The sequence below is a fragment of the Moschus berezovskii genome, chromosome 12 (assembly GCF_049115385.1).
Source record: "Moschus berezovskii isolate FMDL1 chromosome 12, NW_MosBer_1.0, whole genome shotgun sequence".
In the NCBI taxonomy this organism is placed as follows: domain Eukaryota; kingdom Metazoa; phylum Chordata; class Mammalia; order Artiodactyla; family Moschidae; genus Moschus; species Moschus berezovskii.
This window is the reverse complement of record NC_142471.1, coordinates 78252098-78316196: the sequence shown is the minus strand read 5'-3', so window position 1 is coordinate 78316196 and position 64099 is coordinate 78252098. Positions and strand designations below refer to the sequence as shown.

General features: G+C 46.6%; 1 long non-coding RNA gene across 1 annotated transcript; it reads left to right on the top strand.

Moving 5' to 3' along the window:
• The first annotated feature begins 4941 nt into the window (after nt 1–4941).
• Nucleotides 4942–41355, top strand: LOC148776029 (uncharacterized). The gene is made up of 3 exons (XR_016038797.1): nt 4942–5776; nt 5976–6034; nt 39649–41355. It is a non-coding gene; the product is annotated as an uncharacterized LOC148776029 (long non-coding RNA).
• Nucleotides 41356–64099: the final 22744 nt, after the last annotated feature.

Here is a 64099-nt window from a genome sequence, read left to right as displayed (position 1 = left end):
TCTCTGAACTGGGAATTTTTACAAAATCTCTTTTGTTGGAGCCTTGCAGCCTCATTCACTTTCCCCCATGGAAAACTTTTCCTCCCAATAGTCGACTGAAATAACAATGCACAGTGTGAGAGCTGCGAATTTCAGTTTCTTTGGGGACTTCCTAAGGATGGTATCTTGGGAGATGGTCTCTTGGGTAGTTGTGAGGAACTGCCCCAAAGAGATAGGGAGGAGGTTGGCCTGAGTGTGATTTTGGAGAAGGGGTGCGTGCAACCAGGCACACATCACCTAGAATGTTGCTGCTAGTCGTAAGAGAACGGGCATCTCAGTTAATGATTTTAGTACTTGTCTAAGTATGAGAAAGTGCAAGAAATTACATTCGTAAAATTTTCTCCTGGAAATATCTCACTCTGTGAAGGCCTGTTCTGTCTGTGTTCCCAGAGCACAGAGTGCCTCATTTCTGATCTTTTGCCTGATCTCCTTTCAGAATGTGTTAAAGGTCAGCAGTGGCAGTGGCTAGTGACTTAATCCTTATAAAGCCAGATGGTGACATTCTTTCGCTGGCACAATGCAGGCATAAAGCAATCATTAATTTGAGAAGCGTATCTAAATGGGTGGTAGAGCACAGTCATTGTCTCTGATCAGGACAAACCTTAATTTTCATTGCCAGCAACCTGCATTTAGGTCCTTCTTGATGAAAATTCATTGTTTCTCTAATCTGTTGAACCAAGAGTGTAGGTTTCCATGGTATATCCATGGTTCCTGTTTTAAGTCATATTTATTAACAATAAAATCTTGTCAGGGCCCAGAAAAATTTTACATAAATTAAAGTTCAGTTCAGTTCAGTCGCTCAGTCATGTCCGACTCTCCGCGACCCCATGAGTCACAGCACGCCAGGCCTCCCTGTCCATCACCAGCTCCCACAGACGTTGAAAAAGTAATAGCGTTTGGGTCTCAGGATCCTGTGAGGGGCCAGAAAGTGGCAGACCCTCTACATGGGTGTCACTGCAGCTAAGCCCACCGCACAGGCACACTGAGACAGATGACGCCAGGAACCAGATGGATTTCCAAAAAGCTGTTAGGAAATCAGTTTTAAAAATTACAAAATAGTTTTGAAGTATTACATGCTTTGCTACTTAAGGTAACACTCTATGCAATGCTTAGTCATTCAGTTTTGTCCGACTCTTTGCCCACCAGGCTCCTTGGTCCATGGGGATTCTCCAGACAAGAATGCTGGAGTGGGTTGCCATGCCCTCCTCCAGGGGATCATCCCAACCCAGGGATCGAACTCAGGTCTTCTGCAATCTGAGCCACTAGGGAAGCCCAAGAATACTGGTGTGTGGGTAGCTATCCCTTCTCCAGGGGATCTTCCCTACCCAGGAATCGAACCTGAGTCTCATGCTTGCAGATTTTCAGGCGGATTCTTTAGCAGTTGAGCTACCAGAGAAGCTCAGTGTTTCTCTAACCCCTGTCTAAGCTTTAGTGCATCCCACACATATTTATTGCTCTAAATATTATAGAAAATATCACTCACTGAAAGCAAAACAACATTTCTGCTTAGAATATTCTTTTTCCAATTATAATGGTAAACTGAACATACAATGTTAAGATCTTTAGTTATACGAGGTTCATCAAGTCTGCAAATTAGAGTTAGTAACTGGTTATGTGACTTTCTCCCAGCTGTAAATTAGAGCAAAGATTAGCATCCCACATGTACCACGTCTATCACAGGAGAATTGAAAAGCCACCTGAGCCAGTAGGCAGTGCTTGGAAAGTGTCATTTATTCTGTAAATGTAAAGACACGCTTTTGTGAGGTGCTGGGTTTTCCTGAGGTGGAGTTCTGGCAGTGGCTTCTGTAGGAAACTACCTATAAGCCTGTGGCCACCTAGACGTCACCTGCACATCCTGCACCTTGTCTGCCTGGATTTCCCTGCTGAGGGCGGTCCCTGATTCGAGGGCATGTGGAGCCCACAGAGCCTGCTGTAGTTGCTGGGGAGGTCAACACCCCAGGAGTGACCCTCAACCAGAGAGGGTTGGAAACTACAAGATAAAAAGCCCCCCACTGGAACAATTCAGAGGGTTCCCAGTGGGGTTAAAGTCCAGTTGGCCACGGTGGTGATCCATTCCTTATTTCCTTTTCTTGGAGTATAATAATCCTTCTTCCCCTCTCGTGTCTAACCTTGCCTGTCCATTACCTGGGCTCCCTGACCTCAGCCCACACATCAAGACTTGGACTGAATGTGGTCTCAGGAGCTGTTCTGGGGAGAATTCAGACTGAGACAGTCCTCATGACTTCATCGGCTGGATGCTGAGCGCAAAGTGATGTTGAGAGCTAGTGCTTCCAAAGACTGTTCAAAGACTTTAAAGCTGGACTCAGCAATGCATTGTTGACGCAGAGTAAGTAGAGATGGAGACCCTCTAATTCCCAGTGTGACATCTGTGTTTGAAGACGGTGATGAGGACTGGATCTGTAAACGCCATCCTGCCCCCCCTTTGCTGGTTGCCAGTGAGAAGGATCCACATGGTGGTTAGAGAGATTAGAACTCAGGGTGGTAAAGATTCGGAGAGTGTTATTGTTCTCAGTAACCAAGAATGACAGAGTCTATAGGTAGGCAGGGGGCTTCCCAGGTGGCACAGTGGTAAAGAATCCACCTGCCAATGCAGGAGATGCAGGTTCAATCCCTGGGTCAGGAAGATCCATTGGAAAAGGAAATGGCAACCCACTCCAGTATTCTTGCCTTCTGGAAAATCCCATGGACAGAGGAGCCTGATGGGTGGCAGTCGGACATGACTGTGCAAATGAGCATGCACCAGCATGAGAGGCAGACAGCGGCGAGGACGCCAGGTGTAAAGCACGTGCTCACCTGGGAGCAGGGCCCTGTCTCCTAGGGGACCAGGATGTTACCCAGGAAAGGTTACTTAATAATATTGTAGTTGGTCCAGGAAAATACAGAACCTTCTGTGAGTGGTGACTGAGGGGGCACTTGGCAGAGTCAGTCTTTAATTGGGCCTGGAAGGAAGGGAAAGACCCAGACAGTGTGAAGAATTCTTTCAAAATCTCACCTAATAATTAATACTAAGGCTCGTATGCAAGACCTGTGTGCACGGGTATAATTTAGCCTGCAGATTTACCTCATTTGGTAATTTAGAAATAAATGAATGGAGTCAAAGTTCAAGACATCTGATTTTTCTGAAGTCTAGAATTGTAGCTAAATTGTAGCTTTGGTTAGAACTTGGATCTGGCAGCACTGGGTCTACACTCAACTTGGAACAATGGATTAACAAGGGCGAGGTTATTTACAAGGGGCATGCGCCTTGCGGTTTGTTACATTTCTGCCTGCAGGGTTGTCTGCTAGACAGAGGTCAGGGGTCATTGAGTCAATGGGTTTATACAGTTTTATTTTTCCAAAGCAAAGAACAATGTCTCTAAATGCACATGTTTATACTATATTTTAAGTGGAGAAAGAAAGACCTTTGAGGTGAGGAGAAAAGAGTAACATGTATTGAGTGTGAAACGATCTGCCAGTCTCTGTGCCAACAGCTTTGCAGGCATGACTAGCTTCTCCCCATTTTACGGACTGGGAAGTGGAGGCTCAAGAAGTCTTGGGAAGCGCTTCAGGTTTCTTAAGGGAACATTGGCCAGCCCGCTGCACAAATGTCTGTTCTTTCTATGGCATCCCGGAGTGTCCTTGATCTTGAACTTCTTCCTGTTTGGATTTCTCGACCTGGGTGTAGTTAAGTCCCCTCTGTGACCACATTTAGGGGTGGGATAGGGATGAGGGTGGGAAGGAAGAGAGGGATGATGCGCTAAGATCTGGGGCTTTATGATTTCCCCCCATAGTTTAAAGCCTGCCTCCTAGGACAGACGCATCTTCCTCATATTCCTCCAGCATTAAACCCACCCAATCTAGGACAAAGAGGCCACAGGTGTTCCGGGAGGGGAGGGGAAGGCTGGCATAGAACGTGATGCAGGGGGCCGTCCCAGGCGTGGAGCCTCTGGGTGATGAACAGAAGTCACAGGTGAGTCCATCTTCTCGGCTTTCTTGGGGGTACAGAGCCCCCACCTACCACCAAACTAGTATTGAACAGGTAACATCCCATGTGGTAGTCTGGGGGGTTCCGGGTTATCTTCATGATGTGACTCTAGGCAAAGCGTTTATCGCTTTGTGATTCTGTGTCCAGGATCTGGCTAAAGCTTGGTGGATTCGAATCCGTTATACGCTCACCAGCCCCAACTTGGTGCCTCTCCTTTCTTTTTAATTTCTTGGCTCTACTATGTCTTCATTGCTGCACAGGCTGTTCTCTAGCTGTGGTGAACAGAGGCTACTGTCTAGCTGTGGTGCGTAGACTTCTCACTGCAGTGGCTTTTCTTGTTGCGGAGCTCCGGCTCTGTAGTGTAGGGGCTTCAGTAGTTGCCAACTCCCGGGCTCTAGAGCACCCGCTTAGTAGTTGTGGCTGGAGCCTGTTTCTTGATAAATTGCCTCCACTTAATCGAGTATACAAGGAAGTATTGAATGTTCACGAATCATTTAATACCAAGCCTGGCACGTACATAGTAAATGCTTCGTAAATGTTAGCTCTGTTAAAGGTCTCCCCTTTTTTGATGACTCAGAAAATTTTCCTTGGGACCCTCTGCTTTTTCTACTTGCACCTACCCTCTCGCTCTCTCAGCCAGCAGTTCCCAGAATATTCTGGCAAGACGCTGGGCAAGTCACCGCGTGGTCGTGACCCTAGTGCTTTGTGCTGCCCCAGCCGCCTCAGCCTTTCTGAGGCCGTGGAGTTTCCGGGGCAACTTTGCTTGAATCTGCTTCCCTTGTGGTTCATCTGGTAAAGAATCTGCCTGCAATGCGGGAGACCTGGGTTCAGTCCCTGGGTTGGGAAGATCCCCTGGCGAAGGGAAAGGCTACCCACTCCAGTATTCTTGCCTGGAGAATTCCATGCGTCCGTGGGGTCGCAAAGTCGGACAAGACTGAGCGACTTGCACTTTGCTTGAGTCCGTCCCCACAGGGATGCAGGATGTGGCCGCGGTTCCAGCTTGGTCCACGCGGTGGCGCTGGAACTTCATCTCGGGCGTCTAATGTGGGCCGGAAGGGAGGGCGCAGCCACGCAGACCCTGGGCCTGGAGTTTGTGCTTCCTGGTGGGCCTTTGGGTGCGCCTTAGCAATGGAACGTCTCACCGATTGTCACAAATGAGGCCCCGGGTTGAATCCCCTAAGTGGAGGAAAGGGAAAGGAAGCGACAGAAACCGGGAAGGGTGAGGTACTGGGGGCTGCAGCGGGAGTGGTTCCTGCAACCCTGGGTCGGTCTCTCGTCTGTGGCCCGGTTCGGGCAACTTGCGCTGTGCTAGTCCGGGCTCTGGGCACTTTGGCACTCTCTCCGGTCCCCTGCCCACCTCTGCCTTGCGCTGCGTCTTCCACTTGCCTCTCTGCTCCTCTGTGAAGAACTTCAGAGCCCAAGTCCGCCTCTCCTTTCTTGGCCCTCGCTCTTCCGTGCAGTCAAACCCAACCACTCCTTTCCCTCCTCCACGCCTTTGCTTCTGAGTTTCTTTGTCACCCCCTCTGCATATTTAAATCTTATTTTCTTCCCCTTGGGCCACCTGGAGGTGATGCTTCTTCTGAGTCCTCACTGCATCTCTCCTATGACGCCGGACCCTTTCTTTCAGCCACTCCAGTGTTCACGGAGCACCTACTGTGTGCAGCAAGATGCTGGGGGTGCAGAGGCAGACAGTGCTGACATCCCTGCCCTCGTGGAGCTTACCTTCTAGTTGCTGAGAGAGATCTAAAAGGAGTAAGTCAGTCAGTGTTAGCCACTCAGTCGTGTCTGACTCTTTGCAACCCCATGGACTGTAGCCCACTAGGCTCCTCTGTCCATCTTGCGTGGAAGTCTCCAGGCAAGAATACTGGAGTGGGTTGCCAGTATTGCCAAGATTCCTTCTCCAGGGGACCTTCCCAACCCAGGGATCAAACCTAGGCCTCCTGTGTTGCAGGCCAGTTCTTTACCATCTGAGCCACCAGGGAAGCCCTGAAAAGGAGTAAACAGATTGTGGTGAGTGCAGTAATGAAACTATTGGGTGCTGTGGGAGAAGGTGATTGTGAGGTGTGTGTTCAGGGAGTCTCCTCTGAGCAAGTTGACATCAAAGCTGAGAGTCTTGAGGCTGAGAAAGAGCTAGTTTTGCAAAAGGGGCTTAGGGCTGGAAGAGGCTGGGCAGCCCCAGAGCAAGAGGCAGGGAAGCCGCTGAAGTGGAATGTCAGGGTTGGTGCTCTTTAGAGAGTATAGTTGCTTCTCTGTGCACGTGGCCTGGGGGAAGGGAAGGAAATGAAACTGCTATGCAGACAGAGGATGGCAACTGGGCCTGGGTGGGGGTGGGGATGTTCTAGGTCTGCCCTGTGACGAAGGCATGGGACTGAGTGTCAAGTTGAATACCGACTCCAGGGGCTGGGGCCATGGAGAGGTCACTGCCTCTGGAGCTCTGTGAGGGAGGGGCAGAGTCACGTGATTGAGCACCCCCCATCTAGGGGGGTACAAGTAGTGCTGTAGCATGGATGATGGCTCTGACACTTGATTGATGGACTCAAAGCTCCCTGAGGGCAGGAAGCTCACTGGATGAATTGTGACTGTAGAAAGTGTCTCCTAGGTGGCCTCCCTTTGGCAGAACAAACTTAAATATTTGATACTGTTGGAGACATGGGTGCCCTGGGGACTGAAGCAGGGCCCCTTTTACTGCTTGCCACCGGCGATTGTCTTGGGAGCACTGAGGATGCTGGTGGTGGCTGCAGAGTTCAGGCCATCACTTTTCTCCTTGGCCCTGTGTCCGGGACTCGAAGTCTTCTTGGTCCTTTTGGCAGCTGCTAAGCAGTGAACCCCAGTCCAGCTTCCTCCCCTTTAATGGTCCACCTGCATACTTCTTCACTTCTGGAAGGTGGGGTGCTGATGGTTTCAGGAGCCCTAGAATTCAACTTGCCCTGCTAAAGAGGAGACTGGGACCTCCCATGTCTCCCAGAAATGCCTCCTGGATGCCTGAGTCATATCGGGACTTCACTCCTAACAGACTTTGCCAGCTCTAAACTGACTTCCTTCTGACAAGGCTGTCAGTCAGTCTTACAGTGACAAGTCTATATCTTAGAAACACTGAGGGCCACAGAGCAAGCTGGGAAGGGCTGTAGAGGGGAATGGGAACCGCATCTGGGACTGGTGGGACGATGGGGAGATGCTGAGGAAGGGCAAGGGCAGTGATGCGGAGCCTGGAAGGTCACAGTTTTGCCCTGGGCTGGCGCCTGTCTGGGCATGTTAAGGGAAGGTCCAGGTGAATCCTGGCCCCTCCATCCTCTAGAGGGCGCCAGCACCCTGCAGTTGCTGGTGCAGCTTCAAAGGCCACTGAGAGGTTTGGGGTGTCTCGGGGCCCTCAGAAATTCCATCCTGCCTGCAACTCCTGCCTTGTATCCCCTCTCCCCCTCTTTCTCTCTGCTGCTTACATGTGGCTGCTGATTCCTTGGGCATCTCATAGACCAGCTCTGGCCCCACCATTGCCAGTATGAGCTCTGGGGAATGGGGACCCCTGGCCAGGTACAGGTATAGGTGGGGGCTTTGGGCTGTTGTGATGAACATCAGAGGGGCTCCCTGCACTGGCCCCAGTGTGAATAGTCGGGTCTGCCTGCCCAGGAGCCCATAAGTGCCTATGGCCTCCCCCCTGTGGAGTGAGTTTCCTGGGAAAGAGAACCTGTCTTGGAATATTTGTTTTCTGTTCCTCTGCCCTTCAGGGCCTAGCTGGACCCTGAAGTCAGTAGGAGCTCATCAAATCCACGGAGGGCCCGGTGCCTCCTGGGTGTGGCTTCTAGCAGGCAGCTGGCTAGGATGGTGGCAGCACCTTGGAGGCCAGTGAGTGGGTAAGAAGGTGGTGGTTGTGCAGGGTGGGGTTCAGAAGCAGCTGAAAGGCTGGGGATGCCCAGTGGTGGTGGGGAGCAGGAGGAAGAGGAAGGGGAAGAGGAAGAAGAGGAGGAGGCAGGGGAGGGCAGTGAGCTGCTCTTGGACGTGTGGTGGAGGGTTCAGACAGCCTGGGATGGGTGGGTTGGGGAATCTACATCCAGAGAGGGTTTGGACCACTGGGCACCTCAGCAGCTGCTGTTTGAGACCCAGGAAACTAACTCAGGAAACTGGTTCTTCCCCCTGCTTCTAGAGCTTCTAACCTCCAGGCTGCTCTGGGCCAGGCAACCAAGGAGGAATGTCTTCCTTATTTTTCCCTGGCCTTCAACCATAGGGGCTGAGCTCTCTGGCAGATCCCCATGGGGCTCACAGAGGCCCCGAGAGCTGCAGAGGTAGGGGTCATGTCTGCAGGGGTGTCAGTTGGTGTGGTTCTTGCCACCAGCATCTCTGAGCATCACAGGACCTGGGGATCAAGATGCTCCATTAAGATTTTAAGAGGGTTTCCCGCCTTGGTAACGTGGGTTGTAGGCACATTGGCCAGGCTGCACTTTCCCCTCCCAGCTTCTGCTCTGCAGCTGCAGGTCCCTGCTTATTTGCTGGTCTCCAGCACCCTTTTCTCTAGGCTGAAAATAATCCCTCATTGGGTTAGTTGTGTAATGGGCTTGTCTGAAATGTTAATTTAAAAAGTCATTGGCAGACGATTTCCACCATGAGAGTCTCTGTGAGGGCTCTTGTCCAGAGCCTGAGGCCTCCTGCAGAGCCCAGGTGGGACATGAAGGGATCCAGTGAAGGAGAGGGCTGGTGGGTTGGAGATGATGATGCCTCTGAAGGTGAGGATGACAGAGGGGTCGTGTTATGAGTGCAGCTTCCAGGAGGAAACCAGAAGCAGTCGGTGGTGGCCAGCTTTCCATCCATTCTGTGTGGCAGTGTGACTGCAAGTGTGACTATAGAGGCAGAGAGGCTCAGAGAGGTTGAGATTCTTGCCCAGGGTCACACAGTAAAGTGGAGACACAGCAAGGCTAGGGAGGCAGATTTCTGCATCCCGATCGTCAAAGTTCTTTCTACAAAATAGGCCACTGAAGGGTGGGCAGCCCTGAGTTCATTTTATTCAGTTGGTCAGATTATCTTTACAGAGTGCTCGCTGTATGTGAGTTGGCCAGGACAGCTACTAGGGAATGCAGACAAGTCAACAGGCCATTATAACATATGGGTGGTGGGGAGCCCAGGCTGGGTGTCAGGGTGACCCAGAGGAGGGACTCACCTTGGTTGAATGTGGTATCAAGCAAGTCTTCTTGGAGGAAGTGAAAAGTAGTTGAAAGAAAAAATCTAGTATTGGGTTGACCAACAATTTGTTAGGGTTTTTCCATAAGGTGTAATGGAAAAATCCAAACAAACTTTTTGGCCAAGCCAATAATTTGATGCCCTGTTGAGAATGTCCCCAGAGAGAATAAACACTAGCAAACAAATAAATAACAGAAGTAAGTGGTAGTCATGGAGTCCTGAGTAGACTCCATCCAGCCCTGGCAAGGCAGGAGTCCCTCCCCAGAAGGGGCTGGGACTCCTGGAGAGCCAGAGGCAGCCAGGGGGCTGCTGCTGGACAGTGGAGGGTTGGGAGTCTGCAGGTCAAAGATCTTTTAGAAAAACTGTTCATCATAGAAAATTTCACACACACAAGTGGAGACAATAGCGTAATGAGCCCCGCACTTCCATCACCTACATTCAACAGCTGCCAACCCAGGGCCAGTTCCGTTCCATCTGTATCCTCTCTGCTCCACCATCCAGGGATTATTTCAGAGCAAATCCCTGATGTTGTATCATTTCATCCACAAGTATTTCGGCAGGCAGCTCTAAAGGATAATGGCTCTGTTTTAAAACCATAATCATAATGTCATTATCACACCTGAAAACATCAGGACTCACTCTAGTCTGTCTTCAATTGCCTCAATTTTTCTTTTTTAACAGTTGGTCAGCATCCAAGTGAGAGCCCCGCATGGCAGCAAAATCTTTTCAGTTTCTCTTGAGCTGTCTTTTCTCTCTCCCTCTCTCTTTCCCGCTGCAACATCCTTATTTAAGCAGTCTGGTCAGTTACTCTGCGGTTCCCTCCACCTGGCTCTGGCCTTTGGTGTCTTCAGGGTCCCTTACAGCCTGTTCCTCTGTCCCCTGTATTTCTTGTCATCTGGAACTTCGATCTGGTGCCCTCACCCAATTTAGGTTCAGTTTTCATAGCACCAGCATTCTCAATGCACAAGATTAAAAGACAGCCTGCTGAGCAATGTGTGGTGTGTGTGAACGCCCATGTGCACGGGGGCTATCCTCTCCTGCCTTTGGCCGCCTCCCAGAAGGTGCTGTTGTCCCATGGTCACAGGTTCCTTTCAAGGTTACAGAATTGCTTCAAGGAACAAATGCAAGCTGCACCCTTTCTCCCTAGACAGCATATTAAAAATCAGAGACATCACTTTGCTGACAAAGGTCCGTCTAGTCAAAGCTATGGTTTTTCCAGTAGTCATGTATGGTTGTGAGAGTTGGACCATAAAGAAGGCTGAATGCTGAAGAATTGATGCTTTTGAACTGTTGTTTTGGAGAAGACTCTTGAGAGTCCCTTGGACTGCAAGGAGATCAAATCAGTCAGTCCTAAAGGAAATCAGCCCTGACTATTCATTGGAAGGACTGATGCTGAAGCTGAAACTCCATTGCTTTGGCCACCTGATGCAAAGAACTGACTCATTGGAAAAGACCCTGATGCTGGGAAAGGTTGAGGGCAGGAAGAGAAGGGAGTGGCAGAGGATGAGATGGTTGGATGGCATCACGGACTCAATGGACCTGTTTGAGCAAACTCTGGGAGATAGTGAAGGACAGGGAAACCTGGCATGGGGTCACAAAGAGTCAGACACAGCTGAGTGACTGAACAACAACACTTTCTCCAAGCCAGTCCCCTGGAAAGCTGCCTCGGAGAAACCTTCAGTGGAGACAGATTTTATTTTGATGTCTGCGTCTAGTTGCTTCCCCCTGTCTCCTTCTCTTGCCCATGTTTTGACTCAGGGTCTTTCTGATTAGGGACCCTATAAGGTCTGAGGACCTATCATTCTCTTCCTGCTCCTTCCTACCTTTTGGGACCAGTTCTCTGCCAAAGCGGAGAAGTTGGACGTGAACCTCTGCTTCTAACCCCGGAGGCCTCTTGGGCTGATGGGGCAGACAGACATGGAAACTGCGGCGACAGCAGTTGTCCAAACGCTCAGCCAGAGGTCCCTGGGGATGCCCTGGAAACAGAGGGGCCAGGGCAGGGAGCACATGTCTGTTCTCTGCCTCCCCTACTGGGTAAAACCACCATCCTAGCTGGAGATGGAGACTGGAGGTGTTAGCAGCAAAGTGGAGGAAGAGGCCTTGGGCTCAGCTCCCAAGGGGTGTCTGTCCTGGCAACAGAAATGCTCGCTCTGGGAGCGTCCATCTACCCAAGGGTATCTCCTGAGCCCTCACTGGCGCTGGGGGAAGAAAGGGTCACCTTGTGCGCTCAATGTGCGTGTAATACTATAGCCAGTTGATGACCAGTGTCCAGGAGCAGGGAGGCATTCTCGGCCCCTCATGTTTGTCCCTCACATCCAATCCCTGGCCAACTATGTCAGCTCAACCCTTAAAACAGGTTTTACTTTTTGGCCGGGATGGGCACTTGTGGGATCTTAGTTCCCAGACCAGGGATTGAACTCAGGCCCTCAGCAGTGAAAGAGAAGAGTTCTAACCACTGGACTGCCAGGGAAGTCCCCCAAACAGATTTTAGATTGGTCCCGTTCTCTCCATCAAATCCCCACTGCTTCCCACCAACTCCAAGCTTCTCTTTTCCTCATTCTAATCCATTCTCACGCTGCAGTCAGAGTCATATTTTTGTAGCATTAACCCCTCATACTTCTCTACCGAAAATCCTGTAGAGAGTGAAGAGCACTCCCCGCCCCCCGCTCCCTAACTCAAGCCTATCAGGAACTTCAAAATGTGACCGTCCTTAGACATAAGGTACTTGTAACTAAAATGGGGTTATACTAGGTTAAGGTGGGCCTTAAACCCAGTGACTGGTGTCCTTCTGAGAGGAGGGCATGGAGAGACACCCAGAGAAGAAAGCCACATGAAGGCCGCGGCGGGCTGCATTAATGCCTCCAAGCCAGGGAAAGTCAAGGGTCACCAGCAGCTCAGAGAAGCTGGGAGGAAGCGCGGGAACGGTTCCTCCCTAGAGCCTTCAGAGGGAGCACGACCCTGCCAACACCTGGGTTTTGGATTTCACCTTCTGGAACTGTGAGAGAATACATTTTTTGTAGTTTAAGCTACCCTAGGAAACCAACAACCCCTTCATAAATGGCATTCAAATTGGTATTAATAGGGCTCCCCTGGTGACTCAGTGGTAAAGAATCCACCCACCAATGCAGAATATGCGGGCTTGGTCCCTGGTCCGGGAAGATCCCACATTCCATGGAAGAACAAAACCATTGTGTCACAATTACTGACCCCCTCATGCCCGGGAGCCTGGGAACCACAGTTATGGAAGCAGAGCCTGTGTTCTGCAGTAAGAGAAGCCACTGTAATAGAAGCCCGTGCAGCAATGAAGACTCAGCGCAGCCAAAATAAATAGTTCAAAATAAAGTAAGATTGCACCCAGATCAAAACCCTGAGCCACCGGCATGACCCACCAGCCCGGCGTCCCCTGGCCCCATCTGTCCCGCCTCCCGGGCCTGTGCTCCTCTCACACCTCCTGTTTCCCGGTGCCCCCGTGTGTCTCACATCTCATTCTGTTTGAACTTCCATCATAGCACCTTTGAACAAGTTGTGACTTAAAACAGACTTCAGTGCTGCCCCCTGAGCAGACGGTGGGCTCCTGGTGGACATGTGTGTCTGTCTTCTTGGTCCCGGATCTCCAGCTTTGTGTACTGGGTCTGGCACATTGTAGGGGCTTCATAAACATCAGATGAAGAAATGAAGCCAGCAAGTGCAAGTGACAGTATTTCGTGGGATGAGGCTGTGTGGAGGGTCAGATCAGGGTCAGTGGGACAAGGTGAGGAGGAGGAGAGGTCTGTGGGTTTGGCGGGGGTGGTCAGAAATGACTCAGACGACCCAGTCCACGGCCCCCAGGGAAGATGGTGATGAAGGCGGGTCTGTGCCAGTCCTGGGTCTCATCCTAAACTCGGGGAGGTTCATGCCTGTGCCAGCCTTCTCTGCCAGATGGACAGAAGTTGGCTCTGCATGCCCTGAGTTTATGGGAAAGGCCTTTCGGCTCTCTGGGCTGTGATTCATGGGTCCCCAAGAGAGGGCCTGATTTACATGAGCCTCGGACCATTTGGGCCAAATGACCGTGGGCAATTACATCACCCAATAGAAGAGATTTACGGCAGAGGCCAGACTCCAGGGCCTTGGAGCATGTCTGCTCCCTCTCCAAGTTTGCAGATGGGTCCACCAAGGTCCTATAAGGGCCCGTGGCTAGATGAGTATAAAACTCGGGTGTCCTCTCTGGTGGGCAGCGTGGGCCTGGAACCCAGGGCTCCCTAGGCAGATGTGTCCTCCCCAAGGCCCTTCTTTCCTCTTTAAAAAAAAAACAAAACACATCAGAAACGAAGCAGAGAACCCCTCCATAGGCTCTCTGAAGGGCTGGCATTTAAAGCACTCAATCAGGCCTAGCTTTTACTTAAAGATAATAAAGGCGGGAGTTCCGTTTCATTTAAAAGTTAAACTTCTAGAAACTCCCTAGCTTTTCCACCAGCGTAGCCAATGCTGATAAGTCACTCCTGTCCTTCCGCGGCCCCCACTTTTGTCTTCACTGCCCTTCTGATTGTCTGATGTCCAGGAACCTGAGTCAAACGGAGGTGGAGGGGGTGGAGTGGCGGGGCCAGAGGAGGCCTACGGTCCCCATGTCCATGTCCTCAGTAAACTGCCTACTCCATCCACGCGGAGCCAAGAAATCCTGCTTTGTGCCGGGCACACAGTAGTGCTTAATTAAGGTTGACTGAGGCGATGAATAGCCTTGAGTACTTGCAGTCACTCCTAAAGGAAATCAGTCCTGAATATTCACTGGAAGGACTGATGCTGAAGCTGAAACTCCAGTACTTTGGCCACCTGATGCGAAGAACTGACTCATTGGAAAAGACCCTGATGCTGGGAAGGATTGAAGGCCGGAGGAGAAGGGGGCGACAGAGAACGAGATGGTTGGAGGGCATCACCGACTCAATGGACATGAGTTTGAGCAAACTCTGGGAGTTGGTGATGGACAGGGAAGCCTGGCGTGTTGCAGTCCATGGGGTCGCAGAGAGTTGGTTACGATAAGCGACTGAACTGAACTTGTAGTTGAAATGATTTTTTTCTTTTGGTGACTTACCCATCCACTGTGTCATCATGGTCTCCCTTATGTATGGAAATACAGCATCTCAGAGCGAAGGGGACCATGTGGTCCATCCCCTACACCTGCTCAGGTCAGAGACCTGGCAATCATCATTGAGTCTGTCCTTTCCTCCCTTCCACGTGCAGTCCACCCCCAGAACTGCGGTTTTATCTCTGACCACGTCTCTAACGCCACTGCCCTGTCCATCACCAGGGCCCCACCATCATCTTGCTCAGAAGCCTCTTCCCTGCTGTGTGTGGCCACTCGTGTCTCCCATACCGTCCGTGTCTCCCAAAGCAGCTTGAAAAGGGGGGATGCTTTTAGGATCAAAGTCGCTCAGATTCTGTCAGTTCGTTACTTAAAAATGCCCATGATTTTCTGTTGCACTTGGAATAAAAATTCTCGCCCCTTCCACAGCCCACAGATAGGGTCCTTGGCGAGACTTCCAGCCCTGCAGCTCCTCACCAACCTCCATCTGCTGTCTTGCTGCCCAGGCTTGCCTGACCTGGGATCCTCTGAGGACCCCTGAGGCTGTCAATTCCCATGGCTGCTTTTCCTGAAAAGTCTGCAAGTCTCAGTTTAAATGTCACCTCCTTAGAGACGTCCACTCTACTCCCCACGCATGAACTCAGGGGTCACCAAACTCCGTGGGCCAAATGTGACCGAAGCCTGGTTTTGTAAACAATGCTTATTGGTTCATGGCCCCTGGCCACTCCTTCACCTGTTGACTTTGGCTGTGATGGGGTTACAAGTGTGGAGCCAAGTAGTTGCGACACAGACCATATGGCCCACAAAGCCTAAAATGTTTACCATCTGGCCCCTTTTAGAAAGTTTGCCGACTCCTCTTCTAGCTCAGCCTTTCGCTTGCTTGCATTCTCTCTATTCATTTTATTGGCGTATAGTTGCTCTTTTATTTTGGCCAGCTGTACAACATGTGGGATCTTGGTTTCCCAACTAGGAATCAAACTTGTGCCCCTTGCACTAGAGTCTTAACCAATGGACCACTAAGGAATTCTTTTGCTTGCTTTCTTGATGTTGTTTCTCACATATAAAAATCAATGTGTATATTTTCATGTTTAATTTTATTTTTGATCTGTCTTGCCATAAAAATGTAAATTCCTGGAGCATAGAGGTCTTGCAGGCATATATACCTGTATCCCCAGTCTGAGTGTGGGGGTGAGCACGTAGGAGGATTCAGTGATTTTGTTCATCAAAGAAAAAAAAAAAAAGACATTGCTTAGTAGTTTCCTAGGATTAATCAAGTAATTAATTACTGGTCCTATCAGTGTTTGGGGATTATCCTTAGCCTGTGTGTGTGTGTGGTCCTATCAGTGTTTGGGGATTATCCTTAGCCTGTGTGTGTGTGTGTGTGCTCGGTTGTGTCTGACTCTTTGTGACCCCATGGACGATAGCCCGCCAGGCTCCTCTGTCCATGGGGTTTCCCAGGCAAGAATCCTGGAGTGGGTTGCCATTTCTTACTTCAGGAGATCTTCTCGACCCAGGGATCGAACCCATGTCTCCCGTGTCTCCTGCATTGCAGGAGGATGGATTCTTTATCCACAGCTGTGGAAGCCCTATCTTTAGCCTGCCCCAAACACGTGTACACGCCCTCTGGTGGACAGATGACTTCTGACTGAGTACTTACATCACTTTCTCACTGCAGTTGCACCAGGGCACAAGCTTTTCCATTTCTCTTCTAACTCCATTGGCCTCCTAGATAATTTGGGGGAATACATTGGCTACAAATCATAAAAGGTGGATAAAATTTTCCCTTGCCAGGAGTGGCCAGTATGGAGGAGAAACAGGTTGGCTTCTGGAAGAAGGAGTCCTGAGTCTAATGGTCTAACTGTGATGCCGTGAACTTGTTATGAATGGCCTCCACCCTTTTGGGACAGAGGTAGATTATAAACAGCAGCAAACTAGCTATCAGAGCCTGTTTTTTCTGGGCTGTCTTCATCTGGAAAATGATTTCCAAAGAGTGCAGAATTACCATAGAAAATTTCCAGTGGCTCTTGTTAAAGTCAGACTCCACGTGAGACCAGGTGATTCTGACTCACAGCCGGACCCAGTGGATTAAAGGTGTCTGAATTCTCATGTTTCATCCTCTTGAGGCTAATTTCCAGTTCAAATCCCTCCACAATCATGTGTTCTGTGTCTTTGGGCAACATTCCTCATGTCTCAGAGGCTGTCTCTTGACCGGTGACAGTGTCACACTTTGAAAATGTTAACTTGTATTTTTCCTTTTCCTTCTTGGCCCCTCCACTCATTTGCTGGTGCATCTTCTCTGTCCCCATATCCCTTCCTGTGACAGCAGAAAGGAGAAGGAAAAGGAGCCCTCTTACTTGCGTTTTAATAGCCTAGACCCTTTGGGGACCAGAAAGGGCTCGGATCAGAGGGGAAGTAGGAGGAAACAAAGCATGTGAAAAGAAGCCGTTTTCTACCCCCGTCTCTGCCCAGAAGACACAGGGAGGAGACTTAGAGGGAAGGAGGCCCAGTGTAGACACAGAGAGGTCCCGGGAGGAGCTGGGCTGAGCTGCAGAGAAGCAGCCACACAGGTGTGTTTGTGGGAGCTGAGGGCAGAGGAGAGCCCTGTCTGAGGCCGCCGGACCTAGGGGAAGAAATGGTTTCCTGAGGGGTTTTGATAAGCAGTGTACTGACAGCTTCAGTGTCTCCTCAACCTAAAATGAAAAATGAGCAGTGGACAATTCTTGGGGATCATGAGGCCAAAAGTGGCCCCGGGGGTGGGGTGGAGATGACTCTGCTGTGACCTGCAGGGGCAGCTGATGACCACATCAGACGGCCTTTCTCCTCCCTCCCCCACCAAACCTCAGCATTGCATTGGCCTTCCTGCACCTCCTGTGTGACCTCTGGAAGGAGGAGGGTGGACTGGAGTTAGCTGATGTTACATCACCAGGTTGATGAGACCAGAAGGAATACCTAGCCGATGCAAATTTGAGGTGGAAAATAAGGACCAAAGGAGTCGAAATGAGTTATGGGGTTTTGAAGTGCCGAGAAAAGTCAGTTTGGAATAAAAATGCAAAGAGGGAGGGTGGGAGGGAGGATGGGAGAGAGCGGGAGGGGGAAGGAGAGGGAGAGATTTAAAAATCAATCCCCCAGCCACTGGCAGCCCAGCTGGTGGGCACCAGATGGGAAAGCGATGATCTACAGATCAGGGCCTGTTAACAAGGCTGATGGCAACTTGAAACCACCTGCAGCCGGCTTTGCAGAAAATCAGCACCCAAGCATGGGGCTTCCAGTAATCCATCGTGGGAACCACTGAGCCATGAACTTGTTAAACGGTAGCCCCTGGAGACCGGCTCAGCTCACGCTCAGCTGCAAGCGGGGCGAATCTCTGCCACCGGAAGGCCAGATGGCGCCAGTGGCGGTGGTGGTCTCATGGTCCCAACACGCACCGTGGCAGATGCCGGGGTTGGCAGCTCCCAGGTCAGCTGAACTCACATTGCTGACATCTGAGCGTTTGAGAGGCGCATCTGTTTGCTCTGTGAGTGCCCTTCCCTTCTTTTCTCTTCCTTTCCTCTGACCGGCCTCTGCCCTTCAGCTCTGATGGAACCTAGTGGGTTCTGCTCACCTCCACCTGCAACCATCAGGCTGAAACTTGCATCCAGGAAGGATGGACAGTGGAGCACAGTGGATACAGAGCTCTGGTTCCCAGTCCTGGCTCCGCCCCTGTCTGCAGGACTATGGCAAAGTGACTTAAGCCATTTGAAGTCTCAATTCCCTCCTCTACAGAAGAGGGTATCTCCTTAGAGAAGGAAATGGCAACGCACTCCAGTATTCTTGTCTGGAAAATTCCATGGACAGAAGAGCCTGGCAGGCTGCAGTCCATGGGGTCTCAAAGAGTCAAGACACGACTGAGCACAGTGCCATCTCATGGAATGGGTACAAGGATTAAATGGGGTAATAGCAACAGAGTCCTTAGTTCAGTACCTGCCACTTGGTACCAGCACCACCTACTTAGTAAGTGTAACTTCAAGACCACCACCAACCACACTCATGGAGGGGCTTCTATAATGTGGACGTAAAAATGGCCCCTGAGGCACTGGCACGGCCCAGAGTGCCCTTAGCTCTTGCTTTCCTGGTGGGACCATAATTCTCCCCACCTCAGCCATCTTGTCTTCTGTGTCTGCTTTCCCCACTTCTGGAATGTGCTCTCTTTTCCTTCTCTCCAGGGCAGACCTTGTGAGAGTCCCAGCTGCCTGTGATGGTGGCAGCTGACCCTTCCCAGGCACAATTGTATTAGAGATTTCCATTTCCTGAAACCCTGCCCATCGGATATAGCCTGTTTCCAATTACTGTACCTACCAGTAATTAGATGAGAACAAACTGAAAAATGGCTTTCACGGGAGCCACCGGCACTGGATTGGCTTTGAAGCTTTTAACCTTGTTATTAATAATAAACGTTCTGGTGATGAACTTTTGACCATGCACTCATCAAACATCCTTCCTCATAACTGCCTGTCGCTGGAGAAGGAGTATGCATGGTGGAAAGGAGCTGCCTGGGAAACTGGAAAGTTGGAGTTCGGATCCTTGGTTATGCTTGAAAACTCATTTCCTTTCTCTGTGCCTCAGTTTTCTCATCAGTAAAATGAGAGGGTTAGACCCTGTGACCTCTAGGGTTTATTAAACTTTGACACTTGTATGAAAAAATAAATTAAGGCCCTGAAGTCTAGAATAATTAGTTCAGAGTGGCAGAAACTCATCAGCACCCTTTGATTTTCAGAATTACGTGTCCAGGAATGGACCTCAAGATGCTCAGGGAGCCTGTAGGAGGGAACAGTTGAAAAATGACTCCCTGGGTTGACACAATTTTCCTAAGAATGTTATTTATTTTTTTTAATCCAAGGGTATTCTAGATTGGATGGAATCATGTCTTTCTAAACAGTTCTTGACTTGGATTTTCATTAGAGTTATCTGTGGAGTATTCAAAATACTCCACACCAGGCCACACCTCCCAACAATCAGAGTGGAATCTCAGCATTGCATTGGCCTTCCTGAAGTTTCAGCATTGACATGTGTTCAGTCAAGTCTCTTTTTGACCCCATAAACTGTAGCCCACCAGGCTCCTCTGTCTATGGAATTTTCCAGGCAAGAATACTGGAGTGAGTTTCTGTTTCCTCCTCCAAGAGATCTTCCCGACCTAGGGATCCAACCCATGTCTCCTGCATTGGCAGGAGGGTTATTTACCACTGAGTCACCTGGGAGGCCCCTTCAGCATTCATAATTTGTACAAATTGCCTCTGTGATTCTGACATGTGGGTGAGGTTGAGAATCACTGGGCTACCACAGTACATTCCAAACTTTTCATGAATCACTGGGGATTTTGCTGAAATGCAGATATGGATTCAGTAGGCTGTAGTGGGACCTGAGAAGATGCATGTCTAACAAGCTCCCAGAAGGAAATGGCAACCCATTCCAGTGTTCTTGCCTGGAGAAATCCAGGCATGGGGGAGCCTAGTAGGAGGCCGTCTATGGGGTCACACAGAGTCGGACACGACTGAACTGACTTAGCAGCAGCAGCAGCAACAAGCTCCCAGGTGACACTGCTGCTGGTTCCAGGATCACATGTTGTATAGAGAGACCTTTAAGGTTCAGCTGTCTGGCTCTGCCGCTATCAGAAGCTCCACGAACATGAGAAACTCGGGTTGCACACATCCACCTGGAAAACCTCTCTGCCCATCCTCATCAGTAGAATGAAACTGGAAAGTGTGGGTGCCCTTGTCAGGCTAAAAATCTGACCTCCTCTTCAAATGGGTAGTTTTAAAATATTTGCTCATCATATTTATTTTTAGTAGGGGTGTCATTGGTATTGGAAAGGAGTTTTTAAAAACTGGAACTTGAATGTTCTGTCTGCCTCAAGGCGAGTGAGCATTCACCTCTTTTAGAGCTGGGCAGCATCTGAAGCTCCTTCTGCTTTGGGAATCTCCCACCATGCATCTCACCAGGCAGCCCTACTGCCATCCATGTGGGCTGACATTGCCAGATGTTATCCTGCCCTGGGGAAGGGCCTTGGGCTTAGCTTGGAAAATTGGATGCACCTGCTTAAAACTTTGACTCAAGCAAGGAAGTGCCTCAGAGGTGCAAGAGCAGTTGGAGTTGACCAAGGCAGCAAGTGTATCGAGATCTGGGGGTGGTCCTGACAACCATGGTGGCCCATGTCCATCATTGGTGGCAGATGTTCTTAGGCAGTTTCTGCCTGTGGTTTGGGGCTTGGACTCTGACCATCCAGTCCTGCTTGGTTCTAGGCATCCTACTTATTTTATGCTTACAAAATACCCCTCCAATACATGTATTTTTGTCCTAAATAAGCTTCATGTCTGACTCTTTGCAACCCCCTGGACTACAGCATGCCAGGCTTCCCTGTCCATTACCAACTCCTGGAGCTAATTCAAACTCATGTCCATTGAGGCAGTGATGCCATCTAACCATCTCGTCCTCTGTCATCCCCTTTTCCTCCTGCCTTCAATCTATCCCAGCATCAGAGTCTTTTCAAATGAGTCATGTCTATTGGTGAAATTAAGATTCCCTATTGGTACCTACGGAGAAGGCAATGACAAGCCACTCCAGTACTCTTGCCTAGAAAATCCCATGGATGGAGGAGCCTGGTAGGCTGCAGTCCGTGGGGTCGCTAGGGGTCGGACACGACTGAGCGACTTCACTTTCACTTTTCACTTTCCACTTTCACATTGGAGAAGGAAATGGCAACCCACTCCAGTGTTCTTGCCTGGAGAATCCCGGGGACGGGGGACCCTGGTGGGCTTCTGTCTATGGGGTCACGCAGAGTCGGACACGACTGAAGTGACGCAGCAGCAGCAGCAGCATTGGTACCTAGGATTGTTGCTAGATTCAATGGGATAATCCATGTAGACAGATTAGAGTCCCACCCAACACATAGGAAACAACCAATCAATGTTAGTTACGCTGATGAAGAAGAAGAGGAAGAGGAAGGTGTGGGGGAGAAGGAGGAGGAGAGATCAGGAAGGATGCTGAGAGGGACAACATTGAGGGGACTTGCTTCCAAAGAGAGGTTGAGAAGACCCATCGAAGGACATGCCATGAAAGTTCAGACCTGAAAAATGAAAGGGAGCCAACCATGTGAAGAGCATTTGAACAGAGACAGTAGCCTGTGTACAAGCCCTGAGGAAGTAATGAGACTCAGATATTCAGGAATGGTTGGAAGGTCAGTGAGGTGGGGGTGTCATGACTGAGGGGGCCGCACATTTGTTGCAGCACGGAGTAATGGGTTTTCTGAGTCATCATGGATTTCCTGAGTCATAGTGATGAATTAGCATTGCATGTTTAATCCTCAGAGCACTGGCAAAGCATTGCCAACCTCTGCCCTCCTCCTGGCCATGGATTCCCTCTGGTTGATATCTAAACCTGGCCTACCCTATTTATGCTTGACAGATTTCAGGTAGTCTCGGGAGTTGGGAGGGGTGGACCTTCTGCACAAGGGCCTGAAGTTGATCTTAGGGGTGGAGCGTCCATCTCCTTGGATGAGTCGCCCTCTGTGCAGGCTCTAATGTTTACTACGTTCACCCATCTGGCTGTGTGAAGAGAACTGGCTTCAGAAGAGAACTCTGTTAGTAAATTGGAGTTAGGCGGGACTTCCCTGATGGTCCAGTGGCTAAGACTCTGTGCTCCCAATGCAGGGGCCTGGGTTCAATCCCTGGTCAGGGGCTAGATCCCACATGCCTCAACTAAGACCCACAATAGGAGATAAGCAATGCTGTGGTAACAAATACTGTCTAAATCCCAGTGGCTTCACACAGCAGGTATGGGTCCAGCAACACTCAGGGCAGCTGTCCTTCAGGCCATAACTCAGTGATTCTGGCTGCTTTGATATGGTGCCATCACCTCTTCATGAAGCTTCTTGGTCACTGGGGTGAAAGATGAGAGAGATGGAGGGTCACACACCAGCTCTGCAATGTTGGTCACAGCTCACTGGCCAGGACTGGTCTTATGGCCTCACTATATGTTGCTGACTGGGAAATACAGGGTGAGACACGGAATGTTTGAGGAAGGTGATTCTGCCACAATCTCTGATCTAATCTAGTTGAGTTTCTTCCTTAAGAGAAACTGGCATGAAAACACTTTTTACTTGTTGCTACATCTTGATTAAACCTCACCACAACCATATGAGATGAAAAACAAATATTATAATATGAAGAAATACAGGCTTGGAGGATATATTTCCAAGAACTAATGTTTGCACATGTTAAGAATCCAGTTTCATTTGGTGTGAGGCAAACAGAGAGGACTTCATTCATGTAAGCAGAAACGGGAAGGCTTCAGGTACAGCTGGATCCAGGGTCTTCACGATGTCATCAGGGCTCCGTTTCATGGTCTTGGTTCTACTTCTGTGTTGGTGGGCTTTCTTGGTGTGACAGCCCCGGCAACTTCCGGTTTATGACTTCTTTGTTTCAAATATAGTAAAAAGGGAGATTTCCTTCTCAGAGGTCCCAAATCCCAGAATGGAATCTCCTTGGTCTAACTTGGATCATGGGTCATGCTGATTAATTGATCCACGTGACTGAGAGGTTGGAATATACCGACTGACCTCTTGGGCTACGATGCCCATCTCTGGAGCTAGGGATGGGGTAGTCAGATACCTTCTCCATAGAGGAAAATCGTGGTTCTATTACCTGGAGCAAAAGAAAGAGACCATGCATAGGTCAACCAAGAAATCAAGACAGTAGGCACCTGCTTCAGTACATTTCAATAATGGGCATACTTTCTTTTACAGTTCTGAAGTGGCAGTGAGAGGATTGGAACTAGGTTCTACCTGCCCCCAATGCCTATGTTTTTCCACTTGCAGTCTGAGTACTGGGCGGACACTTCCACCATAGGCCCTCCTGGTACACAGTCAACCTTCAGAGAGGGGGAAATTCCTCCCCCCTCAGCCCATTGCACTTGGGCAGGGTGCTCCTATGGAGTGAAATGGACCTTCTTGCTCTGCAGGGGAACCAAATGTTCCCTTCCACGGGGAGGATCCCAGGGTAATCCTGGCTCCAGCCATGGTATGTAAGGAGGGATCCCGTTTGAAGGATTTGGGGTGGGGAGCGGAGCTCAAGGATGTGGGAATCCTTGAGGCCCTGAGATTTACAACAAATCAGTGTCTCCTTACTGTCCTTGGGGTAGGAGGCTCAGGGACTGGCCTGAAGTTCAGACTGCGGGCAGAGAGGCTGCTCCAGGCAGGGAGGGGTGGACATAGATGGAGGTGGTCCCTCTAATGCACACACCTGACCTCATTAACATCGTAGCTGACTTTGCTTCCTGTGGCTTTGTCTGTGTTCATGGGGATGCGTGTGTCCTCTTCCCAGATTAAAATCCCTTGAGGGCAGGGAGTGTGGTTTCTACTCCTCCAAGCCTTTTGGAGAGCTTTCAGTTCAGTCCCTCAGTCGTGTCCGACTCTCCGCGACCCCATGAATCACAGCACGCCAGGCCTCCCTGTCCATCACCAACTCCCAGAGTTCACTCAGACTCATGTCCACAGAGTCGGTGATGCCATCCAGCCATCTCCTTCTCTGTTGTCCCCGTCTCCTCCCGCCCCCAACCTTTCCCAGTATCAGAGTCTTTTCCAGTGATGCCATTTCTGAAAGTAGACAGAAGCTTGAACAGACAGGCTTGAAGGATGGGAAATGTAGGTGGGTGTTCATGTGCTGTCTTTCCCAAGACTCTGTGTGTGTGTGTGTGTTTGTGATAGCATGTGTCTCCGTGTGTACCTTATGTGTACATGTGTATTCGTGTGCATTTGTGTGTGTGTATCGCTGTATATGTATGTGTGTATGTATAACTGTTGTGTATATGTGTGCTTGTGTGTCTAAGTGTATGTATTTGTGACTCTCAGTGCGCGCATATGTATGTGTGTGCTTGTGTCTCTGTGTGTGTTGTATATGTGTGTGCAGGGGTGAATGCATATGTGTATCTCTGTGCATGGATATATGTGTGCATGTGTATATTTATCTATCTGTGTGTATATATATCTGTCACTGTTACGTATATGTGTGTGTGTGTGTATGTGTGTGCGTGTGTGCTTGTGTGTAGAACATAAAGTTTTCCACTGAATGGTGATCTTGCTGAATAAAAAGCACGTGAAAGATGTCTGCCTTTTAATGTTATAATCCAAGACTGATAATACTCTTGCTTTTCGTTTCCAAAAGGAAAGATAGAAAAATATGGCCAGTGATGTTTCCCTGATTGTTCATAGCTGACGGCCTTGTCAGCTGGAGTTGCCTCAGGCCCACGGACTCTGCAGGGGCCAGAGCTACTCCGAGCTGACAGGGGAAGGGTGGAGGACTCAATGGTTATTAGCTTGGAGTTCGGGCCGACTGTCTCTGCTCCTGCTGCCTCCTCTTCCGTTACTGCAGGAACACATTATTCTCACCTTTCCAACTACCAAACCCTTCTCTTTCTACCTCCTGCCACGAGGCTTTTCCTCCTCCACTTCCTTTTTATACGATTTTCATTAAGATGGAAAAAAATAGGAAAAAACCCAACAGTGACCTACTCTGGAATTTGACCAAATATGGATTTTTCTCTTTTTTTTTCTCTTAATGATGTCAGTTTCCTTCTTTGCAAAAAGAAGGGGCTTTTTGGTGATCTCACTGATGCTTTCCGGCTTTCACAGTCTCCTTCCCTGAGTCACCAACCCCAGTGTGTTCTGGAACCCAGAAGAGCGATGTGTCAGTACCTAAAGTCAGAACCTAGAGTCAGTACCTAGAGCAGCTCCCAGTGTTGATCCTCTGCTGCTGCTGCTGCTGCTAAGTCAATTCAGTCGTGTCCGACTCTGTGCGACCCCATAGTCGGCAGCCCACCAGGCTCCCCCATCCCTGGGATTCTCCAGGCAAGAACACTGGAGTGGGTTGCCATTTCCTTCTCCAATGCATGAAAGTGAAAAGTGAAAGTGAGGTCGCTCAGTTGTGTCCGACTGAGTGACCCCATGGACTGCAGCCCACCAGGCTCCTCCATCCATGGGATTTTCTAGGCAAGAGTACTGGAGTGGGGTGCCATTGCCTTCTCCGTGATCCTCTGCAGTCTTCCTCAATTAGTCAGGGAACATCAGAAGAGAAGCAGGCTTATGGGTCTGGGAGTGTCTGTGAAGGCTGGCATGATGCATGGAAGGAGTCCCATGAAACTGTGGTCCTCCTGGGAATTGGCAGGGAGCCCTAGAGGGTCTAACCAAGTAGGTCTGGGGGTCAGCTTCAAAATGTGCATTTCATTCTCTCATTCTTTTTTAAAAATATTTATTTATTTGGCTGCGCCGGGTCTTAGCTGTGGCACGTGTGATCCTCGACCTTTGTTGTGGCATGCAGAATCTTTAGTTGTAGCACATGAACTCTTCAGTTCAGTCACTAAGTCGTGTCCGACTCCTAGTGACCCCATGCACTGCAGCATGCCAGGCTTCCCCATCCATCACCAACTCCTGGAGCTTGCTTAAACTCATGTCCATTGAGTCAGTGATGCCATCCAACCATCTCATCCTCTGTTGTCCCCTTCTTCTCCTGCCTTCAATCTTTCCCAGTGTCAGGGTCTTTTCAAATGACTCAGCTCTTCACATCAGGTGGCCAAAGAACTGGAGTTTCAGCTTCAGCGTTAGTCCTTCCAGTGAATATTCAAGACTGATTTCTGCTGGATTGACTGGGTTGATCTCCTTGCAGTTCAAGGGACTCTTCAAGAGTCTTCTCCAACACCATAGGTCAAAAGCATCAGTTCTTTGGCACTCAGCTTTCTTTATAGTCCAAGTCTCACAACCATACATGACTACTGGAAAAACCATAGCTTTGACTAGATGGACCTTTGTTGGCAAAGTCATGTCTCTGCTTTTTAATATGCTGTCTAGCTTGGTCATAGCTTTTCTTCCAAGGAGCAAGTGTCTTTTAATTTCATGGCTGCAGTCACCATCTGCAGTGATTTTGGAGTCCAAAATCTCAACATGAACTCTTAGCTCTTAACACTTAATGTGAACTCTTAGCTCTTAGTTGCAGCATGTGGGATCTAGTTCCTCAACCAGGGACGGGGTCTGGGCCCCCTGTAATGGGAGCACAGAGTCCTAGCCACTGAACTACCAGGGAAGTCCCTAAAATATGCATTTCTAGCCTGTTCAGTTCAGTCGCTCAGTCGTGTCCGACTCTTTGCGACCCCATGAATCATAGCACGCCAGGCCTCCCTGTCTATCACCAACTCCCAGAGTTCACTCAAACTCGTGTCCATCGAGTCGGTGATGCCATCCAGCCATCTCATTCTCTGTCGTCCCCTTCTTCTCCCGCCCCCAATCCCTCCCAGCATCAGAGTCTTCCAGTGAGTCAACTCGTTGCATGAGGTGGCCAAAGTATTGGAGATTCAGCTTTAGCATCAGTCCTTCCAATGAACACCCAGGACTGATCTCCTTTAGAATGGACTGGTTGGATCTCCTTGCAGCACAAGGGACTCTCAAGAGTCTTCTCCAGCACCACAGTTCAAAAGCATCAATTCTTTGGCGATCAGCTTTCTTCACAGTTCAACTCTCACATCCATACATGACCACGGGAAAAACCATAGCCTTGACTAGATGGACCTTCGTTGGCAAAGTAATGTCTCTGCTTTTTAACATACTATCTAGGTTGGTCATAACTTTCCTTCCAAGAGTAAGCGTCTTTTAATTTCATGGCTGCAATCAGCATCCGCAGTGATTTTGGAGCCCCAAAAAATAAAGTCTGAAACTGTTTCCACTGTTTCCCCATCTATTTCCCATGAAGTGATGGGACCAGATGCCATGGTCTTTGTTTTCTGAATGTTGAGCTTCAAGCCAACCTTTTCACTCTCCTCTTTCACTTTCATCAAGAGGCTTTTGAGTTCCTCTTCACTTTCTGCCATAAGGGTGGTGTCATCTGCATATCTGAGGTGATTGATATTTCTCCCAGCAATCTTGATTCCAGCTTGTGCTTCTTCCAGCCCAGCATTCCTCATGATGTACTCTGCATATAAGTTAAATAAGCCGGGTGACAATATACAACCTTGATGCACTCCTTTTCCTATTTGGAACCAGTCTGTTGTTCCATGTCCAGTTCTAACTGTTGCTTCCTGACCTGCATACAGGTTTCTCAAGAGGCAGGTCAGGTGGTCTGGTATTCCCATCTCTTTCAGAATTTTCCACAGTTTATTGTGATCCACACAGTCAAAGGCTTTGGCATAGTCAATGAAGCAGAAACAGATGTTTTTCTGGAACTCTCTTGCTTTCTCCATGATCCAGCGGATGCTGGCAATTTGATCTCTGGTGCCTCTACCTTTTCTATCCTGTACTCCAAACTAATTCTGATGCAGGTCACCAGAGAACCAAACTTCAAGAAATGTAGCCATAGACCAGAGTTATGTAATCTCGGTACTATTGACATTCAGGCTGGTGATTCTTAGTTGGGGGAGGTCTGTCCTGTAGAGCAGTAAACAGCAACTTTGGCCTCTACCACTAGATGCAGGTGGAAACACCCCTCCCAACGGGTACAATTAAAAATGTCTCCAGATGCTGTCAATTGACCCATGGTGGTAAAATTTACCTGTATTGAGAACCACCGCCCTAGACAGTACTTCTACTTGAGAGCTACAGACACACATTTGGAGACAACTGGATACTGAGAGCATCTCGACATTGTGGGCTCTAGGACCCACCAAGCTCCTTCATCAACTGGAGGGTTAGCATCTCCATAGTGAATGTCCTTCCAACACTTTCTCTAGGCTGAGTGCTGTGCTGCATTCTCTGTGTACATTATCATTGTTGACCTTCCCAACAACCTAATGGTGTGACTTTTTTCATTATCTCTATTAAAGAAGAGAAGTGTGTTATGTAGTGTGTCCAAATGGTTGACCTGGGATTTAAACTCAGACAGTCTGACTCCGGAGACCACACTGTAAACCACTGTGCTGCATCTGTGTGCACATGTCTCTCCATTTCCTGAACCCCAAACGCTTCCCAGGTGGCTCAGTGGTAAAGAATCTGCTGGCCAACGCCCTGGGTCGGGAAGATCTGGAGAAGGAAATGACAACCCACTCCAGTATTCTTGCTGGGAGAATCCCATGGACAGAGGGACCTGGTGGGCCACAGCCCATGGAGTCACAAAAGAGTTGGACATGATTTAGAGACTAAACAACAGCTTGCTCCAAAACCAGAGAGATAGGATTTTTAGGTGAAATCACAGCATAATAAAAATTAAAGGCGGCTTTTGGAACAGTGCCGTTCTGACTGGGAACCAAGATTCACCAGCCGAGGGATAAACACCTATCCAGGTGTATGATCAGCCACTTCCTTTTGTCCATGTTCCTGCCTGTTTGAAAGGTTCTGGAGTGTTGGGGAGTGAATAGAAGCATCAGGGGAGGGGGAGGTGACATGCAAGAGGACGCTGAGTGGGATTTAGGACATCTGTATACATCTGTCTTCTTCACTGCGAGGATTTAGGTAAATCTCTCTGTGAATTTTTACAGAAAACTCCAGTGGGATCATAGGGACTTGGGTTGGATGGTGGTGAGAGGATTCTCACTGTGCCTGGCTTTATTCCCTACAGATTAGCAAGCAGGCAACAAGTGACAGCATCATTTAGAACGGTCATTGCATCTGATAATGAGCAGATTGCTATAGCAGTTAAAAACCCCTTCATTTATATGTGGACTGGAAACAGGAAAAGCAAGGAGGAGTAGACCAGGAGATGAGCCTGACCCCCGGGCACTGCTTAGCTGGGAAAGCCTTTGAGATGCTGCCAAGCCACGAGCTGTGTGTCAGGCTTGTTGTCTTGGAGCTGAGGGTGCATTTGAGCAGATGGTGTTAGAGCAGCATGGGCTGAGTGGAGCGGGTCCTTGCTGTGGGTGGGTCAGCTTGCAGATTGTCACAGGACAGGGGAGGGGGCATCACTAATGGCAAGCTGGTGGTGAAGACAGTTGGCTTGTGTAGGGACACTTGACGGGGATTTGCCTTGTCTGTATGGAAAAAGAGTGTGGTCCAGGGATAAGCAGGCTGGTCCAAACAGAGGCCCTGGTGCTAAAGAAGGTCCACATGGTGACTGCTGAGCATAGAAACAATTCCAAGTTGGGTGTTCATTGGGAGCTTTGTTGGCAAGTAACAGAAACTCAATTTAAACTGATTTAATTGAAAAATAAAAATAGAAACCAAACAAAAATGTGTATATATGTGGAAGGGGAGGGTCATTCATTCACTTAATGGAAAATTCCAGAGGTAATTCATTTCAGGCACAGGTGTAATCAAAAGTTCAAGTGTCGATAGTGCTTTGTGTCTCTTTGTCTTTTGATATCACTCTCTTCTGTTGGCCACTCTCATAGGCAGATTTTCCCACAGAATGGTCCCCAAGGGTGTCTCGCTTCAAGTCCAGGAGAAAGAGATGCCTTCTCTTTGTCACTGGTTCCAGCTAAGGTCCCCAGTTGTTCTCTTACTGGCTAGTCCTAGGTTCTGTGCTTTCCCTGCACTGGAAGTTTAGATCAGGCTCATCTGACCCACATGGCCAGAAGGGGAGAGAAGCCTCATGGGGGTCTGATGGATTCACAAGGGCAGCTTGATCTTTTCTGCTCCATGTTGAGCAGTGATCTACAACCACAAGCTTGCTGATCATGTGGGCTCCACACAAACAATTCCTGCCCCCCAAATTTCCCTTTCTGTCATAAACTTGGGCTAGCAATTTGATTTCATTGAGAGTCACATCCTAACTGGTGACTTTTGATTTTAAAATAGTTCAGTTCAGTCGCTCAGTCGTGTCCGACTCTCTGTGACCCCATGAATCACAGCACGCCAGACCTCCCTGTCCATCACCAACTCCTAGAGTGATGCCATCCAGCCATCTCATTCTCTGTCGTCCCCTTCTCCTCCCACCCCCAACCTTTCCCAGCATCAGAGTCTTTTCCAGTAAGTCAACTTGTCGCATGAGGTGGCCAAAGTATTGCAGTTTCAGCTTTAGCATCAGTCCTTCCAATGAACACCCAGGATTGATCTCCTTTAGAATGGACTGGTTAGATCTCCTTGCAGGTCAAGGGACTCTCAAGAGTCTTCTCCAACACCACAGTTCAAAAGCATCAATTCTTCGGTGATCAGCTTTCTTCACAGTCCAACTCTGACATCCATACATGACCACTGGAAAAACCATAGCCTTGACTAGACGGACCTTTGTTGGCAAAGTAATGTCTCTGCTTTTTAATATACTATCAAGGTTGGTCATAACTTTCCTTCCAAGGAGTAAGCGTCTTTTAATTTCATGGCTGCAATCAGCATCTGCAGTGATTTTGGAGCCCAAAAAAATAAAGTCTGACACTGTTTCCACTGTTTTTCCATCTATTTCCCATGAAGTGATGGGACCAGATGCTTAGGTTACTGATAAATACCACATGGAATCATAGAGGTGAACATAAAGCATCTTTCCTCTCCTTCTCTTCCTCCCTTCTCTTCCATCCTTCCCTCCCTTCCTTTTTTCTTTCCCTCTCTCCCTCCCCCACTTTCCTTTTGCTTTTGATGTCTGAGCTTCTTAAATGGAGCCCAGTTCCTTGTGTCTGTTCTAAGTCTTCTGATGCCCAGTCCAGTGGCTCTCATAATTTCTCGTGACACAAGCTGACTCACACAAACCTCAGGAACAGAGGAGCTTTGTCAGCCTATGATGAGGCCACCAGAGGGAAGAGGGCTGGGGAGGCGGGTGCTGCACGTTTAGTTTGTTTCAGGCTGGCCTTGATCACAGCTGTGGTGACAGCTGGTTTGCCAGTTTAAGAAGTTTCTGATTGAAGGGTTCAGTCCACCCCCACTTTGGGTTTTACAACCCTGGACTATCTTCTTATGATCCTATCTTTGGTCTACAGGATCGAAACAAGGTCCTGTAGAGTTTTGTACAAACCTCTCCCAGACTCTAAGCCAGGTCTTCCCCGAGGCCAGTCAGCAGACCACATGCTCTTCTGCCTCCCAATCCCCACTGCTCTTACTGTGTTCTGACTTTCGCCTCATTAGATCACGCACTGAGGACACGACTGGAGCAGATAGAGGTGATGTTGCTCAGTGCAGCCTCAGATGGAGCCCCCCGTTTGTTGGAGGCTGGTGGATTCTTCATCCCCTCTCTCTGGAAGCCCAAGAATAGGAACACTGTCTACCTACAACTTCACTGCATCTTCCCTCTGCTCCCCCAATTATTGATGGCACTCCCAGCTTCTACTGATGTTATAGATTCCATGGCCTTATACGGTTGCTTATGTTTTCAGAAGATGGCTTTTCATGTTAGTGTAGAGGAAATTCATATTCCAGAATTATTACAGGCACCATCAGTCATTGCATGTGTGTCTGCTCAGTCGCTTCAGTCGTGTCTGACTCTTTGTGACCCCATGGACTGTAGTCCCCCAGACTCCTCTGTCCATGGGGATTCTCAGGCAAGAATACTGAAATGGGTCACCATGCCCTCCTCCAGGGGATCTTCCTGACCCAGGGATCGAACCCACGTCTCCTGCATTGCAGGTGGATTCTTTACAGCTGAGCTGCCAGGAAAGCCTGTCATTAGTCATTTGGAAAATGCAAATCAAAACCATGGAACCCCACTTGACACTCACTAGGATGGCCATGATCTAAAGGATGATGGTAATAAGTGTGGCAAAGAGGTGGAGAAAGTAGATCTCTCAGACTTCTGGTGGCAATTTAAAATGGTGCAGTGGTTTGGAAAATAGCCTTCTGCTCCTCAGTATATTAAAAACAGAGTTACTATGTGGCCAAGAAATTCCACTCCTAGGTGTACGTTAAAGAGAAATGAAGACATATCCATGCAGATATTAATACTCGACCATGAATGTTCACAGCGACTTACTCGTAATCATCAAGAAGTGAAAACAATCCATGTGTCCATCAGCTATGAATGGATAAACGAAATCTGGTCTATCCATACAACAGAATATTACTTAGATTAAAAAGGACCAAAGTACAGATATATGGTACAACAGGGATGAACCTTAAAAATATGCTCAGTGAAAGAAGCTAGTCAGAAAGGCCACACATCATGTAATTTCATTTCTATAAAATTTCCAGAAAAAGCAAAGCCACAGGGACAAAAAGTAGATTAGTGGTTTCCAGTGGCTGGGGGTAATGGGGAAAGACTGCTTTATGGATGGGATTTCTTTGGGGGTGTTGGAAACATTCTGAAATTAGTGGTGATGGTTGAATTGCATATTTTAAATGAGTGAACTGTATGGTGTGCAAATTATATCTCAATAAAGTGGATCTGTATCTCTCTCTATAAAAGGGCATGCATCTCTCGCTCTGGTCTTCCCAGGTGGCGCTAGTGGTAAAGAACTCACCTGCCAATTCAGGAGATGTAAGAGGTGCGGGTTCCTTCCCTGGGTTAGGAAGATCCCCTGGAGGAGGGAATGGCAACCCACTCCAGTATTCTTGGCTGAAGAATCCCATGAAAAAGGAGCCTGGGGGGCTGTGGTCCATAGGGTCACAAAGAGTTGGACATGACTGAAGTGACTTAGCATGTGTATGAGTTGACTCACTGGAAAAGACTGATGCTGGGAGGGATTGGGGGCGGGAGGAGAAGGGGACGACAGAGAATGAGATGGCTGGATGGCATCACCGACTCGATGGACATGAGTTTGAGTGAACTCCGGGAGTTGGTGATGGACAGGGAGGCCTGGCGTGCTGTGATTCATGGGGTCGTGGAGAGTCGGACACGACTGAGCGACTGAACTGAACTGAACTGAACTGATCTATCTATATAGAGAAATGACTGTAAAAGTTAGCTGAAGAAAAAAATTCAGCGTGAAGTTACTTCATAAATAATAATGGTACAATGTCCTTTTGTTCCTCTCAAACTAATCACGTCTGATCATGTGTTAGGTCTGTAATTCTTTATATTAATTCATGACAATTCTTGTCATTGAGCAGCAAGATTAAAATCCTCAATTTCAAGAACAAATATGTAAATATTAACTTTGATGGGTCGGTCCATGAGGCTGTGTCTGCTGTGAGAAATAGATAGAGCCTTTTGATTATGAAGAATTGGGGAGGCATATCACAGCTCAGCATGAAAGAGGACAAATGAGACTCTTAAAGTACAATTTATCTCTCACTTAAGAATCAACAATGTTATCATTTATAAGAGAAATTCAAAATGTTTTATTAATCTCTAGTGTGATGACTTATGGGGGCACCTTTCTCCCTGGGCTCCGCTGTCATGGTTTTAGTGTCAGGATCAGACCTAGAGGGCACTTTGGAGGCTAGTGCCAGGGGACCAGAGGGAGCTTCTTTTCAGTAGAGTCAGTGTCAATGTGCTTAGCTGACCAAGTGGACAATACTGGAGCCACGGTTGGTGGGGAGAAGGAAATGGCAACCCACTCCAGTACTGCTGTCTGGGAAATCCCATGGACAGAGGAGGCTGGCAGGCTACTGTCCACAGGGTCACGAAGGGTTGGACACAGTTCAGTTCAGTCACTCAGTCGTGTCCGACACTTTGCGACCCCATGGACTGCAGTACGCCAGGCTTTCCTGTCCATCACCAACTCCTGGAGTTTACTCCAACTCATGTCCACTGAGTTGGTGATGTCATCCAACCATCTCATCCTCTGTCGTCCCCTTCTCCTCCTGCCTTCAATCCTTCCCAGCATCACGGTCTTTTCCAATGAGTTAGTTCTTCGCATCAGGTGGCCAAAGGATTGGAGTTTCAGCTTCCGCATCAGTCCTTCCAATGAACACCCAGGACTGGTCTCCTTTAGGATGGACTGGTTGGATCTCCTTGCAGTATAAGGGACTCTCAAGAGTCTTCTCCAACACCACAGTTCAAAAGCATCAATTCTTCGGTGATCAGCTTTCTTCACAGTCCAACTCTCACATCCATACATGACCACGGGAAAAACCATAGCCTTGACTAGATGGACCTTTGTTGCAAAGTAATGTCTCTGCTTTTTAATATGCAAACTGAGTGACTAAGCAACAACTTTATGTTAGGAACTGTGTCTCAGCCAACTAATCCTTTGGTGCACGGTAAGCATTTAGTATTTCTTGAAGGGTAAATGTTAACTAGGTGGACACAGTGGGTGACACAAATAATAAGGGAGCCCCTGGCAGAAATAGTAAGTTAGATGTTAATCAAATGACCACATACAGATGCAGTCATAAACTGTAAAGCGCTTTAAGGGAAAACTCTTCAGGGGCATGTGGAATTATTGATGACTAAATACCCACATGAAACCTCCATAAACTTCACCTCTGGAACACTTTAGGTGATGTGTTTAGACAGAGGAGAAATTAGTTCACCTTACCTGTCATCAGGGCTCAGACGGTCAGGACTAATATATTGAAAGGAAAACTGCTTGTCCCAGCCTGCCTCCCTGCTCAAGGCAGGAAGGGCAAATGGATAGGGCTGCCTTGGGAACCATCTTTATTTAGGTGGAACGCTGGTGTCCTGTGTCAACAGTTAGGGCCTGAATGCAGCCAAGAAGCAGAAGAGCGACTGGTCTCCAGTGAGGTGGGGACTCTGTGCTGCCCTCCTGTGGTGAAAACAGAGAACGCTCCTTCTTTGGTCTCAGGTTTCAGAGTTCTGTAGAACACCCCACCGTCCATACTGGTCCTCTAGGGAACCCACAGTGCTCATTACCCTTATTGTTTTGATGTGTGCTTGTTGTAAGGCATTCTGACCCCATATCCATCAGTCTACTGGGTATGTCTCTGCTTAGAAGGTCCATAGAAATCTGGTATTTCAAATATCCCCATATGAGCTCATTACCTCATGGCTCTACATTACCAGCCGAGTCTCCTACCATCTCTGACCTGGTAAATGGCATCACTCAGTTCCCTCTCTCTCTCTCTTCCTGGGGCTGGTCAATCACATGCCTCGTCACCGCAACTCTGTTTATTGAATTTATCCTCTCTTCTCTATCCCCAGCGCTGCTGTATTAGTGATTTTATCCCGTACTAATGTGATGATTTCTTCCCTGATCTTCTTGCCTTCTATCTGATATCCCTCTAATGCGTCTTCCACTGTGTCACCAGATAATTCTAAAATGCTAATATGACCACGTTAATGTACCTGCCTAAAACCCTTGGGTGGCTTCCCACGGCTTGTGGGCCAAGTCTGTGCTCCTTCAGTTCAGTTCAGTTCAGTCGCTCAGTCGTGTCTGACTCTCCGCGACCCCATGAATCACAGCACGCCAGGCCTCCCTGTCCATCACCAACCCCCGGAGTACACTCAAATTCATGTCCACAGAGTCGGTGATGCCATCCAGCCATCTCATTCTCCGTCGTCCCCTTCTCCTCCCGCCCCCAACCTTTCCCAGCATCACAGTCTTTTCCAGTGAGTCAACTCGTCGCATGAGGTGGCCAAAGTATTGCAGTTTCAGCTTTAGCATCAGTCCCTCCAATGAACATCCAGGGTTGATCTCCTTTAGAATGGACTGGTTGGATCTCCTTGCAGTATAAGGGACTCTCAAGAGTCTTCTCCAACACCACAGTTCAAAAGCATCGATTCTTCGGCGATCAGCCTTCTTCACAGTCCAACTCTCATATCCATACATGGCCACGGGAAAAACCATTGCCTTGACTAGACGGACCTTGGTTGGCAAAGTAATGTCTCTGCTTTTTAATATACTATCAAGGTTGGCCATAACTTTCCTTCCAAGGAGCAAGCGTCTTTTAATTTCATGGCTGCAATCAGCATCTGCAGTGATTTTGGAGCCCAAAAAAAATAAAGTCTGACACTGTTTCCACTGTTTTTCCATCTATTTCCCATGAAGTGATGGGACCAGATGCCATGATCTTTGTTTTCTGAATGTTGAGCTTCAAGCCAACCTTTTCACTCTCCTCTTTCACTTTCATCAAGAGGTTTTTGAGTTCCTCTTCACTTTCTGCCATAAGGGTAGTGTCATCTGCATATCTGAGGTTATTGATATTTCTCCCAGAAATCTTGATTCCAGCTTGTGCCTCTTCCAGCCCAGCGTTCCTCATGATGTACTCTGCATATAAGTTAAATAAGCAAGGTGACAATGTACAACCTTGACGTACACCTTTTCCTATTTGGAACCAGTCTGTTGTTCCATGTCCAGTTCGAACTGTTGCTTCCTGACCTGCATACAGGTTTCTCAAGAGGCAGGTGAGGTGGTCTGGGATTCCCATCTCTTTCAGAATGTTCCACAGTTTATTGTGATCGACACAGTCAAAGGCTTTGGCATAGTCAATGAAGCAGAAATAGATGTTTTTCTGGAAATCTCTTGCTTTCTCCATGATCCAGCGGATGTTGGCAATTTGATCTCTGGTGCCTCTGCCTTTTCTAAAACCTGCTTGAACATCTGGGAGTTCACGGTTTACATACTGCTGAAGCCTGGCTTGGAGAATTTTGAGCATGACTTTACTAGCGTGTGAGATGAGTGCAATTGTGCGGTAGTGTGAGCATTCTTTGGCATTGCCTTTCTTTGGGATTGGAATGAAGACTGACCTCTTCCAGTCCTGTGGCCACTGCTGAGTTAGCTGGGATTTAATGTTCTCTACCCCATGTCTGGCCCCGTGGGTGTCTCCAGTGCGTGGCTTGCCACCTCTCCAGTCCTTGCCCTGAAATTTCCCTGAGGGCTAAGATGTTTGCACCTCTGTCTTGTTCATGCTGCCCTCTCCTGGGTCTGCCTACCAATGTACACCCTCATCTTTTAGACTTGGCTCAAGAGTCACCTCCTCCATGAAGCCTTTCCTGCTTTCTTCTTTTAGACCCCATTCAAGATGAGACTCACCACTTCTGCTTTGCAGGATTCTGTTGCAGGGAAATCAAGAGAAGAGGGTTTGGAGGCAGGTAATTCCAGTCCACCACACATTGGTGTCATTGTTTATATATCTGAGGGAGATTGATCCTGGGTGTTCATTGGAAGGACTGATGCTAAAGCTGAAACTGCAATACTTTGGCCACCTCATGCGACGAATTGACTCACTGGAAAAGACTCTGATGCTGGGAAAGTTGGGGGCGGAGGAGAAGGGGACGACCGAAAATGAGATGGCTGGATGGCATCAGCGACTCTGTGGACATGAGTTTGAGTGAACTCTAGGAGTTGGTGATGGACAGGGAGGCCTGGCGTGCTGTGATTCATGGGGTCACCAGACACGACTGAGCGACTGAACTGAACTGAACTGAACCCACAGTAGCTTTCTGAAACTCTCTAGATCTCAGTTTTTCCCTCTTTAAAATGTGGAGATTATAAGTGCCCTGCTCATTTCTGGGTTAAATGAAATAATCCATGTAAAGTTCCTGGCACCTGGAAAGCCCTCAATAAATGTTTCCTCTACTATGAAGCCCTAAGTTATTCTGAGCAAATCCCACCCTAGTAGGGTAATACCTGCGGGTGTCCTTATTTATGTCTGCAAGCCCACAATTAGACCAGATCTGACGAAGACAAGTTGATTTTGTTTCCTTAGTTCCTAGAATGGTGCCAGGGAAAGAACAGACCTGAAACAGTAGAGTTTTAGTCACTGTTTAAGGAGTGCATGGAAATAAAGTTGTAAGGTAATGTGGGAATAATCTCATAGCTTCCTGTCATGTCTCAGTGGGTCTTAGGAAATCAGTTAGTTACCGTTCATTGATGGTGTGATTGACAGTAGATCTGGGCCTCCAGACAAGGAGGAAGATGAAAGCACAGCAAGTCCTGTGTGCTCTCTGATTCTCCATTCCTCAGCCTGGCATGTCAGGCATTTAGTTTGCTTTCTTTCTGATGTATCAGGACATTTCTCAAATAATGAAACTGTATATATACAAAGAACCTAACCTTTAAAAAGTTAAGTTGCTTGGTTGAGAAATACATACAGGGTATATGGGCTTATTCTTTTATTAAAAGTTTATCCACTTGATTTGCTGTTTGTTGGGGTAATTGTTTTCATCCAAAGCAAAAGCTTGTCCAAGTACAAGGGATATTGGCCTCTTTGGTTGGAAACTTGGTTCCTTCCAGGAACATTACCTGTTACCTGCTTCATTCAGCTGTAAATAAAATGTAAACAAAAAGACCCTACCCCCTAGTCATTTTCTGATGGAGCTATAAATTTAATTAAAAAAGGCAAAATGCTTCATTGTCTGGAAATTATAGTGTATGACTTCTGTAAATGTCATCTGCATTTATCCTTCACTTGAGAGGAACCTGTATTAAAGGTAAAGCAAAAGTGCAAATATACATCCTACAGAAATCCATAATTAAATGGAGTTTTCATTAATGCTTGAAGTCACAATTCATCTTATAAATCCAAAATTCCTTGTGTATGAGAAGTGTGAGAGTGTGGAAGTGTTAGTTGCTGTCATGTGTGATTCATTGCAACCCTGGAGCCTGACAGGCTACAGTCCATGGGGATTCTCCAGACAAGAATACTGAAGTGGGTTGCCACGCCCTCCTCCAGGATATCTTCCCGACCCAGGGATTGAACCCTGGTCTCCAGCATTGCAGGCGGATTCTTAAGTGTTTGAGCCACCAGAGAAGCCCCTTAGGTATGACTCACTATTAATCAATTGACTGATAAAAAAATAATAATAAAGCAATTCTTGTGAAATACTTATTATGTTTTTCCTTGTCTGGAGAAAATTCTGTTTAATTTGTGACATCATAGTTTGTGATCCTGATAATGATTTGACCCTTTTTAACTCTCATGTGTGTTGTTGGAAAAAAAAAAAAGATGGGTTGTGATGGGTAGTGAAATTTATATCATTAGAGGAATTTGGCTTGTAGGGGTATAGATCAGTGGGTTACTAAAGGGTTCCCAGGGTTCTTATTGTTTTATTTTACAACAATTGGAATTGAAAAAAAAATAAGCATCAGCCTCTCTTTTGGTCAAAATGTTCTAGTGTCTTAGTATCTTGGTTGCCTGAGTTCTCCCTCTTGCTCTATTACCATTGTTTTTTAATTGGAGAATAATTGCTTTACAATGTTGTGTTAGTTTCTGATGGACAACAACATGGACCAGCCATATGTATACATATATCCCCTTCCTCTTGAGCCTCCCCCCACTGCACCCCATTCCACCCCCCTAGGTCACTACAGAGCCCTGGGCTGAGCTTCCTGTGCTATAGGGCAACTTCCCACTAGCCATCTGTTTTACACATGGTAGTGTATTTATGTCAACGCTCCTCTCTCAGCTCGTCCCACCCTCTCCTTCCTCTGCTGTGTCCACAAGTCTGTTGTCTAAGTCTGTGTCTCTGTCACTGCCCTGCAAACTGTTCTGAGATTTCCCTTAATCTTAGATATTTGTTGTTGTAGAATCATAGACTATTAGCTAAGCATCACACTTTGAAAGCATCTCCAATTGGAAGCTTCTGAAAGGATTCTTGGTCTATTTTGGACTTTTGTGTTACAAGTTGGAGGTACTTGGGCCTGAGTTTGACCCAAGAAGCTAGATGCATTGTTTTCTTTTGCATCTCCCCCACAGTCCTTATACAAGCCACAACAAAGCAATTTGGACCCTGATGCTGGGAAAGACTGAGGGCAGGAGGAGAAGGGGACGACAGAGGACGAGCTGGTTGGATGGCATCACCGACTCAATAGACGTGAGTCTGAGCAAGCTCCAAGAGTTGGTGATGGACAGGGAAGCCTGGTGTGCTGCTGTCCATGGGGTCACGAAGAGTCAGACACGACTGAGTGACTGAATAACGACAAAAAGGAATTATAGATCACCTCCTACTCATTTTGCCAGTGGCCTTGACCAGGGGTCAAGGTCATGAACTCCACTGGGACGTGCTGTAGTTCCCAGGTGTCTCCAATAACCAGTGCTCTGTGTGCATGCTGAACCGAAGCAAATGAATTATCTACTGGGATAAAGCTGACCTCATGGAAGTAGTTTTGTTTAATTGAGTTAGCTGTACTGTTTGGTCTAATACATTATGTTGAAAACCTTCCCATGTCTCTGCTTGCCTTTATTAGCTCAAAATATAGCCTATTTGTTGTCGGTGCTTAGAATCGGTTTTACTGTGATGTGAAATGATCTCTGTCACGTTCACTGTGATTTAGTGCCTACTTTGTACCGTAAGGGGGTAAGTCAGCGGAAGACCACTCCCTTTGCCTGAGCGCACTCAATTAAAGGATCTCTCGTAACTTCATAAATTATTTGTAATTCCAGGCAGCATTGAAACTCCAGACTTCAGAAACGAATTCCATCCCTACTCCCCTTGAAATTACTTAAAAACCTAACGTCTCTCCGCATGATCAGCAAGTCCGCTGTTCAGTTCAGCTTTTCTTTTCCTTACTTTTACCATTGCTTTCCTGCATCATGTGAATCTGATTTCTACCTCAACATCTGCATCTTCTAAATACAGCAGCTCCTTGGCATTTGCAGATTTCCACACTCATGGGATTAACTCTATTCTAGAGGCCATAATGTTGTTAGTAGTTTTGTAAAGACAAGAATTAGAATTGTACCTACCATAGGCTGGTAAACTAGAGCAAGGCCCTCTGCTAATAAAGCCATCTTCCTGACCCTAAAACTTAGCCTGGAATCGCTTCTCCATCCATGGAAGGTACTAGATGCCTCTGGGTAACTTCATCTTTAGTCATCCTCGGGCATGTATTAATGAACTAAGTGAAGGATTATAAAGCTATATAAGATTGTGGGGTTTGTGACAGCTTAAAACACTGTTCTTCAACCTTATAAAAAATGACTGATCTTTCTCCCCTAGAAATTCTGATTCATCTGATCTGGGGTGGAGTCTGAAGATGTTTATTTTTATAGTGTTTTTCTTATGTGTGAGCCAGGTTGGGAGCCATTGGACAAGGAGAGGTCTCAATCCTTCATAATCCCCAGCTCCAGTTTAAAAGACTTGAATGATTTCCCATTGCTGTTAACAGATTCACCCTGTGAACATTCCCTAATGATGATCTCTACTCTACATCCCCTCTCCAGCCTCTTCTTCTTCTTTTTTTTAAAAAAATGTTCATTTATTTGACTGCCATGGGTCTTAGTTGCCGCATGTGGGATCTTTCGTTTTTGCATGTAGGGATTAGCTTCCTGACCAGGTATTGAACCTGGGTCCCCTCACTGGGAGCTCAGAGTCTTAGACACTGGACCACCAGGGAAGTCCCTCTGCAGCCTCTTCTGATGCCATCCTTATTTTCTCTGTCCACAGCTCAGCTCTGTGTATGTATCACCTCCTGCTTCCATGACCTTTGCCTTCTTCCTTTGCCTTCTTCCTTTGCCGTGAATATGCTTTTCACTTCTCTTGCTCCAGTGAACTCCTATGCATCCTGCATATCTCAGCCCAACCACCATTTCTGCAGGGAGGCTTCTCCTGATATCTCCCCTGCCCACAACACACGCACACATGCGCACGCGTGCGCACACACACACACACACACACACACGGTCCTCCTGATGAAGTCTGGGTGTGTGATGTGGCCCCCAGAGCCCTTCCAGATCTGAGTCTCTATTTTGTGTCTTTTAAGCAATATCTGGTTCCTCAAAGATTTTCTGGTTGTTTCTAAACCTGGCTGATCATCAAAATGATGAGGAGAGCCTTCTGTTGTTTGTTTTTTTGCCACACCACACAGCATGTGGTGTCTTAGTTCCCTGACTAGGAATTGAACGCATGCCCTCTGCAGTGGAAGCTCAGAGTCTTAACCCCTGGACCAACTGGGAAGTCCTGAGAAGAACCTTCTTGAAGTAGACATGCCCAGCCCTCTCCCGTGGGGAATCTGATGAGTCAGGACTGGAGTCTGAAACTTGGGAGAGGCTCCCTCGGGGATGATGATGCTGCTCTGCATTTGGGAGGCACTCACCTGAGCCATAGGTGAGCACGGAGCCCTCAGCCAGTCCTTGGGCAGCTCACCCAGCAAACCTTGGTAAGTGTCAAGTACTGAAGGGTCAAGGGAGTAGGTGTGTGGGGCAGTTTAAATGTGGTGGGATGGGCCAGCAGTCTGCAAAAAGGCGAGGTGGATCTGTGGAACTGGGAATGCACACTGGCCTGAAACAGAGAAGGAATGAAGAGAGCATTTATTTATTTTATTTTAATGTCATTGCTTTTGTTGTTGTTTTATAATTTAAACAATCATTTTTTTCTCTCTTAAAATTTTTTTTTTAAATTAGAGGATAATTGCTTTATAGTATTGTGATGGTTTTTGCCATGCATCAACAGGGATTGGCATTAGGTTCACATATATCCCCTCCCTCTTAAACCCCACTCCTGCCTTCCTCTCATCACACCCCTCTAGGTGGTCACAGAGCACTGGCTTTGGGTTCCCTGCATCATAATTCGAATGCCCACTGGCGATCTATTTTATATATGGTAATGTATATGTTTTAAATCTATTCTATCAAATCATCCCACCCTCTCCTTCTCCGACTGTGCCCAAAATGTCTGTGTCCTTTGCTGTCCTGCAAGTAGGAGCGTCAGTACTATCTTTCTAGATTCTGTATATATGCATTAATATAAAATATTTGTCTTTACTCTCTGGAGAGAGTATTTAGATCAGGCACAAAGCCTATGGCACCAGAAAGCTCAAATCCCTTATTACCGAAATCCATTTGAATTCTCTTGGCTGCCAAGAGGAGTTCTCATTTTCAGTCTCTCTCTCTCGATGAGATAAATCTCTCGGTATCGTCTTAATATTTTTATTTGGGAGAAAGAGAAGGAAGATGTGAGAAAGATGATCTTGATGTTTTTGCTCCAAGCACAATTTCCCTCTACCTTGAAGATGTGGAAAAGTCTCGGAGCCCCTCAGCAAAGAGCATCACCTCCATCTGGACCTCTTGGGGCCATGAGGGTAGGTGCAGGGCTTCTCAGTGAGCTCCAGGCAGTAAGATTTCCTCACACTTTCCAAGTAGACTGACAGACTGTGTAACAAGTTCAGTTCCGAAGAATCTGCTTAAAAGATGTCAACACACACATCCCCCTGCCCCCCTGCAAAAAAATTCTCACAGGGAAGGAGTTAGTCATGTTTCCTATTGCAGACAATTTGGAGGAACGAGAGTTTGGATTACAGGACATGTGTGCAATACAAATGAAATTGTTTGGAGGTAATTTGAAGGAAAATGAAGTGTGCTTGGACTGGGAGTTCAAGGACATCAAACTGTCATTACATGATGGGGTTTTGGGTAACAGCTCACTTGGAAATTACAGTCTGAGTCCTGAGCTGTCCGTCCAGGGACCGAGTTCTTCATTTCAGGTGAACTCTGTACTCTCAATGATAGGGAAGCTGCTATTCTGGAAATCCTTCACTAGCTGATGATTTCTCTTGCAGTTCTATGTAAATGGACTCTACTTCTAAGGACTTAGTTGTATCACAGCACATAATCCTGTGGATGTTGTTTATGATATCGTTGGTGCCTGAGGTTTCAGCAGTGGCAATGTTTAGTTGGGTAGAACTGACATTGGCTTTAGCAAGAGTTACATATTTCCACCTTCTGTTAACTCCAGTTTTTGGAATGGCTGACTAAGGTATAAATTATTGCTTATAGGGGTGGCACTGAACATATGTTTGCGTAATATCTAGGAAGTTTAACTTGGAAGGAGTACACGTGGGGAGCTCAAACCATAACTAGGGTATCTGGGTATCTGGAAGTGTGAGCAGTTACTGGCGCGTGTAGTGGATAGAGTTTAGAACCTGAATCCATGCTGCCCAGGTACCAATCTAGTTTCACCAACTTTAACTGTGGAAGATTAATAGCTTCCTCAAATCCATGCCCTTTGCAGTGTCTCTTTGCTCCTCCCATTAAGGGATAGATTCTGTTTGCCTGTTCTGTAAATCGGAGGTAGCCTTGTGACCAGCTCCGGTCAACAGAACGCAGGGAAAACGATACTGGGTCAGTTTCAAGGCTGTGCCTGAGGTTAAGAGTTGTTACATACTTCACTGTTACTTGGAACACTGCTTCTGCCCCATGCACAGGCCAGAGCTAACCTGCGAGAGCAGGAAAGGCCACGCGGCAGACAACAGCGGTGTCTTAGTCAACAGCCAGAATCAGGAACCCCAGAAACATGGAAAAACATCAGTCTGCAGGTGATGACAAAAGAAGAGGGGTTTTCCAGGTGGTTCAGTGGTTAAAGAATGGGCATGCCAGTGCAGGAGACTCAGGAGACACGGGTTTGATCCCTGGCCTGGGAAGATCCCCTGGAAAAGGTAACAGCAACCCACTCCAGTATTCTTGCCTGGAAAATAGCATGGACAGAAGAGCCTGGCAGGCTGCAGTCCATGGGGTCACAAACAGTCATACATGTCTGAGTGACTGAGCACGCACGCACATACACAAAATCTGAAGGCTCATAGCCAAAAAGGGGAAAATACATACCCGAGCCAGGCTTGAATTTTCAGGAAGTTTTGGGAAGTTTTGTAACTCTGCAATACCTAATCGATATGTTAGGGAAGTAATCACAGACATGTTGTTTGATTTTTTTGGTCCCCGTTCCTTTGAATGAAAAATGAGTATAAAATTGTTCCCTTGCAGCAAAGCTTGAAGCTCTCAGCCCAGTGCCTTGTGCAGAATAAGTGGTAACAGAGGTCAGTCATTATTCATATGGAGGATTTATAGTCAGGCTCAGGTTGTTTTGGAAGAGCAGTAGAGAATTTCAGTCTTTTTGTTCCTCTGGGAAGGAGAGGAAATATGAATAGGCAGTTGGAGGGTTTTCAGGGCTTTTTCTTCTGGTTCTAGGAAAATGGGAGGAGAGAGAGAGATAGCTCTTATCTTTGAAAGGAAGTCTGCCCCAGTTCCCGGTGGGCAGGGGGGTGGGGATGGGAGCTGTTTCCAGGTCCAGGCTGTTTGCTCTCTGAGACCCAGGCTGTGCTTCACTGGCTGTGCAGAATTTGAGCAGAAAGTAGAGAAATCATTTATTTTACGGCCTTGGATGCTTCAAAGTAAAGGAACACCAGATTGGTGTTCATTCTGTTAGTTGGTGGCAATATTGGCAAATCTCACTTTTCCAGGTTTCAGCAGACACAGAGAAAAAGATCTTCCCAGACATGACCAGAAAATCCTACAGGCCTGGGAAACATGAGGGGTTGAGTGCTGAAGGCACAGAGAAGCAAGTCAGGTCAGGCAGTGAAGGGCACCCTGTGTGCCCAAGGCCTTGGGCATCTAGCAGAGAGTTGCTTCTCACCCTGCTTCCTGGGCCCCTGGTACCAGTCATGACTAATCTCCTTCTAAGACACAGTTTGGTTCCTATGTAAGAAAATATACCTCCAGAGAGATGAGCCCAGATTACCTGCATTATAGGTTATTGTTTTCCAATTATTGAGGGGACTGTTTATACACTAGGCTCTATGTTTGGTGCTCACAGAGACATCAAATATTGGATGGATGTAGTTTTTATCCTCAGGAAACTTGAATTCCTGTGGTGATCTGTCATTCTGACTGTATGTTAGAATTAGCTGAGAGCTTAAGAGAGCTATGTCTGGGCTGCACCACTGTCTGATAAACCAGAATCTCTGGTGAGGGGAACTGGAGCACTGGCATTCAAATGTTCCCTAGCTTTTCCTAATGTGCAGCAAGGGTTGAGATTTGCTAACTTGAATGGCCAGTATTTTTCACGTCTCAAATAATAAAAAGATCAGAGTGGCTACAGAGTTGATTAATTTATGGCTCAATTATTTCAAGAATTCAGGCTATGTTCACATTTTTTCTCTGTTGTCTTTTCCATGTTGGCTTTTGCCTCAACCTCATGGTTACAAGATGGCTGCAGTGGTGCCAAGCATCACTTCTGCATGAGTTGCATCTTGAGACGTAACAGAGATGACTTCTCCAATTTCTTTTTAAAAGTAAATAAGGTTATTCCCAGAATTTCCCCAGGAGATTTCCCTTTTAACCCCTTGTCCAGAGTAGGATCACATGTCCAAGTCTTAATCAATATCTGGCAAGGCAAATAAAACCATTGCTATTGGCTGAGATCCTTTCATGACCCCTTAGGCTGGAGAGGCATCACTTGCTCTGAGCCTGTGGTCAATCAGAGAATGAACCATGTACAATACCAGGACTTTGTCAGGAGGGAATGAAGGGGTAGGAATGGCTATCAGACAGTATCTGGCAAAAGAGGGTAGGCTGTGCTGTGTGACAGGTAAACCTGGCATCCCCATGGCCCAATGAAAGTTTCCTTCACAACCACTGTGAGACTCAGATTAGATGGAGTTCTCCATTTGGCGAGTTGGTTCCTTGCTCCCACAATCCTCCGTCTTGTGATGTCTTCATCTTGTGAGGCTACCTCCTCACCATGTAGCCTCCCAAGTTGCTGCAGCAGGGAAGAGTGACAGCAAAGGCATTGATTTTAACTCTCAAACTGGAAGTGACACACTTCACTTCCGTTCATTGTCTGTTGACCAGAACTAGTCAGTGGGCCCTGATCTAACTCTAAGGGCTTTGGGGAAGTATTGAGGGGCACTTGGAAAATTTGATGAGAACTATTAATAACAGTCTTTCCCATAGCAGGCAACTGAATCATTAAATAGAGGGATAATTCAGAGGAAGAAAAGAGTGTTGGATCCAATCACACGTGTTGGTTGTATGACCAGTTTTTGCTTTCAGTTTTGCTGGACTAACGAGGGTTTCCTTGGTGGCTCAATGGTAAAGAATCTGCCTGCAGTACAAGGAGAGGCAAGAGACAAGGGTTTGATCCTTGGGTCGGGAAGAGCCCCTGGAGAAAGGAATGGATAACCCACTCCGGTATTCTGGCCTGGAGAATCCCACAGACAGAAGAGCCTGGTGGGCTACAGTCCATGGCATTGCAAGAATTGGACAGGACTGAACACATATGCACCTCCTGATTTGTTGAACTCCCATGGTCCCTGCTACAGGGAGGGAATGCCAGTCACTACTTGAGCTAGTGTGTCAGGGAGATTTTTGTTCATATGTTTAAAAAAATTTTTATTGAAGTATAGTTGCTTTAAAGTGTTGTGTTAGTTTCTGCTGTATATCACAGCAGTGAATCAGTTATACATGTTCATATATCCACTCTTTTTTAGATTCTTTTTCCACATAGGTCATTACAGAGTATCGAGTTGAGCTCTCTGTGCTATACATTAGGTCCTTATTAGTTATCTGTTTTATATGTAGTAGTGCATGCCTGTGTGTGTTAAGTTGCTTCAGTCATGCCCGACTCTTTGCAACCCCATGGACTGTAGCCAGCTAAGCTTCTCTGTCCGCGGGATTCTACAGGCAAGAATACTGGAGTGCGTTGCCATGCCCTTCTCCAATGTAATAGTGTATATATGTCAGTCCCAATCCATTATCTTCCATTTTATCCATTATCTTCCTCTATTGGCCACTCCCATAGGCAGAAATTCCCTATACAATGTCCCCAAGCATGCCTCGCTTCAGGTTCAGCAGAAGGAGATGTCTCCTCTGGTCTCCATAAGATTGTTTTACCTTTAAAAAAGTTTGTCAGTTGCTATGTAACATAGTGAGCTCAACCTGATGCTCTGTGACAGCGTAGAGGGGTGGGATGTGTTGGGGGTGGGAGGGAGGTTCAAGAGGGAAGGACATATGTAAACTTATGGTTGATTCATGTTGTTGTATGGCAGAAACCCACACAATATTATAAAGCAATTATCCTCCAATTAAAAATAAATTTTAAAAAGTTTGTAAAGAGCCTCTGAACACCTTGAGGGCAGGAAATACGTAAATGTTTGGTGTCATTACCACGATGTATGATGGCATTGATGCAAGAAGCTCCAGTCATTACTCAGCTGTGTGTCTACATCTTGACATGGCAAAAAGTGATAATATTTATGTTTAGATAGAAAAATGATGCCCTACAGCCTTGCTCAGCTTCCTCTTGCCCTGGTTCAGTAGCACTAAAGACTCCTTTCTTAATGTGAATGAGTCATTTCCCCCTAAGTCCTTGAATTATTTTGAAAGCCTTTTTGACTCACCTGCTTTTCCAGGAGAAGGTGGGTTATGTTTGTTCATGAATGAAAGTGTGTTTGTACATTTGTGGGGCTCTGAATTGAATGTTAGTGGTCCAAAGCTTTTGATGTAAACATCTTATCCTTTAAAAAGACTCTAAGCTTTCCCAGAGCAAAAAGATCTGACTTATCCTTTCCATAGTACCTAGCATGGTCCTGGGTTTATAACAAGAGCTCTGTGAATCCAACTTAATAGGGAATAGGCAGACTGTTTCATCTCTAGGGCTGGAATATGCTCAATTCTTAGAAGATTTTAAGGTAATGTACAAAAAAGATCAGTTTTACTTTGTCAGTGTGCGTTATCTATCTCAAGGTCTCTTCTAGGTAAAGTATTTTTCTCAGAATGGCATCTTTCCCCTAGGCTGACATTACTAAATAGCAGTTTACAGATGCTTAGAAAATACTACACATTTTAAAACATTGTTGCATCATTTAGCTGAAGGTCATGAACCTGGGGACAATCAACCACCAAAATGCAGCTACGCACAGGAAGTAAGCAGCCAAAGAACTTTGGGTCAGATGGAAGGTGTAAGAATACTCTTGTGTCAAATTTCATCATATCAGAATTCCTAGATTCTTACTCACAGCCCCGTGATCCCTGTTGAACCCGAAGTTCTGTAAGAAATGATCCTCCGGTCTCACTGAATGTTACAGGAGCAGTCAGCACAAGCTTGGTTGAAGAAATTATGCTCTCTATGCAATGGCATGTGTCATTTAGAGTAACAATATAGCTCTATCTTGATTGACACAGAAATATGTTCATTATCTATCACTGAGCAACAAGGCAGTTTATAGAACAATATATGGAGTTACCCTTCACCTAGAGAGACAATGGATGATGCTGGATACTTATGACAGCAGTGAACTATATGGATCTGACCCCTGCTCTCACGAAGCTTACAGGCTGGTGGGAGAAAGAGAAGAATCAGTAGTAATCGCATTATGACAGGGTGAACAGTTCTGTGATTGGTGCTTTGAGAGTACGAGGCAAGACCAACCACCCTGGCCTTGGGGAGTCGGGTGTGTGTGTGGGGGGGTTCCTGGTGGAAATTATGTCCAATAATTATTATATTGTATTGTGCTGCAGTGTGCTTTACAGAATTTTATTGCATGGTATCACATTATCAATGACATCATTCAGTTCAGTTCAGTTCAGTTCAGTCGCTCAGTCGTGTCTGACTCTCCACGACCCCATGAATCACAGCACACCAGGCCTCCCTGTCCATCACCAACTCCCGGAGTTCACTCAAACTCATGTCCACAGAGTCGGTGATGCCATCCAGCCATCTCATTCTCTGTCATCCCCTTCTCCTCCCGCCCCCAACCTTTCCTAGCATCAGAGTCTTTTCCAGTGAGTCAACTCGTCGCATGAGGTGGCCAAAGTATTGCAGTTTCAGCTTTAGCATCAGTCCTTCCAATGAACACCCAGGACTGATCTCCTTTAGAATGGACTGGTTGGATCTCCTTGCAGTCCAAGGGACTCTCAAGAGTCTTCTCCAACACCACAGTTCAAAAGCATCGATTCTTCGGCGATCAGCTTTCTTCACAGTCCAACTCTCACATCCATACATGACCACGGGAAAAACCATTACTTAATAATTAATTGTAGTCAGTAATAATGTCTAACCTAGGATAGGGGAAGGAGGTTAAAGGCAGGGATTTGAAGGGATGAGAAGAGTCTTTCGGACAAAAAGTTCTGCATGTGGGAAGGCTTGAAAGAATTTGTGATTGGAGAAATATTAAAACTCAGCTTGGCTGGCAGTTTTTTCAAAAAATAGCCCTGATACTTTTGAGTGTTGAAATTTTGAGTTTTATTTACTTTCTTTTTTAGAAATATCAAATTTTTGAATATACATAATGAACATACTTTATTTTCAAATGGGAAAGGTCCTACAGATTTATTTTTGCTTAAAAAAGACATGTTTGCTGTCTGGAATATTTATTTAGATAGCTTAGAGCTTTTGTTCTGAAAATGGCATGTAAATCTTACCCAAGCTCCATGAATTGAGCATAATGAGGAAATTATGAAATTATCCCCGGTTTTATTTAGATTGCCAAGGGTAGATGATTCTCTGTATTGTGTGTTATTTTGTGTTGTCCACAAGAATGCTCTGTTTCGCTATCAAGAAGGACTCTTGGAAGGACAAATTGCATAGATTCGCTTTGCCTTTTCCCTTTCATGAAAATATAAGATCTGCATTGTTCTTCTGAGATAAGTTTTTAAAAAAATCTCGTTGGTGGAAGTAGAATGGCTTTAGAAACTCATGAGAGGTCTCTGGGTCCCAAACCCTTAGGGAGAAATGTTGCTAAATATTCTTTTAATTTCTTCCTAACAGTGGGGACAACTCTAGTCCCTTAATCACTAAAGACCAGCCAGGCTGGTCATATCCTGCCCAAATAATGGCAAAGGTGGGAGTGGGGTGAGCTGAGAAATTGGATGGAAAGTGCCTTTGTGTGTCCTGTAGCCTTGGTAGTCATCTATAGTGAAGTAAAGTGAAAGTTTCTCAGTCATGTCCGACTCTTTGCGACCCCCATGGCCTATACAGACCTTGGAATTCTCCAGACCAGAATACTGGAGTGGGTAGTCATTCCCTTCTCCGGGGGATCTTCCCAACTCAGGGATCAAACCCAGGTCTCTGTCATTGCAGGCGTGTTCTTTACCAGCTGAGCTATAAGGGAAGCCTATCATCTGTAGATTCATCCCAAAGAATCAGCCAAGAAGGAGAATGTTATCTGGAGACTATTGTCTTTACCTCTTATTTGAGAGCACAGCTCAGTTGAATCAATTTTTCCTGCTTTCTTTCTATGATATATCCAGAATTAACTGAAAATGAGCAAACACAATATGGTGATGCAATGGAAAAGAATCTACCTACCTATGCAGGAGATTCAGGAAACTTGGATTCAATCTTTGGGTTGGGAAGACCCCTGGAGTAGGAAATGGCACCCTACTCCAGTATTCTTGCCTGGAAAATTCCATGGACAGAGGAGCCTAGTGGGCTGCAATCCATGGGGTCTCAAAGCTTTGGACGTGACAGAGTGACTGAGCACACAATTGCAAAAGTGCTATGAGACGTCCAAGAGCGGAACAGTCCAGACGAGTGTTGGTCATGGAAGACACTTGGGGAGCTGATGGTTATGATGAGGCGTGAAACTGAGGAAGAATTAATCAGGGAAAGGATAATATGGAAAAGCTATCAATTCAAGGAACTGAAAGTGGTTAGGTAGGCTCTAGCATGTTCCACCAGAGAAGGCAATGGCAAGCCACTCCAGTACTCTTGCCTGGAAAATCCCAGGGATGGAGGAGCCTGGTAGGCTGCAGTCCATGGGGTCGCTAAGGGTCGGACACGACTGAGCGACTTCACTTTCACTTTTCACTTTCACACATTGGAGAAGGAAATGGCAACCCACTCCAGTGTTCTTGCCTGGAGAATCCCAGGGACGGGGGAGCCTGGTGGGCTTCCGTCTGTGGGGTCACACAGAGTCGGACTCGTCTGAAGTGACTTAGCAGCAGCAGCAGCAGCATGTTCCACAAGACAAGGTTTGCTAAGCAGAAGATGAGTGAGATGAGGCGGGGCCATCCTGAAGCACCCTTTACACTACGTTAGAGATTGGATTTTTCTTAAGGCCAGTGGGGGGCTGGAAAAGTCACCTCAGGCTTGCACTTTAGAATGTCCATTGTCGCAGGAGGACAGAAGATTGGAGGAGATGAGGAGGTCGTCAGGGGGCTGGTAGCAGATTGGGAGAGGGAGGAGGTGGCCTCGCCTAAGAGATGGAGGCTCAAGTCATCCCACGATAAGAAAGAACCAAACTGAATTGGTTTGGTCTGTTCTCTTAAGGAATTGCAATTAAATAGATCAGATTTATTTTTCAAGAGTGAATGGTTCAGAAAAATGTAGGCAGGAATCAAGGAGCCTTTTTGTCTTTTTGGTTTTTGTTTGTTATATTTGTTTATTTATTTTTTTAGATTCCATAGAAGTGAAATCATCCAGTAGTTCTCTTTCTCTAACTTATTTCACTAAGCATAATACCCAGCAGGTCCATCCATGTTGTCACAAATAGCAAAATTTCATTCTTTTTTATGGCTGAGTGATATTTCATTGTGTGTGTGTGTGTGTGTGTGTGTGTGTGTGTGTGTGTGTGTACCACATCTTCTTTATCGAGTCATCTCCTGATGGACACTTCTGTTTTTTCCATATCTTGACTATTATAAATAGTGTTTCTGTGAACATTGGAACATTGGAATGCAAATATCTTTTGAATTAGTGTTTTTGTTTCCTTCAGATAAATACCAAGGAGTGGAATAATTGGATAGAATGGTATTTTTATTTTTAATTGTTAAAGGAACCCATACTGGTTTCCATAGCAGCTTCACCAATTTACATTCCTACCAGCAGTGTACCAGAGCTCCGTAAGGTGTTTATTTTAGACACCACAGGGTATCTGGTGACAGTTAAGCAGCTCTAGGGCTCCAAACAGTGGTGGATGCAAGAGAATTGTGACGTTTACATACAAAAGTCTAGTACAAAATGGCTGCTGAGTTCCCATTACCCCTGCTCCTTCTATAAAGTGGTGATTTCTCTGGAGCTGAAGAGTGACTGCAGTGGGCTCCAGAATCCATTTATACCTCAAGCACTGCCTCTAGGCTGAGTAAACCAATGTTTAATAAACCGGTATGAAAACTGGAAGTGGTCAAACAGGGTATGACAAGGGTGAACATCAGTATTTCAGGAATCAGTGAGCTAAAATGGACTGGAAAGGGTGAATTTAACTCAGATGCTGGAGAAGGAAATGGTAACCCACTCCAGTGTTCTTGCCTGGAGAATCCCAGGGACGGTGGAGCCTTGTGGGCTGCCGTCTATGGGGTCGCACAGAGTCAGACACGACTGAAGAGACTTAGCAGCAGCAATAGCAGCCCATTATATCTACTACTGTGGGCTAACAGAAGCAGAAGATATTAAGAAGAGGTGGCAAGAATACACAGAAGAACTGTACAAAAAAGATCTTCACGACCAAGATAGTCACGGTAACGTGATCACTGACCTAGAGCCAGACATCTTAGAATGTGAAGTCAAGTGGGCCTTAGAAAGCATCACTACGAACAAAGCTAGTGGTGGTGATGGAACTCCAGTTGAGCTATTTCAAATCTTGAAAGATGATGCTGTGAAAGTGCTGCACTCAATATGCCAGCAAATTTGGAGAACTCAGCAGTGGTCACAGGACTGGAAAAGGTCAGTTTTCATTCCAATCCCAAAGAAAGGCAATGCCAAAGAATGCTCAAACTACCATGCAATTGCACTCGTTTCACATGCTAGTAAAGTCATGCTCAAAATTCTCCAAGCCAGGCTTCAGCAATATGTGAACCGTGAACTTCCAGATGTTCAAGCAGGTTTTAGAAAAGGCAGAGGCACCAGAGATCAAATTGCCAACATCCGCTGGATCATGGAGAAAGCAAGAGAGTTCCAGAAAAATATCTATTTCTGCTTCATTGACTATGCAAAAGCCTTTGACTGTGTGGATCACAATAAACTGTGGAACATTCTGAAAGAGATGGGCATACCAGACCACCTGACCTGCCTCTTGAGAAACCTGTATGCAGGTCAGGAAGCAACAGTTAGAACTGGACATGGAACAACAGACTGGTTCCAAATAGGAAAATGAGTAAGTCAAGGCGGTATATTGTCACCTTGCTTATTTAACTTATATGCAGAGTACATCATGAGGAACGCTGGGCTGGAAGAAGCACAAGCTGGAATCAAGATTGCTGGGAGAAATATCAATAACCTCAGATATGCAGATGACACTACCATTGTGGCAGAAAGTGAAGAGGAACTCAAAAGCCTCTTGATGAAAGTGAAAGAGGAGAGTGAAAATGTTGGCTTGAAGCTCAACATTCAGAAAACAAAGATCGGGTCCCATCACTTCATGGGAAATAGATGGGAAAACAGTGGAAACAGTGTCAGACTTTATTTTTTTGGGCTCCAAAATCACTGCAGATGCTGATTGCAGCCAGGAAATTAAAAGACGCTTGCTCCTTGGAAGGAAAGTTATGACCAACCTTGATATTATTTTAAAAAGCAGAGACATTACTTTGCCAACAAAGGTCCGTCTAGTCAAGGCAATGGTTTTTCCCGTGGTCATGTATGGATGTGAGAGTTGGACTGTGAAGAAAGCTGATCGCCGAAGAATTGATGCTTTTGAACTGTGGTGTTGGAGAAGACTCTTGAGAGTCCCTTGGACTGCAAGGAGATCCAACCAATCCATTCTAAAGGAGATCAGTCCTGGGTGTTCATTGGAAGGACTGATGCTAAAGCTGAAACTGCAATACTTTGGCCACCTCATGCAATGAGTTGACTCACTGGAAAAGACTCTGATGCTAGGAAAGGTTGGGGGCGGGAGGAGAAGGGGATGACCGAGAATGAGATGGCTGGATGGCATCACCGACTCTGTGGACATGAGTTTGAGTGAACTCCAGGAGTTGGTGATGGACAGGGAGGCCTGGCGTGCTGTGATTCATGGGGTCGCGGAGAGTCGGACACGACTGAGCGACTGAACTGAACTGAACTGAACTGTTGGCTAGAATCCCTTAGAAGAAATGGAGTAGCCATCAAGATCAACAAGAGTCCGAAATGTAGTACTTGGATGCAATCTCGAAAATGACAGAATGATCTCTGTTCATTTCCAAGTCTAACCATTCAATATCACAGTAATCCAAGCATATGCCTCAACCAGAAATGCTGAAGAAGCTGAATTTGAATGGTTCTATGAAGATCTACAAGACCTTCTAGAATTAACACCTGCAAAATATGTCCTTTTCATTATAGAGGACTGGAATGCAAAAGAAGGAAGTCAAGAAATACCTGCAGTAACAGGCAAGTTTGGCCTTAGAGTACAGAATGAAGCAGGGCAAAGGCTAATAGAATTTTGCCAAGAGAACACACTGGTCATAGCAAACACCCTCTACGAACAGCACAAGAGAAGACTCTACACATAGACATCACCAGATGGTCAATACTGAAATCAGATTATGTTCTTTGCAGTCAAAGATGGAGAAGCTCTATGCAGTCAGCAAAAACAAGACCGGGAGCTGACTGTGGCTCAGATCATAAACTCCTTATTGCAAAATTCAGACTGAAGTTGAAGAAAGTAGGGAAAAGCATTAGACCATTCAGGTATGACCTAAATCAAATCCCTTACGATCATACAGTGGAAGTGACAAACAGATTCAAGGGATTAGATCTGATAGAGTGCCTGAAGTACTATGGACGAAGGTTCGTAACATTGTACAGGAGACAGAGATCAAGACCATCCCCTAGAAAAAGAAATGAAAACGGCAGAATGGTTGTCTGAGGAGGCCTTAACAAATAGCTGAGAAAAGAAGAGAAGTTAAAGGCAAAGGAGGAAAGGAAAGATATACCCATTTGAATGCAGAGTTCCAAAGAATAGCAAGGAGAGATAAGAAAGCCTTCCTCAGTGATCAATGCAAAGAAATAGAGGAAAACAACAGAATGGGAAAGACTAGAGATCTCTTCAAGAAAATTAGAGATACCCAGGGAACATTTCATGCAAAGATGGGCCAAACAAAGGACAGAAATGTTATGGATCTAACAGAAGCAGAAGATATTAAGAAGAGGAGGCAACAATACACAGAACTGTACAAAAAAGATCTTCATGACCAAGATAATCATGATGGTGTGATCACTCACCTAGAGCAGACACCCTGGAATGTGAAATCAGTGGGCCTTAGGAAGCATCACTCTGAACAAAGCTAGTGGAGGTGATGGAATTCCAGTTGAGCTATTTCAAATCCTAAAAGATGATGCTGTGAAAGTGCTGCACTCAATATGCCAACAAATTTGGAAAACTCAGCAGTAACCACAGGCCACAGGAAAAGGCCAGTTTTCATTCCAATCCCAAAGAAAGGCAATGCCAAAGAATGATCAAACTACCACACAATTGCACTAATCTCACACGCTAGCAAAGTAATACTCAAAATTCTCCAAGCCAGGCTTCAATAGTATGTGAAATTCCAAATGTTGAAGCTGGATTTTGAAAAGGCATAGGACCAGAGATCAAATTGTCAACATCTGTTGGATCATCAAAAAAGCAAGAGAGTTCCAGAAAAACATCTATTTCTGCTTTATTGACTATGCCAAAGCCTTTGACTGTGTGGACCACAACAAACTGTGGAAAATTCTTAAAGAGAACGGAATACCAGACCACCTGACCTGCGTCCTGAGAAATCTGTATGCAGATCAAGAAGCAACAGTTAGAACTGGACATGGAACAACAGACTGGTTCCAAATAGGAAAAGGAGTACATTAAGGCTGTATATTGTCACCCTGCTTATTTAAATTTTATGCAGAGTACATCATGAGAAATGCTGGACTGGATGAAGCACAAGCTGGAATCTAGATTGCCAGGAGAAATCTCAATAACCTCAGATATGCAGATGACACCACCCTTATGGCAGAAAGTGAAGAACTAAAGAGCCTCTTGATGAAAGTGAAAGAGGAGAGTGAAAAGGTTGGCTTGAAGCTCAACATTCAGAAAACAAAGATCATGGCATCTGGTCCCATCACTTCATGGGAAATAGATGGGAAAACAGTGGAAACAGTGACAGACTTTATTTTTGGGGGCTTCAAAATCATTGCAGATGATGACTGCAGCCATGAAATTAAAAGACATTTGCTCCTTGGAAGAAAACCTATGACCAATCTAGACAGCATATTAAAAAGCAGAGACATGATTTTGACAACAAAGGTCCATCTAGTCAAAGCTATGGTTTTTCTAGTAGTCATGTATAGATGTGAGAGTTGGACTATAAAGAAAGCTGAGCACCACAGAATTGATGCTTTTGAACTGTGGTTTTGGAGAAAACTCTTAAGAGTCCCTTGGACTGCATGGAGATCCAACCAGTCCATCCTAAAGGAAATCAGTCCTGAATATTCATTGGAAGGACTGATGGTGAAGCTGAAACTCCAATCCTTTGGCCACCTGATGTGAAGAACTGACTCATTTGAAAAGACCCTGATGCTTGGAAAGATTGACGGCAGGAGAAGAAGGGGACAACAGAGGCTAAGATGGTTTGATGACATCACCGACTCAATGGACCTGAGTTTGAGTAAACTCTGGGAGTTGGTGATGGAAAGGGAGGCCTGGTGTGCTGCAGTTCATGGGGTCACAATGAGTCGGACATGACTGAGGGGTTGAACTGAATTGATGAATCTTCAGATTCATGTGATAAATAAAATACAAATTCATTTATAAGTGTGATGAATTCGAGTAGTTTTCATTGTGGATTTTCTGCATCCAACAAAGCTACAAGTAAATTGGCTATAGGTGGAGCTCAGAGAAGTATTTTGTCATTAAAAATATCCTTATATTTAAAGGTTGAGAACCACTAATTTGGAGGGAAACATTAGATGTAGCCTCAGCACCCCCATGTCACCTGGTCCTGATTGATGACTAGCTAAAGGTTTGGATCCAACCAAAACAGGTGCTTTTGAGGGAACTTCTGTGAAGAACAGGCACATGGTGGCTGGACTGAAGTGAAGTCCCCATATCTTGGGCTTCCCAGGTAGTACGGTGGTACAGAATCTGCCTCCCAATGCAGAAGACATAGGTTCAGTCCCTGGGTTGGGAAGATGCCCTGGAGAAGGAAATGGCACCCCACTCCAGTATTCTTGCTTGGAGAAGCCCCTGGACAGAGGAGTCTGGTGGGCTACAGTCCATGAGTTCTTAAAGAGTGGGAAACAATTTGAGTGCGGGCACACACACACCACACACACACACATCTCATTCCTTTGATTCCTCCTGCTTCTCCTTTTCTAATTTATTTTATTTTCAGTGGCATCCTCTCCTTGCACAATGCAATCCTTACACATAACATATGTGACTTTGCCTAAATAGACTTCAGCCAGGGCTGCAGACAGCTGGGTGCAGTTTCACAGCATGCCCGTGAAACCTCTTGATTAATTTGATGGTGACATTAACAACCACAACTAACACAAAAACACTGAATAACAAGAAGCTTGACGTTAATGGAACCTTGGAAAATGAGCCTTTGTCAAGCTTGGACAGTCCATCCTGCAGGGACTGAACAGGCGGAGTAAGGATAGCTGTCCATGGACAGGGAAGCAGGAAAGGTAGGGAGAAGGAAGTGGATACAGCTCTGCCTTGGAGCAAAGCTGCAGGACTTTGCATACCCTGAGGCAGTGCCTCTCAATAGTGACTGTTAAGAGTCACCTTGGAGATTTTTAAAATACAGGTGTCCAGGTCCCAGCGAGGTCAGATCCAATCAGAATCTTTCGAGGGGGGTGAACATCTGAATTTTTTAAAGCTCCTAGTGTAGTCACCTTAATGAGCGTGAGTTTCCCTGGAGGGCTTATTCAAACACCATGTAAGGGGCTCAGAGAGTGTCTGATTCAGCAGGTCTGGGTGGTACTTGGGAATATGCATTTCTAGAAGGTTCTGGGGTGATGCTGTTGCTGGTGCTGTTCTGGATACTGCACTTTGAGATCCACTGCTCTGCATTTCTAGGACATTGGCGCCTGATGCATTTGAGCCTATAACCCCATACTGTGGGGGCCTCAAGTCTTTCCTTCCACTATGTCTGGAAGAACTATGAAGACAAATCAAATAAGTAGTATGTTTGCCTTGGAAAGTCTTAGCTCTGGAAACAATTTTATGAAGTCACAAATGGTTTGGTCTACAACCCTTCATTGCTTAGTTAGGGGGTGTAACAAGATGGTCATAATTCTTTCCGTACATAGACTCCATTGCATCTATTAGTTTCACAGTACTTCTGTGGGAAAGTACAAAAGTAGATAAAATGCTGGGCTGACTGTCACTTGGCCATGGATATTTCTAAACTTCCAGCATTTACCTGTGCACAGCTGGGTTTAAGGGATGGGGTTTTAAGACTGTGGCCTTAGTGTCATAGCTACCATGGCGTATATTGCTTAATAAAGCTGGGGAAGTCAGGCTGGGACCAGGCAAGACCACCCCCTGAGTGGGGACAGGCACTCGAAGCAATGTCTAGAAGAAAAGTCAGGAGGTAGGAGATGGCTTCTCTAATGGTCAGCACCAGGAGGGCCATGCTGGAATGTTGAGGTGCAGCAGGGCAAAGGGAATTCAGGAGGAGGTGATGGAGACCTAGGCAGATGGTACCAGTGAAGGTGTGAGTTCTCTGTTACTGGACTGGGACACCTGTCAGGGTCTGAGAGAGGACAGAGGAGAATAAGGTTGAGCTTTGGTCTTCTGGGAATGGAGTTCCAAAGCAGGTATTGAGGCATGGAGAAAGAGGCAAGTTTCTGTGAACAAGGCACCAAGTTTGGGAACAAGACAGAGATCCAGTTGCTCAAACTGGGTTCCAAATTGGGGCCAAAACACCCAGAAAGTGAGCAAAGATGAGGCCAGAGTTGTTCAAATACCCGCTGCCTGAAAATGGGCTTGTGTCAAGAGAACAGACAAGGTGGAGTCTTGAGACAGAGGCCGGCTGGCCTCTGCTCTGGAGAGGGGTGTTTTATAGAAGTTTGATCTCAGCAAGTTCTGGTACATGGGGGTAAACCTGTCTACATTGGAACCTTGTATGGATTTCTCTTATCCAAACCTCAGTTGAGCAGCATTAAAATGGCTGTGTGAAACATTATGCCACTGCCTGAATGTTCTTCAGTCACTCACACTAGGGTCTGCTTGCCCAGGCCACTTTGTAATTCCAATCTTATGTCCTACCATGAGGAAGACGTGCCCCGGACAGAGGGAATGGATTATGTTAATGGTAACTTCCTGAGGATCTTCACATAGAGATGGGCTTAGTAGGTTAAACCACCTATTCCATTTTGTTCATGTAAAAGATTTTCCCAAGTGTCTTCCTCTAGAAACAGACTTTGCCCTTCAGGCTAGAGGCTGATCCTGTGAGCAAGGCATGGCTAATTGTAATCAACAATGATACCTCTAAGGGGAGGGCAGGTAATCATTGCAAGGCCAGCCAGGGTCCTTCTCTGCGACTGATATGTGAACACAGAGAAGAAGCTTCTCCCCACTTCCGCCGGGTCTGCTAAGTTGAATTTGCTGGCAGCCATGTCCCCAAGATATAGAAATGCTGACGTGTAAGGCAATGCAGAAATGAACCTGGGTAACACAAAGATACACACAGCCAGTACACACCGAGTAGTGATGACCATCTGTCCCCAGTTCGTGCATCTTGTTAAGTTTTTCGAGTGGTATTCCCAATGGTGAAGGCTAATAAATTCCCCCTTACATTTGATTGAGCTTGATTAATAACAGATCCCCAATGAATACAGTGTGTGGATTGGGACTCTCAGAGGATAGAGAAGCAGCCAAGAAAATAAACACAAAAGTTAGTACAAGCTGCCAGTGAGCTCTCCTGGGAGGGTGGACCAGCAAGAAGACACCCCCTGGAAGATGCTGAATTGGAAACCTGGAGAACAGAATGTTGGTCCTTCTCTGTCCCCAGCTGGTTATGTGAAGTTCGGCTTCTTTATCTTTAAAATGAGTGAGTTGAGAGACTTCCCTGGAGGTGCAGTGGTTAGGACTCTGTGCTTTCACTGCTGAGGGTATGGGTTCAAACTAAGATCCCACAAACTGTGCAGTGCAGTCAAAAAAGTGAACAAAATAAAATCTGAACTTAAAAAAAAATGAGTGAATTGAAGAGCTAGATTTTATCAAGGTTCATTCCAGGTCCAGGTGGTAAAGCTACTTACCTTCTTTTCCTTTAAGGTGTGGAGGGCGGTGCTTGCTCCCCTTTACTTTATGAGCTGAAGTCTGGGCTCCAGCCCTTCCTTTCCTTGCCTCTGCCTCTAACATGTGGCCTCACCAGTTCATCTTGACTCTGCTGCCACCGCTGCAGATAAATAGCCCTGCCCGTGTCACACTTACCTTCCCACCCTCTAGTGATGCTCCATCAGCTTCAGCAAGAAGCTCCTGGATCCTCCCCCAGCATCATAGGCTCTCCGGTTCTAGATTCTGCAGCCCTCTTTTCAGCCTCCTGGAATTACAAAGCTGCAGAGACCCTAGACAAAGCTATGTCAAATCTAGCCCATCTAGTCAAAGCTATGGTTTTTCCAGTAGTCATGTATGGATGTGAGAATTGGACCATAAAGAAAGCTGAGCGCCAAAGAATTGATGTTTTTGAGCTGTGGTGTTAGAGAAGACTCTTGAGAGTCCCTTGGACTGCAAGGAGATCCAACAAGTCCATCCTAAAGGAAATAAGTCCTGAATATTCATTGGAAGGACTGATGCTGAAGCTGAAACTCCAATCCTTTGGCCACCTGATGCGAAGAGCTGACTCCCTGGGAAAGACCCTGATGCTGGGAAAGATTGAAGGCAGGAGGAGAGGGGATGACAGAAGATGAGATGTTTGGATGGCATCACCGACTCGATGGACATGGGTTTGAGCAAGCTCTGGGAGCTGGTGATGGACAGGGAAACATGGTGTGCCGCAGCCCATGGGGTCGCAAAAAGTCGGATACAACTGAGTGACTGAACTGAACTGAGAGATCGTAGAAATCAGTTAGTCTAATTCCTTTACTCTGATGGAAAACTGAAACGCAAGTTGTGACTTCCAAAGCCCAGGACCAAGCTCCATCATGACCCCATCTTGGCATATGCTTTGGAGAGCTGACCTTCTGCTCCTGGGCCAAGTCCACTCATCACAGGCCTTTGCTCCCACCATCCCCTTGCCTGGCAACCCTCTTTTCACATCTGAGCTCATGGAAGTAAATGCTCCGGCTTCCCAAGGCTCATTTCAGAGCAGGCTTCTGTGTCTCAGGCTCCCTCAGCCAGGAGGAACTGCCTTCTCCTCGTTACTCGTCTCAAGCTCTGTGCCACTCCAGGAATCTTTCCTTCTGCTTTTTCTGGGTTTTAGGTTTGTTTCCTTTTCTTTAGCACACTTTCTGCATGTCCAACACAGTCCTCCCACTCAAGGAAGACTGGCTGGATAGAACCCATAAGATCTGTGAGGGTGTTCCTGAGGGGTTCCTATCAAAGCACCCCAACCCTGATACTGAATGCACTTCCCACAAGAGTCCTCTTTGAAGCATTGCATGGTTGGGTGAACCCACCGAACAATACTAATATTTTTAGTTCATTTAAGCCTCGTGCAGGTCAATAACATATTTGAAATCCATTAAGCCTTGGAAAGTACAGTGTGTTGAAATGAGGTGATTTCATTTCATCAGCCTTTGTAGTGACACGTAGTTTGTCTTTTGGGGAGGTGGCTGGGTGAAGGTCTGGAGTGGGGTGACAGATGATTCATGCTGGAAGCCTCAGATGCTCGTAAGGTTACACTGCACATGTGAGAACAGGGACAGCACTCCACAGCGTGTCATGCTGTGTCTTTTTCTTCACCCGAGCTAAGATTGTGCTCAAAGTAGTTCTGTTTGCCGTGAGATTAGGGCATAAGATAAGCGACTGCTGAAACCGGAGGCTTGATTTCCCTAAAATATGGTGAAACTGCATTCTTTGTGTTTCAGGCTTGCTGTGGGGATGGGAGTGTGGGGGCAGCAAGAATGTGCCTTGGCTACCAGGGCTGTGCTGAGGGCTTCCTGTCTGAGATCACCCACACTCTCAGGTATTCTAGATCCCTGCACGTGGAGCCTGGCCTTTTGAGCAGGTCCTGTCACTGCAAAAGGGAAGCTGAGTGAGACAGACTTTTCCCCTTCCACTGCATGCATCTTCATCACTAAGACAAAAGCTGGTATCCACGTGTGAGAAGAAGCATGCATGCCCCTTCCATCCATCACCCTTGACTCCTGCCACAAAGCCTGTCCTACCTCCTAATCCTGCTCCCTAGGGGATTGGTTTGTGGGTTAGGCGACCACCTCTGCTTTTGTTTTCCATGCTGGGGCTTCCAAGGGTGGGAGGTGAAGTGGAGACAGCTGAGAGAGACAAGAAGCAAAATGAATGACTTTGTCTGCTGGTCAGCGCCCTGTGATGGGGAGAGGAATGGAGAACCAGGCAGCGGCTAGCGTAGGGGCCAGAGGCTATGAGCTTGGAAGCTTCCGGCAGGTTATTCCTCACTTTGCGAAGCCAGCAGCCGGACTGAGAGCTTCAAGATGTGATGGCTCTTATTTTTCCATCAATAAACAATGTACCACAGAGAAATTTCCATTTAAAATAAAATTAGCCAGAGAATAAACCTATTTTGGTTCTGCCAATGCTCCCTGCTTGGTGATGGTCAAAGAAATTCCACAAGGTCCCTTTGAGGATGGAGGCTTGAATGAGATGGAAAAGGAAGTTTCTGATTGCTTTTTTCAAACAAGTAGTTTGACTATCATAATTATTCTAGTTCTGCTTAGCTAAGGTACCTCCTCCCTGCTTTATTTCCGTTTAGTACACAAACCTACTCCAAGCCTCTCCCCAGATGGGAACCCTGAAAACTTAGAGTTGTGCATAATTATGTGGGAGTCTAGTCAGCCTCCAAGAATATGGGGTGTGCGTCATCTTGGCACTGGGCATGAATGAAGCAGTGCACATTTTCTTTCCATAAAGGGTGAGGAAAGAGGGTTTAGTTAGAACAAGAGGGATTCATGTAAGACACTTGGAATTCAAATTTACACATCATCTCATGTTACAAAATACAGGTTCTAAAAATCCAAATAGAAACTTAAGAACGGCAGATGAGCTAATCTCATCTTTTCTGTAAGATTTATAAAAAGAGGCAGTCCTGTGTCATATGTCTCTCCACTTCTGACCCTCATTCGAGAGGCGATGACAATTAGTTCTTTACTGGTTTCCTTCTTCCCATAGTAACTTTTCTAAGTACCATGCATCCACATTGTTATTTTGCTTTTCCTTTGCAGCATTAGCTGTTTTCTGCAGATTGCCAACTATTGAAGATAATGATTTACTTTCTTGCTGTGACATTTCCTAATCATTCTGCCTCTCAATGGCTAAATTTTTTTAACCATTGGTTAATTCAACATCCAGTGTCCAGGTTATTGTGAATGTATATAGTCCCAATTGAGAACACAAACACA